The sequence below is a fragment of the Opisthocomus hoazin genome, chromosome 8 (assembly GCF_030867145.1).
Source record: "Opisthocomus hoazin isolate bOpiHoa1 chromosome 8, bOpiHoa1.hap1, whole genome shotgun sequence".
NCBI classification, from domain to species: domain Eukaryota; kingdom Metazoa; phylum Chordata; class Aves; order Opisthocomiformes; family Opisthocomidae; genus Opisthocomus; species Opisthocomus hoazin.
Window position 1 is genome coordinate 23,820,481 of NC_134421.1, and position 60,097 is coordinate 23,880,577.

Here is a 60,097-nt window from a genome sequence, read left to right on the forward strand (position 1 = left end):
AAGTTGCTTTTTTTTACAAGTTGTTTATCTTCTGAGTAATATAGCAGGGGGCAAAGAGTGGGGTTAAAGGAATACTTGTATCAGAAAGGATCCCACATTCCCATAAAAGCACACAAATGTCTCAAAACAATTAATAGGGTACTGTACCAATATTCAGTGTCCTAAGCCCTCTCCCATTCAGTTGCTCAGTCCTCCACGTACTCCTCTTTGCAGTTCAGGAGGGCTTGGATGCCTAACACATACCCCTTCTACCTCTGAGTACCGACAGGCAGCATAAATGTTTTCATAATTCCTGAAGGTGGTAACATCTCTTCCCCTCTGAGTTTCTTAGGATGGGCTTTATTACAGAAAGAGTAGGAAAATTCTTCCTCTGTGGGCAGCAGTTCATCTGCAGGAAGACTGGGAGCCCCCAGTCCACCAAGCAGGCACCCTGTGCTCCACCTGTTCCCACCTTGAACTTCATGTTTTTGTTTGACTCTCCCTAATGACTAAGACAAAGAAGAAGGAGAGGTGGCTGTCCGTCCCCTCCTGAGCCATGAAACAGATGACTAAGCTACTAAATTATAACACCTTTCAACCCCATAACATATAGCAGAACAAACGTAGTATAATTTTACCAGGAAAGGATATGAATGGCTTTTGTGAAGTAAACTGACAAGTTTACCCTGACCTGTTCCTCATCAAAATCTTGCTTTGAAATGTTTTTAAACACCAGATGCAGCTGGTGACCAGGGTTCAAATAACTGACATTACTAAGATGCAGCCAAGATTTCCACAAGCCTCATGGCGACACTTCTGGACAAAGATAAGACTTTGTTGTAAGCATGAAAGCTTGGAACACCACTAATCATATGTAGAAAAATGTCACAACAAAAAACATTAGCAGTCTTGAATCCAGTGGAGAGGCAGACTAGGGGTGAATAAATGATCCTTAACTTTTAGAGTGAACTATATGAAGAAGTTGTAATGTAAGATGTCTGATTCCACTTTTGTGCTACACTGACCAGAAGTAGCAGACAATTATTCTACCATGTTTTCTTCCACTGAAGGAGAACAATTATAAGAGCTGTTTTAATGGCTCTTCTTGAAATTAAATGAAGAGCATAGCTAAATTTTCAAGAGTTTATTGTGTTTCTAAAAATTCAGACTTTTTTTAAACATGATTTCACATTTTCCAGGCTTTAATTCGGATTTGCACCTGGTCTTAGCCTAAGGGCAGAAGTAAAAGGATACAAGTCAAAACACAGAGGCACAACCCTCCAGTATTCAGATAGGAAAGCTAACAGCACAGGGAAGCTACGCGTGTTCACAATGTGTTTGGATTACTAAACAAATAGTAGTTATTGTATTTGCTCTCCTTTCAGTTTGCTAGACTTTTAAAATTGTGAAGGAATAGAGAAACTGCATTTTAGCCTCCACTGGTATTTGCCAGAAATTACTAAAATAAAATATAAATCTGAACAATAAGACAGATACATTTTTCCTTTCATGCTTTAAAAAATCTCCACTGTCTCTTAAAAATCTGAAAAAAGAACCTCAAACCCACCCCCAAAAATAGTTAAAGCTAATTTCCCCTCTGCTTTGCTGTCCTGGTGAGAAAGCAGTAAAAAAAAAGAGCAAAGTTTATATAAAGCAGTTCTAACCACAAATGTTAGAATCGTTCTACTAATGAAAACATGATTTTCATATACATCAAAAACATGCTGTAGTTTGAAGAAATATGTAAAAACTCTATTATTAGACAGGATAATAGTGTATTACACTATATACTGCTTGGTTTGACAATGATTATAGCATAAGCAAAGGCAGGTTGATATCTGTTTAAATAGTTTTACCTAAAGCTACCCCTTTTTTCTGATATTAATCTCCACTTTGACTAACTCCAAGATTAATTTTATATCATTTCCTTGAATTACAAATGCTATAAACAAGAGGAACAGTGAAACATTTTCCTCAGTAATGAGACAGAAAAAAAAGCATAGTTAAAACCAAGAAAACTTTCCTAAATATGTGTTTTAGAGACATAAATAAAATAAGTAAGATGAATTATAGCTAAGCATCTGTCTTATAGCATACAAGTAGTCTGGGATTCTTAACAGATGAAAAAGAAATAAAGCAAAAGAAAAAGGAGGAAAAGAAAGCAAAAGAGCTGATAAAGTTTCTGGCTACAATACAGGAGACATATCATTACCATATGATCTAATGTGGGTGTCAGCCTGGATTGTGTTCATTGAGAGAAACCTTATTTTTTAACTGTGCTATGGAATAGAAGCAGGAGGGTTTTCCACCAAGTGACAGTCACTGAGCTGAACTTACCCCCTCCTCCTTTCCACACCTGCAAAGACTTTTGCCTGGGTTGAATATTTAGTTTAATTACATCTCAGCTTTGAGAGCTCCTGTTGCAAATCCCTGGATTAAAAGGTATGGTTTTCAGTAATTCTCCTGAACTATGCTGCACTAATAAAACTTCAGGCAAGTCTACGGCAAGAACTAGCTGAATTTTAAGAGAAGCAAGGAAAAAATCCTACTAAATGTTTAGCAATGTTAAGTTTTGTGTCCAGCACTTTTGTTTCTTGGGAGCATGAGAATGCATTCTCAAGGACTGTGCAGATTTCCTAGTGTTTATGTGAGTGTTCTGTCTCTTGTTTTGATTTGTATAAGCACTGCTATAGTCCTTTCTTTTTCCTTACTGTAAACTTTTGCAGCAGTATATTCTCTGTTTGCAGTCCAGTGTTTAGAATCGGTGATGTAGTGAGTGTAAAAAATGCATGAGTTCTTACATTTCTGTTTGAAACTGCACTCTGTGTTTTCTTTTTTCTTCCTATTTCTTCATGTATATTCCAAACATTAATGAATATAATTTCACTTTCAGAGAAAAAGTACATGGTAGTTAGTTAAACGGGCTCAGTGTATGCCTTTGTAATGTTAGAAAGTGCTATGTTAGAGTGTACAAACAAGGGACTCGCATTCGAAGAAGGTTCCTATGAATGAAATAGTAGAAAAGAAAAATCCTGGAGCTAAAACTCCTGTTTAACAGAGTTTTAATCTCTTTAGAACTTCAAACTCCTGTGTTTGTACATGTAGACTTTATTACACAAAATGGGTAAAACAGATAATGTAGGGAATATTTTTTGAAACTTCGTATATTTTTTAATTTGTTTGTGGTGGGATTTTGAGACATTTCTGACGCTAGGAGAACTAATATTTAAAACTTAATATTAAAGTACACTGACAAGAAGACCACCAATACAGTGGTGACGTGAACTGATGAAGCATATTTCCAGTGGTATTTTAAACTGAAATGTGGCCAAGTCTATGGTATAGTTTCCTCTGTTTGTGGAAAAGTCTTCCTCATTGTAAACACATAATTAAAGCAAATGTAAACAGTTATGTCCTCCAGACATAAATATTGTGTCACAGACCTTTAAGAATTCAGATTTTTTTCCCCTCACTACTTTTTTGTAAGTGAAATGCAAACATTTCTTACTAGTACAGTTTTGTATATATTTTTTTCTCTAACTGTTTATGTTCATTTACACATGCAAACAATAGGAGCAGATATGTGTGCCTGCAGTACGAATATGGATAAAGATATGCAGACACATATCTGTTCCTGTTTCCTGATTAATACGTAGCTTGTGTCTGCTATTTTCTCTGCTGTATCCTCAGATTAGATCCTTACTATCCTTTATTGTCCTACAGTTTTCCTTTATATACAGGTCTTACTGATTTTATTATCATTTTCACAAAACAGGGACCAAAGGTAAAGGCCTACTACAAGGTTTAACTGAGATAAGTGAAGTCATCAATATTAAGGTGAAGAAGAAGCAAAGTGTGAAGAAACTTCCTAAGTGCCTTCACATTGTTTTGGGGTTTTTCTGAGGGGTAGTAATTTAACTCCAGGATAAGACCCTGACTGTGCATTCTTGGGATGTGTGTGAAACGGTGTTTCAGCAGTAACCCTGGGGGGGGAATACAAGCAGTTTTAAATATTTAAAAATATTTTAAATATGCAAATATGTAAAAAAGAGCTGGAGAAGCGCTTTATAAAGTACTGACTTTCAGTGCCATGCCAGGGTTGTTGTGCAGCATTCCCAATGTTTATTGATGTTAATGTGCATTCTGAAAAATATTTTCTGCAGGGGTAATGTTTTATTGATGATTTTCACAAGGCAGTTTATTACGATGAATGGTGACAATTTAGAAAATTTGTCTTCCCATTTCAGACTATTAATTAATTACGTTGTTATTTTACAATAATTTGTACATAATAATGATTATTTCAAAAATCTTGTTCTAGATTAAACTGTGGTAAGAACTCACGACCGTGCATTAACACCACTTTTCTGTGACATCCTTACTGTCTTGTGTACTCTGCGTGCACCGTGGGGGTGTTGCTGCGGAAGGGACACAGCCCCAGTGTTGGTGGGGGGCCAGGGCAGGAGGGAGCGCAGGAGGATGGCCCACACGGGGACACAGCCTGCCCCTGCCACATGGCACCAGTTTGCACAGTACTGAGTGGGACTAGCAGGACATGCTAAAATGCTCTGACCTTCTGCTTGACATTGGGGTCTGCAAAACCCCTCAGTGCAGGCAGTAGGTAGGATGTCTGCTCCAGGGACAGAAAATACTTTCAGGTCCAATTAAGAAACCAGCTACGTCTCTTAAAGAGGCAATAGAAATGTTGTTTTACTCTATGTCACTTCGAAGTCTTTGGGACATCTGAAGATGTTATATACCTGTCTTCCAGTTAAGTAGACAACAGAAATGTAAACTATGATTTTAAAACACTAGCATATTTTATAAGATAACCTTATCATCCTTTCAAGAATGAGCCCTAAAGGTTTCTGCAGGATTGCATTATTGGCTTCTGTAAGTAGAAATTCATAAAGGAAATTGAACCCAGGCATAATATATATTGTATCTGATTCCAAGCCTGTGTTTTTTATTTATTTATCTTTTTTTATACTAACCACTCCTGTTAGAGTACATGGATATGATATTTTAGAAAGAGAGGCCTCAGTATACCACTCTCACCTAGCAGCAGCTGCCAATGTTAGTCATCTACCTGGTAGGTTCCGTATGTCAATGCAGAGAGGGAGACAGTCCTCCTCCTCTGCCTCTCCCCCAGTTTTCTCATCTTTCGATTAGTCAATATGGAGCTGAGAAATGCTATACCACGCCCCTAACTGCTAGATAACTTTTGCTAGAAAAAAATTAATCCCAGCTAGTGCCCAGATAAGGCATTTCGGAAGTTACTGACCTGAAGAAGCAAGTGGATGTTTTTACTGTCATTGCAAAGAGCAACATCCATATTCAGGACTATGCCATCCATTTTAAGAAAAGGCTCCTAAATAAATTAGAAGTTTGCTTTTCTTCACTTGGGAACTTGAAGGCAGGTTTCTTCGTATCTTTTTTTGCAGGTTCTTTTTAGACCCATGAAGGTTTGTAAAAGATAAGCTTCCTTATATAAAATAAATATTAAAAGAAAATAATTTTCAGAAAATTAGCTGATCTGTACAGCCTTGATACAAATCCTGCAAACAGCTGTATTGTAATTTCTCCTTAGCATTCAGCAACACAGGTACAATGTACAATGCATTGAAATGCATTTAGGCCTTGGTCCTGAGCACACATATTTAAGCAGTTTTCCTTGTTGATACTTATGGCAGTACACAGTTGCGTAGTTTCTCCTGAGCATGAAGGTCTGAAGAATGAGGCCCTGAAGTCCCATTACAAAGTGTGCTGACAATACTACGAGCATCAATTCGAATGCTTATGCAGTGCAAAAAAGGATTTTCAGGGTGTGTTGTTTATATCATAAAATCCCCTAAACAAAAATTTGGAAAGACAGTCAAGAATATTCAATATAACACAACATTGTATTCCATTTTATTGTGCTGTTTAAACTGGGAAAGAAGTATAGCTCATTTAAACAACTAAAGATCTTCCCCCCTCTCTCCACCCTGTTACTAGATCCTACTCTTTCTCAGTCAATTTTACTAGGCTATAATTTAAAACACACAGCAAGCTGGCACTTTAAAAAAAAATTCTCAGGACATGAAATACTGCATTACAGTGAGTTTGGGAACCTCAGGTTTGTCCTCAGGGGACAAACTCATTGCTATGAAACAAATGCTAATGAAATCAAATAGACTGTTACGTTGGCAGAAAACAGACACGTGGAAAATGTGGCTTATTGTGTTGACTGTTTTGCATAACAAAGTTGACAGCACTGCCTGTTCCTAATAAATATTACTCTAAATATGCAAACAGATGTGTTTACAGTTGCCTTTAAACTGCTCTGTGAAAAAAAAAAGGCTATTGACAAGCAGTTACCAGACTCCTATCACATAACTGTCCTATTTTCATAATTCAGATTTCTTTTATTGAAAGGAACAGTTATGCAATTGGTGGATATGTTGGACCTCCTTCAGCAGGAACTGTGCAGCTATGGGAAACTGCTACTTTTGCTGTAAATCTCCTGCTTTGATCCCTAGGTTCTGCCCAGAGTGGATGAACTAAGCCATGAGGCTGGCTCTTCTCTTCGTCCTACTGCTGCCAGCATGCTTGGCCACGCCATTCCACCAGCAAGGCCTCTTTGACTTTATGCTGGAGGATGAAGGGTCAGCCGATATGCCCCCGACGGATGATTCCATCACATCTGGGTTTGGACCAGTGTGCCCCTTCCGCTGCCAGTGCCATCTTCGTGTGGTGCAGTGCTCTGACCTAGGTAAGCCCAAGACCGTCTTCATAGGATGTATACTTACATTCTAGCCATGTGTTTGCAGCTGAGACAGTGAGGCTATCTCCATAACTGTTTTTTTGCAAAGAAATATGCTACAGCTACTGTTAACTAGAATGTACTATATGAAGTAGACCATAAAGCACTGACGAGATGGACATTTGTTGTGAGATGGAAGAATGTTTGATTTCTTAGAGCATATTTGGTGTATGTACATTTCATTTGTTCTGTGAAAGACCACAGATTTCTATTGTAGAGAAAATAGCTTTTCAAGGCTATTCCTTCAAATGCATATTAAATAAATTCAGTGAGGTCAGATGTGGGGATGGAAACATTTGAAAAGGTTCAAAATTTCATGGTCCAAGCTCTGACACCCTTAATCATACTGTCTAGAACCTCAACATAGAAATCATCTCATTTCCATTGGAATACATGAGCATGGAATAACCAACATTGAATCATACATGCTGGAACTAGCTCTTTGGAGCAAAGAGCTTGGAAACACTCCAAAACAATGAACACATTTTGGAGCTCCTTGTTAAATATCTTTCTTAGACACTGTTCAAGCTGAAACCATGAGAACCTTTCTCACAAACACGCCTTCCTCCCTCATGTACAAAAGCTTTTCTGCACAGTCAGACCAGTGGGATGTGAAGCCATGCCTGCCATCAGTGTATTTGACTTTCCCATGCAGAAATCTCAAGTAATGAAGTCGACTTCAGTGAGAATGCTCTTGGTTTAAGCCAGTATTATTCCGTCTAAGTCAGTGTGCAGTGCAAAAAATCAATTAAAGTTGATTTAGCCTACAAGGAAATTAGGCAATTTATTTCGTGGACAGACAAATAACTTCTCTTGTGATTTTATAGAGTTTATTTTTTTTTTTAAGTTCTTCTCTCAGCTGTTTAAATGTATAGCTGGGTGTTTCTATTTTCCTATGTTATAGCATTTGCTTTGATAATTACTGTAAATCATAGCATAAATCCACCAATTAGGACCTGGGTCTCATTGTGGTGGGTGTCATATAATTACAGAAAGGAGGGTGAAACATTGCTTACATCCCTAGAAACTTCTGTGAATTTATTAAAGCAAGCCACATAATTACACAACAGAGAAGTTTGGCAAAGACCCAGTGAACAATGCAAGCCAAGTTGCACAAATGAGCATGGACTAACCTAGCCATGCATTCATAAAGCTTTCACAGCACTGTCGTTGTTGAAAGATAATTTATTTACCATTTAGGTGCCAGATACTAGCAAATATGGGGTAGGGGAGCAGGGAAGAGATTGCCCTGCATGCCATGAAGGTCTTGGATTTTATTGTTGTTACATTGGCTAATGCTGATGGAACTTGTCCCCAGTCTGCTTTAATTCTGCAGAATGTAAAGAGCTTTCACTTGGTAAAAAATTAGAGATACTCACACAGGGACCCTGTATTGCTGTGCTTGTTCCCATGTTGCACTACAGTCCACTGCCTACAGATGCTTCCGGGTTGAGTCCCAGACTGACAACAAGACTCAGAAATACAGCAATTAAGGCCCCAGGTCTGTGTTTCCCAGATAATTTTGAGAGGGGTGATAAGAAAGAGATATATTTCGAGCTTGGTTTAAACCCACATATGCCAGATATTGCAAAGAAACTATTGCGCTTTTGAAGCAGCCGGGCTGATAATATCCAGCCTCTGGGCATGAAGAGAGATCTCCCTGGGCTTAAATGATGCAGCCCTGAAAAATAAATAATATTTCCCTGGCAGAGGTCAAGGAAGTAATAATAATTCAGAGTTCCCCAGCCTTGGCATGAAGTTTCACCCATTCTTGCCACAGGTGGCTACCCCTGATGGGCTGTGGCCCAAGTAAGAGGCTCACCAGGGCGCAGGTCCGATGGCCGCCCCTGTGAACAGGGACAGGACAGCTGTGTGTGCTGCCTGCTTGCAGGCAGATTTATCCTCCACTCTCCTCTCATCCCACCTTGAATCTGTTTCTGTGTGATTTGGACTCAGACAAAGTCAGATTTACCTGCTGACTTGAGGAAAGCCTGGATCTGGCCCTAGGAGCACAAGATTTTTTTCCAAACTGTGGAGCTCCTGCCAGGATGACTTAGTGTGCTCCTGGGCTGTGGGATGAAGGGTGCTTGGGGCTCAGCGATTAGGAAAGCAATGTGTACATGGGAGCCATGAAACCAGCAATGACAGTTCCACCTCCCTGCAAACCACTGCTCCTGGCCTGCCTCTCCCTTCAGCTCTGGCCGTTTCCGACCCTACCGAATTAGCTACCTCCCTCCACCAAAATTATCAAATTTAATCATCTAGTCTCATGGGCACTATTTGATGAAAAACTGTAGGCAATAACAAAAGTCCTCCCAGGGACATATTAAGAGCTTGCTAAGTTGAGTCCCACAAAGGAAAGTTGAAATCGGGATCAGGATCGTTTCTTCCACTCACTTTCTGTGGAGGGCTCTTTGCAGCCATGAGCTCTGGGTGCAGAGGGCATGTCAGAGAAAGGCAGCTGGAGGACCCTAATGTGGGCTACTTATGGAGAGGTCTGCTTTTCCTCAGCATGCTTCATGTTGTGCCCAAAGAGGCATTTGCTGTTTGTAAACTCTTGCTTTGTAAGGGAAAAGTCAGCTATTTGCCACAGAGTTATGTGAATAAACCACAGGAGAAATATCACATCCAGGCTCCAGAGATCAGGTTTTCTCCTTGTCTCATGAGCACTGGATGGGAATAATAAAAAAAAATAAAATCCGAATTCAATAAAAACAGTGAAAAAAATTCCCAGTGATCCAATTACACTCGTCAGCTGAATTTTTGCATTCCTATACTTTTAAGCTTCAGTTGCATCTTCCTAAGCACATACCTCCGAATTAATTTATTTTACCTCCAAGCCAAGAGCTGAGTTAGCAGGAAGGAGAAAGTCATCTTCTTACACCCCGCAGAAGAATTCTCTCTGAGCTGCAGTTACTGACAGATCGAGAGCAGCACCCTACATGCTTACCTTATATGAGATTATTGCCTCTGTGCAACAGGCTCAAGGATCTCATTAAGGAAGGCCTCTACAATGTCTTTACAAAAGCGCTGCCTTTTCTGAATCTGCTTCTTGTTTCTAAAAGGGAGCCACAGGTGCATTTTTCAATTATGCTTCGTTATAAGGCTTGCTATGCCAGACCCAGACTTTCCACAGCAATCACAAACAACTTCCTTATTAGCACATGCTACAGGTGGCAAGTAGCTGATATAGCTGGTCAGAGGCAGCTCTTCATGTTTTAAAAGAATAAATACAGGGAAGATGTGCACTCAGTTGACCAGGCAAACATGCTTCGTAAAAGCCCCAGAAAGGATTAACCGTTACATTTAAAGTCCAATCCTCCCAAAGGGAGTCTCAGAAGAAGATTCCTCGCAGAGCACCCTGGCAGACAGGAGGACGCGTGTGTGGACTCAGCCCTGCAGTGGATGCAGAATGCTCCATAAGTACATTCAGAGGTGGTGTCTGAGCTTTATTTCACCTGCAGATAAGTCTGGCAGCCCCTTCCAAAGTGAGAAGTGTCTGTGTTCTGCAGGATGCAATGAGATCGCCTTCCTTGGAGACTTCACAGGATGTAGGGAGGTCCCTCCAGCCCTCTTGCCCTGAACATCCATGGAGGTTTTGTGGTCTCTGAAAGGTGTGCGAGAGATGAATGTCAGTAATCAAAGCTCAAGCAGTATTACAGCTTAAATTGGAATTTTACTCACAGCTCAGAAATGCAGGGTTTCTCCAGCTGTAAAGAAGAGTATATTAAAGCTCAGCATGGGTGTTGGAGTGTGTGTTTAAAAGCACTTTGACATCAGTGGGTGAAAATCTCACAGATACCTAAAGCATTATTCCAGGGATCCAGTAACGTGAGGCAGTTTATTTGAACAGATACAGTGTGTAAACTGATGGCTCTTCAACACCTGAACCATGATGATGTGGCAATAGCTAATTTGTTGACAAAAGATGATTTATCTCATTAATTATCTGAAGACACATTTTCTGATCATGACTCCATTTGGGAACCTCATCTATCAGTAGAAAGGAAATTATCATCTCCTTCGGGATATACCTTGATTTGAACTTCTATTGCCAACATAAAATCTTTTTAAAGAAAAATAATATGTAACTCATTGGTGATCAGTCTCAGTCATTTTACAAGTTCAAGAAAATAAATAGGATTACTCACTATTGTGTGCTTAAATTTAGAATCCCTGCCATTATTTCAATGTTTACCAATGTTTCAAATACATGATATTTAAAACTAATTTTTTAGCTCAAAGTCTTACAGATTTCTAAAGGTATAATAAGAGAAAGCATGGATCCTTAAACGGCCAGCCATTAACAAACAGAATTTTTAAATAAAAAAGTTTTTGTTGGTTTGCATTGTAGTTGCTGAGCCTTTAGGACAAGTTATTCTATGTTTTATGTATTTTTTCCTTCTAACAACAAGGACTAGACGCTTGTTCCTTTTATGTTTAATAGAAGCTGAGACTCTCATGAAATCCTCTGGCTTCATGCAACTGGATCATTTAACAAAAATATTGTCATTAAAAATGGAAACATGAAATCTGAGAAAGTATATTGTCACTTATACTGAGAGTAGCCTCTGCATCACATTACCATGGCCTTAAGACTGAAGACTAAATGCCTTTTTGGACAACATTATTTAGCCAAACATAGCTTATGCTGTCTTCAAACACAAGTCATTGGGCTTTCCACATGGTAACTGGGTGAACTCTGGTGCTCTAACATGTTGCAGATCAGACTGGAGGATCTATATGAAGTATTACAGGTATTATCTATGATATAAGAGTGATCTCAGGTGATATGAACTATCTAAGTCATTTGGCCTCCTTTCACAGCCATGGGGAGATTTAGGCAGCCACCCCACGGGACAGTTCATCCTGTCTAAGGTGGAAGTCAGTGACAGAAAGAATACATCACTCTTGGATAATTAAACTGCCAAGACTGGGCCTTAATGACCACTGAGGCTATGCAACTAACTTTCAAGTTAATGAAGTTATGTCTGATAAAATTTAAGCATGGAAGAAATAAACTCCGGCTACAGCATTATTTTGTAACAAATTTGCAATGGACTATTAAATTTTTTCTATATATTCTGTTTAGATGCAATTTTTTGGGATGTCTTGGAAGTTAAAGAAGGCATGAATTAAAGCCCTGTACTCCGTACTCATCCTGAAAAATTCATAAGTCAAGAACCCAATAATTAGAAAACACTCTTGGGGAGTTCTCAAGAGAAAAGTATGTTGGCTTGGGCATAGTCTGCTTTATGTTAACAAAAAGTCATTAGTTTTTGCCAGCGTAAGTAAAAGACAGGCCTTGTTGCATCGCAACAGGAATTGCTGATGTTCCAGTTCCAGTTGATAAACATGATTCTAAGTGAATATTAATCCACTCTAAATACATCCCTTCTTTAGTAGCTGCTTAATCCAAGGTAACAGGTACCAATTCTGTGTGTTTACTTTTTTTTTTTTTTTAGATTTGTTTTCTTGCTTCAGACTAGGAAATGCCATTTAAGAAAGCCTAGTGGCAGGAATGGAAATCCTGACTGCCAAGTCAAGTGATACAAGAAGTGACTGTTTTCTGGTTTGCACTGTGACAGGGGTTCATTTCTAAAATTTCCCAATGCACAAATAAATAGCTAATAGATAGCTAGTAAGATGTGAGTCAAGTAAGTCATATATAACTCATAGCAGGTGTTCACAGTGCTTAAAGCATACTAAATAATCACTGCTGACACCTGTTAGTGTTATGGACAAGCATAGTATGCATATTATCTTCTTACAGGATGCATTATGTGGTAAGATATATAATTATTTGAAAACTATCCATGTTTTCACAACATAAAGCCTGTGCTATTCAACTGCAAAAGGTTCCCAGCCAAGCCTTAGGAAAAGCTAAAGAGTCCAAGGGCTCCTTCCCAAGGTTCACTGAGAACCCACTTCCAACAGAGAGGAGACCTAGGAATTTGGGTCTATGTGAAGCCACCAATGACAACCTCAATGAACCACCAATACTAGCCTCCAGCTACTCAGGAAAACTGCTCACAGAGTCCATTTACCATGGTATTCAGAAAATATTCTAGCTTTAGGCAGATATTGAGAACACCTCTCTCTAACCCAGATTTGAGAGCGTCCCCTTCTTATCATCTTTGACTCACTGATCTGTATTTTGCTTTACCCGTGTCCTGGAAATGTCATGTGTTTAAAAGGAAGTGGGCCAAAAGAAGATAATCAGGTTACAGAAAAAATGAGTATTTTTCTGAATATACTTTTCCTAATGTTCAAATCTAAGAATATATCCTTCAAAATACTTTGTAATTGTTTTTAAGCTTATTTCTCCTTCTTTACATGCCTGCCCTGACAAACAATATTGACAAATGCTGCAAATCTAGGTCTCTTCACTTGTATTGTGTCTAAGGGCTTGTTCACACAGAGCATTGTTGTCCTTTACACTGTGAAAGCAAAGTAGATAAGTGGAGCAGAACTTGCTCATTAGCTTATCTGCAAGAAAAGAGATGGAAATGGAAACAAGGAACACAGTCACAGAGAGACCTTAAGAGAGATGGAAACAAGGAACACAGTCACAGAGGGACCTTAAGACCAAGGACCATGCCTGCATGTGTCTTTTTGGAGGGGTGGGGGGGTTGAGTAGTAGTTTTCAACTTATGGGACCAATTATGGGACTTGAACAGCTCTGTACAAATGACCTTGTTGTTAGCAGGGTTACATTTGCTATCTAGATGACTCTACTGCAAACTTCTTAGTCAATAGGGAATGAAAAAGGTGAAAAGCAGTATTTAGAGAATTTGTGTACTCTTTGCATGCATGCTCTTAAGTGAGAGGGCACCCAGGAGAGCATCCCACACCAGTTTTGTGTTTGTTTCCTGGGATTGATTTGGAGTGCTTTGAGTTGCTGCAAAAAACTGTTAAGGAGGGGAAGCTTGCAGTTTTAATTTCAATAAGAAAAGGAGTGCAATAAATACTTAGATTTTAAAAAGCAGTGAAAGCAAGAAACCTTTTCTGCAAACCTAATTTCATGGCAACTTTGGAGATTTAATGGCAAAACAACAAATGGACAGATTATTTATACAAATGCTACAGCATTTAAGACATCTGTAAATGTAAATGGGGCTACAGTCTGGTTCTGTAATATATCATCAGCACAATAGAAATGTGTAATAGGTCATCCCAGAAACAGTTTCTGCCTGCAACTCCTGCACTGCCTAAGATGTGAAAACCTGGGACAACCTTAGTTTCTATGCTGGAGTGCATGTTTTCCCTGCTGCTGCTTCAGTATGGGCCTCAGAAACTAAATAGGCTCTCAATGAATTAATATTTTAGGGTCACATGGAAGAAGAGCTTTTGTAGTGGTACAATAACCAAACTATTTGCTAATTTTCTCCACCTAAGAGGTGCAGGACCAAAGGCATAAGTGGATTAGCCAAACAGGACTAAAAAGCTATGTTATTGTTCATCTCTGATCCTATTTCTTTCTGTAAGTTCAATTAGGTCTTCAGCTTTGATTTCCGTGCCTTCAAATTGTAAAGACTATGTTGATCCTTTACCACAGGGAAGTAAGAGTGGGAAAGGAAAGGCAAACAGTGCTAGTAAAGTTTGTAGAGTAACAGAATCCCAAAAAAGAAAAAGAAAAAAAGGGATAGTATGAACATAAAAGGGAAAATCTTGCTTTCTCAAGGAAAGCTGTAACAGAAATGATTAAAAAAGGACATATATAGTAAGTTTCAGATTCATGAAAGAAAAAAGGAAGGAACTGAAGAACTGAATGAAAATCTTACTGTTTTCAGAGTTAGGGGGCAAAACTTATTTTCCCTTCTTTATTCTTTCTCAGTACAGCATAGAGTTTACATCCTCTAGGCTGGAGATGACTGTAACAGTGATAGGTGACCTGAGGAAAGTCTATCACTAAATGACTAACAAAATAAATAAGTAACAAAGCTAAGATATCTAAGAGTTACAAGGATAGATACAGCACCATCTAGTAGAAAGAGGAAACTAACAGGTCTGCAGACTCCCCAGTTCAGTCAGGAAATTTTCTTTCAACATTTATTTAAATGTTATTCACTATGTCCAGTCACAACAGCTCCTTCCATTGTTTCCTTGCACGAAAGTAGGTTGAAAACAACCCTACAACATTAATGAAAAATGGCCATGTTATATTTATAAGTACCCAAAATAACCAGGAACATATCTCTTCCCTCAGGTTATAATAAAACTAGGGCTGTGCACTGACCATGTGGTCAGGACAGGGAGGGGTAACTTTACTTGAAATCAGAAAAGATTCCCCACCCCCACAAAATGACTCTTTTGGGCTACTACATTATGTTATTGCTAATTCTGGTAAATCCCAAAGTAAAGATTGAGGGAGCAATCCTTAAATTGTCACCTGTTGCCTGCTGTTTAAACTGTGACCAGACAAGCATTGAATTACATTATTCCAAATGATCATTCAAAAACATAATTTTTTAGATAATGCTTGCTTTTCTGCGTAACTGATATGCTCTCTTCCAAGTACTCTAAAATACTCAAAAGAAATAAATGTTTCACCTTAATGCATGAGTACTCATAGATAGTACATCTGCATTGCATCCACTTTGACTAAAGCCATTATGCACATGGTGCTGACAGATTGCATGAATCACACAGGACAGTTGCTGTTCTCTGATGGGATGTTTTATGTCTGTAACCATGACAGTGGGAAATGTAAAACTGGCAATTCTAGGAGTCTTAGATTTTGTTTTACTTAATGTCTTAATCCCTGAAGTCTCACGGTTATTACAGAATATTTTTATGCCTTTCTAAAATACTTCAGTGCTTCTTGAGAAGGCATATACTTTCCAGACATTTGAAATTAAAAGTCAGTTAGAAAGAACACAGAAATAGAACTTGCTTGATTTCTGATTTCAAAAATATATCATTACTCTTAGGTATTAGCTTTTGGAGCCAGGAGGCTGAATCTATCTGTACCAAAAAGGTGACTAGCACTGAAAAATAATGTATAACATCTGTACCTTGCAATATCCGTTATACTTTGAAATAAGTGTTCACTACACAGAGTGGGTGGAAATGGAAAACAGCAGTTAAAGCAATGCATTCATTTTTATACCTTTTCTAGGCCTTTTATAATTATTAGTACTATCTTAATGGAGAATTATGCATTTGATCATAACGTGTGAATTTGTTTCCGTTTTTTCTGTGTTTCTCTCTGTTCTGGGAAGCAATGTTGCAAACATTTGGAAAAAAAGCCGGTGTAGTAACATCTCAGAAGGTCTGCCTTTGTGAGAGGCCACCTCAGCAGAGGATGGAGTTAGCTTTCTTGTTCTTTCTGATGGGAAGGGTCAGAGCTATACAAAAATAATAATTTATGATAAAAAGAAGTCCAAAATGGATCTTAATGGAAGATGAGTCTTTTAGACTGAAGAGCAAAAAAAACCTCTGAAAAATGGTTGTGAATCACCTTTAAGAAGATGTATTTTAAGAGTCTCATGCACTCCAGTGGACTTTGCTTTTTTATTTCTCTCAGTAAAGAATTATTACTGCTGATCTCGTAGCAATCGAGGGGAAGGTGGAGAAAAAACTTTTACTTGGAAAGTGGAAGAGAGAAGGAAGCTGTGGATACTTCTCTGTAGAAAAAGACAATTGTTTCGTATTTTATGGATGGCAGCATGTAAACAACAAAATTACTCTTATTGACAAATTCCACACAATAGAACACAAATTTCCAGCAAATACTGAAGCCTGGGAAAGCGTCAGTGAACTTTTCTAAGTCAAAGCATTCAAAGCTGTGTGAAGCTCCTCGCCATCCTTCCAGAAAGCAGTCCTTGAGTCCTGTCATTTTCCATGACTAACCATCCTGACCCCGCAAGCTTGCTGTTCGCCTCATTTACCCCAGAGTCCACTCAGGGCGTCACTAAGGGCATTCACCCCCGAGAGAGTTGCTGCCTGTCAGTGGGGTGTGGGAGAGCTGGGCTTGGAGCAGGGGAGAGCACACATTGGTGTGCACAGGCAGCACGGGCAGCTGCTGGAGAGGATGCCTCCGCCGGGAGAGTAACCACTGATGATCATGGTTGGGATTACATGTAGCTCAGCCCAAATTCCTCAGCTGGCAGCAGCTGTTTGTAGAAACTGAAGGAGTCTCGAAAAAAGCCCCATTTTATGGCCCCTGTGATAATCATTGTGAGTGTTGCAATGTAACAACACATGTATCTGAGCTACAGCATTCAGATGTGTCTCTGCCTTTTGGCTCCTTTTCTCCAGCTGGGGGAGGGAAGGTTTATTACGAGGAAAAAGCCTCATCCCAGCTTGTTGTAAAACAGATAGGTGGAGGGGAAAAAACCCAAAATACCCCAAGCAAAAAAAACCCAAAAAATCCAACCACGAACTCTGTTGCGTTGTTAAAGTTGTTTATAGTTGGCACTGTTCACATATTTGTTATTTTGACTACGTGGTCACAGTATTGCAAGGGTGCAATTCTCAGGGAAGTGTCCTCATCTCTGGGCTACAGACTCCTACAGACATTTCCTTAGTCTCCCTTGCTGGCCCCATAAATCTTGCATTCCTTTTCTGCATAGTCGCATGGCTTCAGCAGAAACATGGCTCCGTGCCAAGTTACAGACGAGCTTGTGGCTCTCGCTGCTGAGAAACTGGAGCAGCACTCTGAAACCCCTTCATGGTGAGAAGGGTTCAAAAGCCACCCTTCTCCTTTTGTGGGTTAAACAATTCCACTCCTGCTTGATCACAGCTCCTGTAGCTGAGCAGGTTATTCCCTCAGCTGCAAAAGTAATAAAGCCTGTCTTGTATACCAAAACCCCTAACCTCTTCTGGTCCTCACACTATTCCCTAAGCCTTGCTACATCTCCTACACCTGCTTGGCTGGCTAGATGCAGCGCGTGCTAGCTGGGCTGGTGCACAGGAGATGGCTAACCACTGACTGCTGCTACAGGAACTGGGTAAGGGCTGAACTGTACCAGCCTCATTTCTGGTCTCACAAAATCTCCAGGCCCATCAGCCTTCTGTCCTCTCCGGCAGGTGAGGCAATCACAGCTAAACAGACACTGTAATTTGCTCAAGAAATCATGAGAGAAAACTACACCCTGCACAGACAGGATCCCACAGAAAGAAGCCTGATTTCTGCAGTTACCTTCCTCTCCACCCTTCCACTAAGGAGGGATTCCTGGTCCTGTTCACCTGCCCATCTTCTCAGTGACTATAGATGAGCATTTTGGTGCTTCGAAAAGTAAGCATGGGCCCTTGTTGTGTGCATGGAAGAAATCCATTGATTTCTCAATCTCCACTGGATTTTGATGAATATTTTTTGATTGTGTTTGTTATTCCAAAAATCCGTGGTTTAGTGACTAGTGTAAGAAAATTTAGGAAAACTTCTGCCAGGGATAAAATGTTCAGCTGATCCTGACTAACAAAAGGAAATATTTTAAGCTTACTTACACACTTTTTTTTTTTCATGTTGTAGTTCTATGGCATATTCTGCTCTTCATGTGTTTTCACATGCTAACATTTTGACACACCTACATATACACTGGTAGGAATATTGAGTGCTACGGGTTGATAGTGTAGAACAGAAGAAAATTCCTACTTACAGAAATCTGCAAAGAATAATACAGATTTGGCCTGTGCTGCAGGAACTGATGGCTGTTCAGCTTCTATAAGGAAATCATGATTTCTCCCAAAGAAATATTTTAGTGCAAATCAAAATGGTCTTTGTGACCAAGCATACATGAACTGGTTTATTAAATCCCGTATGTTTCCAGAATTTTTAGACTCTTAATTTCAGTATAAACAAGGATTTTGGTAGGGTGGAGCTATACCATTTCTACTTATTTGTGAATAAGTAAAATTTTTTTAAATGTGTGTACCAACTTAAGTCATAACTGACTTTGTTTTATTCAACCAAAATAAATAAAGACATATGTATTTTCAATTTAAGATACAATGGGAAAGGCAGAAGAATCTAAATCTTCAATTAGTTCTAAGTTAATCTTAGGAACCAGAGGCCTGAATTATTTCCAGGGAACTGAATACCAAACTGTGTACCATTGAATATTCACGTAAAATTCAGACTGCTATGAGAGATTTTCATATGGCTTTTTAAGAAGCAACCTTTAATGGAATACTTTTGTAAACTGCTCTTAAAATGTTTGAGAGGTGACTCAGTTCACATTTTCCAGCACCAGTTCCCCTTTTAGCTGGTATTACATAAATTTCACTGGAAGGCATTTGTAGATGGACACATAGTCATACTGTACAACATGGCTTCAGAAGAATATGGGCATCACTTGAGCTTCTCAGAAACGAGTAGTAAGGACAGCCCACAGTTCCCCTCTAAACTTCTCAGTCTCCCACACAGAGGGATAAAAAAATCCTCCTGGGAAATAGTAATTCTATCCCAGGAGACAAGAGCCATTTCAACTTCAAGTGGGATTACAATTTTCTCAATTCAGCTAAAATTCTGTCATGCTGTCATGTTAGTTCAGGCTCCCCCGCTCATCTGAACTAATTGTCTATTGACTTATCCTGATCAGAGATGTCTGAAGGTTTGCTCTCCAGGCAGGGAATCTCCAGCACAGGGACTAGTTTGGACTACACCAATGCTACTCCTACATGTACCTATCTGGAGATACATCTAGCTGTGCAGAGACCTGGACCTGCAAGCTGAAGCACAGCTGTTGATGCTGATGTAGATGTAACAAATGGTGAAACACGTGGATCCAGTCCACACCTCAAACACAGTTTAGTCTTGAATTATCTAGCTGCTGATTTTAGACGGCAGTGTCCAGATCCACCCATTTATAAACTATTCCTCTGCTGGAGAGCTACAGTTGATGTAGCTTTCAGCTGGAGGATATACTAAACTGCTTAATGATAATGCAATTCCTCTCCATCTCCTGGGGTGCATTCTATACTCCTCTATGCTTTGCTCGTCAACTCAGACAAGTCAAGAAAAAAGTAAAATATATTATCTATAGCTGTTTTCTGAAACATTTTTAAAAACAACTTCAGGAAATGCATAACAGAATATACATGAGATGATAGGTAGTAAAACAACTTTCACAATTTAAGGGATGACAATTATAGTCTTTGCATGCAAAGCTAATTATTGTATTGTACATCCTTGTAGTTTCTCGTATAAGTTAGGAAGCTCTTATAAATCACTTTTCAAAAATGGATATCTGATTATTAAATTTGTCTTATCAATATAATATGAAACATTTAAAGTCTAACTTCATCGCTCTGAGAAATTATCAGTTCTACCTTATTCAAGGATAACACTTGAGCTTTTGGAAGCTGACATGTGAAGCTTGAAATGTATGATTGGAAATTTAGTTTGAAGGTTACTCTCTGGCAAATTATCCCTTCAGTGCCTAACCAAGTGTTCTTACAAAGTATGTTTCAAGGTCATCACATAAAGGAGAGATGTATAGCTCTCATGTGCCCTACTTTCTGCCATAAGCACTTATTTACAGATACCAGTCTGCTAATATAAGTGTACTGACAACCAGAACATAGTAATACTACATTGAATATAAATAATTAAATCTTTTTTGTATTTATATGTGAAAAATTCTATAAAAGTTGCTAGACTGTAAGAACTTCTTTTAACAAAATTATGATCTTGAAAAAGTAGTGCCTTTTGGGTAAGAATTTTTAGTTGCTGACATCATTCCTGTCCTCTGAGGACAGAAACTGTCCAAAGACAACCAACATACAAATTATACGATATCACATTTGTGTATATTTGGAACTCTAGTCATACACTTCTGAAAGTAATGAGGGTTTTGCAACAGCCCTCAGTAAAAATGAAGTCCATGCCTGAACAAGGAATGGTTATTTCAGTAACATGAAGAATCTTAATCTGTATCTTCTATTCATGCACTCAATATCAGTAAGGTAAACAGGGTGAGATGTGAGCTTTGCCACTTTCCATTTTACGTACGGTAGAAACTTTTACTAATTCATCCCAAGCTGGATGACTGTGCTTTTTAAAACTTTTGGATGCTGGTGTGATTAAAACTCAGCCAGGTTAATCAACATTGTACTAAATTTTAATAAATACCAAATCCAAATATTTTAATAATTTTTTAGAAAATGTTAGAGAACTTCTGTGTGGGAAAAGAAATTTGAAAGATTGGCTAGGATGTTTTTTAAATTCGGAAACCAAACGTAATGGTATGACAACAGAATAAGTTCTATACAGGCTGATATTATAAATTCAAAAGTAAGATTAAAAGCAGCAAACACTTTTCAAAAGTTTAAGTCTCCTGCACCCATAGACAGATAACTAAAAAAGCAATCTTGTTTCCAGAATTTGCTAAGCACCGAACAGCAGTTACAGACACCAGTGGGATCTGTGAGATGCTCAACATTTTGGAAGATTCAGACCAGGCACCTAAAGATGAATTGCAGGTCTCACCTGCATGCAGATATTTTTAAGAATATGGCCAAATCTATAATAAATTCTTAGTGCATCACTAATTGTAGTAAAAAGCTCCAGTACACATCGATGTGGCCCCTTTAGAGTTTATGGTAAAGTTTTACAGTAGTAACTATATAGTAGTGCTCTTTATGTATGTTGAAAGGATTTAATATAGTACCAAATACATACTTCTTTTCATGGTTTGCCATAATCCTTCTGAATAAGAGCCAACCATTTTTTTACTCTACATATATATACACATATATATATATATATACACGTTCTAAAAAAGATTGAAAGAGAGGGGGTTTTGCTTAATGTTGGAACTTGACAGAGAATCCTACATTCCAGGTGTGAAAACACTTACTTTTGTGATGAGCATTAAACATCACAGAATCACAAAATTGTTGAGTTTGGAGGTCACCTCTTGAGATTGTCTAGTCCACTGCCCTGCTAAAGCAAGGTCAACTGGATCAGGTCGCTTAGGGCTGTATCAAGTCAACATTTAACATCTCGAAGGATGAAGACTCCACAACCTTTGTGGGAAAAGCATATCTTATCTCTGGGCAAGTATATCTCACTGTGTTTGCAATGCCATTCTTGAAGTTAAAATATATAGGTTTAAAAAGATAATATATATAGGTATGTATTTTTCATCTGAGAACAATATCATGCGGTCCACCATCATACTGGGAACACACTAACCATACCTGCAGAGAGGTCTTTCCCAGAAGAGTTCAAATAAAGCTTCAGAAATATTTGTTAAAATCTTTACTTGTAAAAAGACTGTTCTATACAGAGAAGTCTACTTCTGTTAGATGCCCATATAGAGACTTTATTAGTGTCTATAAGTTTTTCCTACCAACCATTCATTTAGCATTTCACGTTCTGATACCAAATATAAATAATAATAATAATAATAATAATAATAATAATAATAATAATAATAATAGTTAGGAAAGAACATTTTAATTTTGTGGTAAATCGGAATTACTAGAAAAGATTTGCTCTGTTCCAAGTCACGGTATGAAAGGAAAGCTGGGTAAAGCAAGTGTTATTTAACACTAAATAATTTCATTTCCATGACTTCACTAGACTTACATATCAGCTATTCAGAAAATAGTCCCAAAGAGAGTCTTTAATTTAAACTGTCTGATGTTCTTTTGGCAGTTGCAGTGAAACCAAGAGATTTGTTCTCCAGAAGACTTGGACTTAGTTTCAAATGAAAGAAAAGGGGGGAGGTGGATTGGTTTTTTTTTAAGGTGGACTTTAATGCAAGTTATTCAGTTACTGTCGAACAAATAGTATTTTTTCTGGAAATGATTATAACCAACTATTGTACTTCTTTCAAAAAAGCCTTCTACCTTTTAAATTGCAGGAAATATTCTCTGTCCACAAAAGCTAACACGCAGTGAAATTGAGAAATACCATGTGTCTTTCTGAAAGCAATTTTTTTCATAAAATTCAGTGGAATTAAACATGTTAGAAATAATTTTCCCAAACTCAATCCTTTGCCTCAAGCTATAACTCAGATATATTCTCAGAAAAGGGCATAATGGAAATACAAATAAATAAATTTTGATTTGACATAGCAAAACAAAACTCTCTTTGACTGACTGGAGACAGAAACACTTTCAGATAAGTCTTCATAAGTTTCTTCAGGAAATGAGTTCTAGAAATGGTGTTTACTGAAAGGTAAATAGTGCTAAGAAAAGTGCTGACCCCTATTTAAATTTTCTTTCAAAGTCAATTGCTTTTTCTTTTCACTGTCTCTAGGTCTGGAAAAAGTGCCAAAAGACCTTCCTCCCGACACAACTCTGCTGGACTTGCAGAACAACAAAATCACTGAAATTAAAGAAGGAGATTTCAAGAACTTGAAGAATCTTCATGTAAGTGTATAAGTGAACTAGCATTTGCCAAAAAAAATGGGGAGAAAATGTGGTTTTGGCCTGGTACTCAGCTTTTTAAGGAAAACTGATGAAATACTCTGTGATCTTCCTCCACCAGCTCAGCCTATTTATTTCCTTTCCCATTCCTCTCCTACAAACTCTCTTTTCATACCACAGACGTTTCTCATCTCTTTTCAGTTCTTCATACCTGTCTCCTGTCCATTCAGTCTCCTGATCTCCATCACAACTTCTCTCACCTACATATTTATGTTTTCAGTCCCTTTGACACAGTGACTTGAATATTTCTGTTTAAAAAGCAGATCCATCTCAACCCTGCCACCTCACTCATCACGGTATTCCTTCCCCTCCCACCTCTGAGCTCACATAGATTTGAATATACTATGTTTGTCAGTGGTTTTTCTGTACTAATTTTAGTTCAAAAATCTTTTCACATCAATGTTCTGTCCCCTACATTACAATGAAATTGTGGTTTTGCATTAACTTTCTCCTAGCAAAGCTCCATCCTCATCCCCGTTTACCTGCCAGTCTCATCCAACACTGCTGTCTGTTTTCCTCTTTGCTGTAATATTTTCCTTCTCTGGTTTCTGTGACTGCCCTTTTTTCTGGTTCACTTCTTCTTTTCCAAGTTTCCATCAGACAACTACCTTCCTCTGTTTCCAAATTGTTTTTTCTCTGTCTGAGGTCCTCCTCCCTTATTTCTATACTTTTTATGAACATTTTAAAATTCATACCTCGTAGTCTTGCCTCAATTTTGTTGAAATATCTTCTTCTTTCCACATCAGAAAAAGGCTATTACTTCTCTGCTTCCGAAAATAATACCCCAACATAGACATATTTCTGCAAATATTATTTTTATATCCTTTCACCAACACAATTTATTCTGTGTATAATTCCATTTGATCCTTTTTGATTATAACCAATATAAACTACTTGGCTTTGCTTTCATGGCTCTTCACAGCCTCTTTCTAGTCTTTTCATTCACAACCAAGAAACTGACTCTCACCTTTTATCCATTCATGATGCCAGTGCCATCACACAACCACTATTTCAAACAAGAATCTGCATTCAGCCATTCAGACTTGGAAAAAAAATGGCTATAAACATTTATTTCCTTAATTACTTCTAAATTCCCTCTTAAATTTTTGTTTTAATATAACATCAAGAAGAAATATTTTAAAAAATTTCTAGGAATAGGCAAAATGCCAGTCTGTCCATAGTGGAAGGAGCTGCACGAGTAAATCATGATGAGGTTCATGTCATCTAATTCTAACACAGGTGTCTATACTTGAGCTATTCATGTAGATAACCTTTACAGTCAAGAAAGAGAAGTAGGTGCTTCTGCACCACATTTCATCTGGCTTGGTTTTAGAATGAGATGACTTGTGCCCCAGAATTTTTTTGCAATTCCTCTGTCTGGCTACTGAACAGATTCGACCCCCTAATTCCTGTCCACTTGTTTCGGCGTTCTTCCACCTTGGAGTGGAGTCCTATGTTTTCAGTGAATATTATCTGCAAGGTGCTAAGAGAAAAGCCTTTTCAGTGGAATTAATCTTTTTGCAATCCTTCTTCATATCATCTAATTCTAACACAGGTGTCTATACTTGAGCTATTCATGTAGAAAACCTTTACAGTCAAGAAAGAGAAGTAGGTGCTTCTGCACCACATTTCATCTGGGTTGGTTTTAGAATGAGATGACTTGTGCCCCAGAAATTTCTTCCTAATTACTGTAAACATCAGCAACCATAGGTGTAATAGTTTTAGAAGAGATTTTCATGAACAAATTGGGTAGAACCTAAAGTTCAACTTTTACTAAAAAACAGATGAAGGAGAAAAGAATGGATGTACCTATAACTTGCCTGTGGCTTCTGTTTCTGCACAAACATAACTGCTTATGTCCTAAGTACACAATACACAGAAATGGAAATGAAAGAGAAATTAGTACCTACAAAAATTTTTTTTGTATCAGAAAATTTTCCTGAGTAGGGAAAAGGGCAGTTAAAACTTGCAGCTGTGGAAATACGTCAAGCAATTGGAAAAGGATGCAACTAAGGGAATATTTATCTGTAAAAAATAGATGACTGCCAGAAAACACCAGAGTCAACAGTTCTGGTGTGCTTGGTATTTTCATAATTTTTAATTTATCTGGGAAAAAGTGGCTAAAGTATTCCTGTTGTACTATAAAAACTCAGTAAGAATTCACACTATTTAAAAATGAAAGATGAGATATATTTTTTACCAAAGAATTTGGGAGAATAGGGGAAAAAACTGAAGACAGACTTTTTTTAGAGCTGAGGACTGAGTTTTGTGGTTTCAGAAAACTGTCTGATACTATGTAAAAGCTTTGCTTATGATTTAGACCTGTGGCAAAATAATCAGTGAGGTGCAGTTGGAAAAGCCAGGGAAAAAATGTATGAAACTGCCAGAATTTTCCAGGCAGACTGACACTTCTGGATAGAGTACAGTACTTTGATCCCATGGACACAATAAAGAATCCAAAATACTACATGAGTAAGCCCTCTTGCAGAGTGAAGGAGGAGTCTACAAAAACAGCACATGGAGTTGCATGCTGTGTGGCAAAGCCAAAGAAAACCAGCATAATGCCTGGCACTTGGAAAAAGAGGTGAAAGAAAATACTGTGTATTAGATCACTAGAACAGCACAAACAACAGAATAGTGACTACATGCTTTTCCACCAGGAATTTTTCAATGGCACAGTGTTAGTACAGCAAAAGATGAATGTGCTGTTGGCCTGAAATCTAATGGAACGTTGCTTAATTTAAGCTGGCAGAAATATGCAAAGCCATGGTTGTGCATACAACAGTGCTAAACCCAGTTCTATTTATACTGAAAGAAAAGACCTGCACAAAAGAGAGAAAAGATTTAAATTTGGAGTTAAGGTTATGACCATATCCACACTAAGGGATGATTATCAACACTAACTGTATAGACAAATAAACTGAAACACTCTTTGTAGTAATATCAAGTGGGAAAAATAAAGTATTGCATTCGAAAAGTTTCATGCACTCTTTTTTTTTTTGAATCAAAAGAAGTCTCCCTATGGAAGGACAAGACCCCAGATTAACTGAGGAAAAGTCGAAGAACATCTTCCAGGGGTACAGAAAAGCTCCAAACAGATCAAAATAATATTAATGAAGGAAAACAATCTTCTGCTGACTCATTACAGCTTCAGTTCCCTTTTCCCAGGATAATTAAGGGAGAAGTTATGTAAACATAATGCCCTGCAAATCACAGAATGAAGAATCAGTGACCACTGCCATACTGTAAAAAATCAAAGGCAGATATCTCTGGTTTCTACCTCTGAACTCAATTCCCACTATCCTCAATGGCTGACACTCTTAGCAGGACTGAGAGATACCATTTTTTAAATTTTCTGTTTCCACTTGGTGCAAATGTAGGGTTCTAACAAATATTCTGAGAAAAAAAGAAGTTAATCTTTCTGAAATGGAGCACCCTTTCAGAGAGTTGTCATTTCCTCAGACTCTCCTTTGAATTATGCTTAAGATACAATGAGATTTTCCACTGAAACAAGTGCAACACACAACAGGCATGTAAAACATTTTTAATGTGCAGTGGGTAAAGATCTTTTCATGTGAGGAAAACAACAGAAGAAAATACTTTGAGGGCCTTAAAATTCTGGAAAAAGTCAGCATACAAAGCTAATGAAAAAGGAAATCTTATGGAATAAAATAAATGAGTAAATTGTGATAAAATGAATGACCAAAACGCTTGCCTCAGTAGACAAGGACAGGGTGGAAAGATTCTCTAGAAGTCTAGAGCATTAGGATTATTTTTTCTTGGAGCAGGAAAATGTAGAGCCAGCTGCTCCATGGTCATCTATGCAAGTCATGTTACACAGTGCTGTCGTTACACAATGCTTATCAGTGAGAACTCAAGCTCCATGCAAACTAGATCTGCAGCAGACTCCTTGGCTTTGCAAGATTATTCAACAAGGCGCTGTGGATGTGGTCAAACTGCTTTCCACAGTCATCTTTCATTTATACTGACTGGCTGTTGTTTCAATGCCTTTCCATCTCCTTCCCTCACAGTTCATTCATCTCTCTCCTCTTGTTTCTATGTCATCCCTTTTTCTTTGCCTTTCTCAGCTGTTTCCACTTGATCCTAACCCTACCAAAAACTCTAAATAACAACAAATAAAAAATACTTGCACCATCATGTTTTTTTATACCTTTATCCTTTTCCTGCCTTAACTGTAGATCAGGGATTCTTTAAGAGACATAACATCTGGAATTCTGTTCAGAGACCTCCTTGGATTGAAGGGCTCTTGTTTCCTTGAAGTTTACCAGTGTTTATGGTTTTTTAAAAGAATTTAATGATGAATGCTTATTTTGTAGAATTCTGTCTCCTGGTATAATACGAGAAGAAAGTCATATTCTATTTTATATTTTAGATGTTATTTTTTTTTTTTCTTTTTGCTAAGTGTACATCCACTTGTAGTAATGTGGCAGAAAAGCTGGACTATATGTCCAGGTTATGAGTATGACTTCATAACCAAAGCCATAAGTCAAACAAAAAGGACCGAATTTATCATTATTTTTATTTGGACGCCTGACTCCCGAGCTGAAAATTCTTAAGGTATTACTGTTCCTAGCAGAACCGTAATAAAAAACAGGTAATAATGTAATACATAACTCAGGAAATTAAAGAAATTCCGTTGGGTCAGCAGATTGACTTTTCAGTTTAAACCCTGAAGGACACATACATCATTAAATATTTGATGTTAGGTAAGAGTACCATCCCCAGCTGGCAAAACAGATGTATCATCACTTATTATGTCTGATAACAATTTGCGAATCATTTGACAGTTCTGATTTTAGCAAGGCTCTCACTTCAAATTATTCTAAACCAAAAAGAAGAGGAATAGGGGTGAAAACTCCTCCGAACAGTTCTCTGAGATTCTCACACAATGAAATCACACCAAAAAATACAACTCCCTGCTCCTCATCCCCAGACAGGGCAAAAATTGTAACTGTTGGTAACCCCAGGAAAAACAACTCTATACTAGTTCCCGTATGATTGCCACACACTCCCTCTACGGTTTGTCAGGACGTATTTTGACAAAAGCCTGCCAAGAAGTGTTCCAAAATTTTCCTGAATTGTGAATCCTCCTTTTTGTTTTGGGAATAAATATTTGAGGTAGAAACCAGGCCAGAGGGAGCTAAATGGCCAGACTCCCACTGACTTCAACTAAGCCAGCATCTATTCCTGTCATACAGTGATTTTTTTTGCTGTTTTTCTTTGCTATGCTAATATCAGAGGTGTTTCAGTAAAAAGTAAGCCATCTTTGGAGCAAAGCCTGGATTTTTTTTCTCCTCTGAGCACTGCTTAAACTGCTGGTCATGATAAGGTTGTCCACAGGTATTACCAGAGTGCCATATCATAATAGAGGCAATTTTTACAGTGCAATGTTTACATGCTATATATGACAAGGGAAAAAATTTTATCTTGGAGAAATGAGGAAGGAAGATAATTTTACTCATATCCATAGGAAATTGCTATGAACTCTCTAAGTCTAAGTGATGACTTTAATATTTGATGTAATTGTGCCTCTTTATTTGCTTTTTCTTTCTTGCCTCTCTTCTTACCTATGACTAAGTATCTTAACACCCATATCAAACCATGATGAAAGCTGTGCATTGGTGCACTCAGCCATTTGTATTGGGAATTGGTGATATGCTTTTATTGTTTTTTTGGGACATGCACACACACATTTGTTTTAAAAGAAATATCTTTTCCTCCACCAATAATGGGAGTGTGGAAGAAGATAGATTTTTAAGAAAAAATTTCAATTCCCGTGGCTCTGTTCTAGGCTGTCACATTTCTTCAATCAGACAAATCATTTCATACTAGCAGCATCTGAAGTGCTATCTGTGGCCAAGGGCTCCAGCACTTTCAGCACTTTCAGGTTGACCCTTATTTTTCCCTGCAAGTACTTCTTACCCTGTAGAAAATTTTTATATGTCCTTTGACAAGGTGAATATAATGCCCCATCATGCCATCTGGGCTTTATTCAGGTTAGTTAGTCCATGCGGCATGTTTTTGCCTGACATCCCTTCCTCAATAGCACTGCCTGCAGATGTTTTCCCTAGGTTTTTCTCCTCTAGTTCCTGTTTTCACTGACCTCTAAATTCCCCTGAGTTTTTAATTTCATTTTATTTTGTTTTTCTTTAACTTTTGTTACATGCAAACCATATGGGGCACATTCTGAGGAAAATAAACAGCATTGCTCCAAGGCTAATAACTTAGTTCTTGAAGTCTTGCATATAATACAGCTATTGTGAAGTGGGAAAGGAACCCAGGTGTATGGCTTGCCAGGTGCTGTGCTGGTGTGTTATCCTCATCATTTGCTGTCGCTCTGGGAGACAGTAAAACATCTCTTGCAAATTCTGATGTGTGGGTTTATTTTTTTCTTTTTTACAGCTGCACAACAGTGTGGAAAAAATATTGCAGGTTTAAAATAGTGGGAGTAGGGACTTGCAGAGCAGGGTGTATACAGGAAATGATTTCTGGTACAAAAAAGTTGAAAACTACAGGCTTGTGATACCTTCCCACCTTATACCACCATACAGATGTTCCCACTGTGAAAGCAGTATTTTTAAACATACCATCATTTCTAAGTGACTTTCTGAATATTTGAATAAAAACTCAGTTCTGTGTGTTTCCCCAAGATAACACGATCATACTCAGGAGAAAGCACTGGCAAAGCGGAACTGATTAATCCTAGATACCTAGATAATTTCTGGGTTTGGTCAGGGCTGTCAGTTCTGCTCTGAAGAGCTGTAACAATCCTCTTAACATCAGCTACTCAGAGAATATTTAAATTGCAGGGCCTAGCTGAATGTATAGCTATCTATTTCCAGCAAGAAATATTTCACTCCAGATGATCACCTGTGATAATCACAGCCCAAACACTTTTTATCTGAAAGGCAACTAAGCTAAAACAAATCAAACAAAAAAGAAAAAAAGATAAGGCAGATTTTTGGCTCTAGTAAATGACCAATTAGTACAAAGTAGGAATCAGGATAAAAGTTTCAAATGCTGATGAGTCTAAACTCATTGAATGTTGGGTTAGATATCTATGGAAAAGAAAACCATGGTGAAATGAAAAACTGAAAAGAAATGTAATTAGCAATAGCACATTCAGTCATTTAGTGATTATCACAAAAACAACGAAAAAGACTCATGTGCATAATTCAAGCTGTACCCCTCATAATAACTGGGTTCCTTCCCATGTCCTAATATTGTGTGGGTGACTGTGTTACACTATGGGCAACATCTACATCTGTGTCAGAAATCTGGCAATGGTGACTCTCAGGAAACCACATCCCATGTGTACCCCAGGTATTCTCATGGCAGTTCTTATAGCTCAGGCTCAGATAAAAGAGAGTTGGGGCCATGGCTTCCACTGACCAATATATTTGTTTTCAGAGAAGCTTATTGTTAGGGAAATACCCTGCTGAACTGTGAGTGACCTTTTCTACCTCCTCTTGCAACTGTGTTATTGCTAGCTAGAACACAAAATTAAAACCAGATATGCTCAGCTTTGTGCGTGCTCAGTGAAATCCTGTACAGAGCTCACTGCTTGCTTTGCTCAGGATGATCTGCAAGAGGAGTGGATTAGGGAAAAACCACACATCCAGCACCATTTTAAACTACCTGCTCACCTCTCTTTCAGTTTTCATGATAAAGAGGTGCTGTTACAGATGTCAATACGCTTCTTGGAACTGTTTTAATACTGACTTGATAGTGGAAAGAGCTGAATGCTCAATGTTCCTCCAAGATACAACCTAAAGTATAATTCTGAAAATATTAAAATTTTATTAAAACACACTGAATGTTATCTATAGTATATGCAACATAGTAATTTGTGGTTTAGCGGCTGGTGACTTCTGTTTCTGAAAATAGCATGATAGTGTTAGTGAACAAAGATGTTCTATAGTCATTCTCTAGTAATAAATATAAATATTGATATCTATACTTGTACTTTGTACTACATTGTGTAATGTACAGCCCATTCTGCCTCATTCACTGCACAAACATGCAACGCTGTAAGTCTGATAAATAGATAGTAAACAGATGGAGTAATAAGATCCTTTCTTACATGTATCATATCTGAAATGCTTTCCATTAGTTGCATTGTTATTCTGACAATAATGGGACTTTCTCTCCCTTTTATATCAAGTTAGCTTAATCAAAAAGAGAGTTAGCAATAATGTAAGATTTCAGAGGAGTACAGAGACCACCTGTCTCAGGTAACATAGCTTTTATTTCCTTCCTGACAGTATAGAAAGCTAATGTGCTTAGAGTTACACTGAGTCTAGATATCACAGAACTACATTAAGCACCTATATAGTAGGCAGAATAAATATGATCTATGATCCCTAACTGCAGAACTTAGAGTATGCCGCTTCACATTACTCCCCTTCCATACTAAGTTATGCATACCAAAAAAATAGCTTATATCTTTGCAAAAATGAAGTTTTTATCAGACAGAAACCTAATAATTATAGTCTGTAATACTAATAGCAAAGAGGTGATGATATACATATTTTTATTAAGCTAGGCTGTGCCTTCACTGTATTGAGTCATAGAAATTTTTATCCCTTGAAAAACTGTTTAGGATGGCTGTGTGATAATGGGTAAGGTGTTAAAGTATCCTCAGAATAAATAATACCAGAAAAGAAAAGCAGGTAAAACTGATAATAATGGTTTTAAGTGAGTGACTTGTTCTTCACAGCTTTCACGTGGAAGGGTTGTACATATTCTTGGACATACATTATAGATGTTAACAGAAGCTGCAGATACCTCAGCAATGAAATAACACATGCATTTGTAATGTAGGCCTTATTTATCTTCAAATGTTTTCAGAAGTTCTTAATCTATTTGTTTTAGTACTGCATTGCATTTTCTTTGGCTCACTAGTTTGGCCATCAAAAGACACAAGAAAAGAATAATTATTTTTTAATGTTTCATTCGTAAAATAATTTCTCTAGTGGTCACCTGAGATCTCCTTCATTATTACTCCACAGGCATTGATCCTAGTTAACAACAAAATCAACAAAATAAGCCCACTAGCTTTTGCTCCTCTGAAGAAACTGGAAAGACTTTACCTGTCCAAGAACAACCTGAAGGAACTCCCAGAAAACATGCCAAAGTCTCTTCAGGAGATACGGGCTCATGAGAACGAGATCTCCAAGTTGAGGAAAGCCGTCTTTAATGGACTGAATCAAGTCATTGTCTTAGGTACGAGCATGAGAAATTATAACAAAATAAACTCTGTGTTTTTTCAAGATGTTGTTTTTAGTTCAGTCAGTGATTTTATGTAGAAATCCAAGAAATGCTCCAATAAATTGTACGTCCAAATTAGCTTTGACCTGAAGGACGTAGGTACTTACACTGCAGCACAGCTCATGACCATGTTTTGTTGGCAGAACTAGGCACCAATCCAATCAAGAGTACAGGCATTGAAAATGGAGCTTTTCAGGGGATGAAGAGGCTCTCCTACATCCGTATTGCAGACACCAACATTACTAGCATCCCCAAAGGTAAGAAATTCAATGGGTATTTCAGAAATTTGCACAGGTATAATATTGTGACTTTTAGTCAGCTGGGAAAAAAAATGATTATGGAAGACTTTTGAGTCACTCCTTAAAGTATCTATTGCTTGACTACTTTTGGTCTGTTGACTTTTACTGGTTTCAAAAATTTTGTTTTTCTATTATTAGAAGGTCAACAAGGGGTGCATTGTCAAAACCACACCATTTTGTGTTATTTTGCTTTTCTTGTTTTATAGCTGAAATATAAAGAGGAAGAATGTTTTCATCCTCCAACCCTGGTTTGTGAGCCTGATCAGCATTATACAGATGTAAACTCATATAGAACTAACTGAAGTGCTACAAACATTAAATCAGCCATCCATCCACAAGTGCGTGGGTTTGAAGCCAAAAATACTGTTCCTATACAAAACAGAAATATTTGATATTTTTAAAAGTATGTCATTGCAAATTGCAAACAAGAACAACTTCAATAAAACCTATTAAAAAACAAAACAAAAAAATATACAAAACCAGAATTGTTCCAATCCAGAGGAAATTATATTCAATTTATTCATGCTTCAGCCAGCAGATTGTTTTGAAATAGCTAATAAGTTTTTGAAAGTTAATACTAGTTGTTATTTCTTCCTTCCCAGATTTCCCGTTTTGGATGTTCCTTTGAGGAACCTCAGATAGTTAAAGTATTTGGTTCCAATTTTTTATCCTGATAAACAGAATTTGTGAACTATTATGTGCCCTACATAAAATAACATTACAATAATTTTACCTCGTCTTTATAACTTCATTTTCTGCTGCTGTTATTTGTTAGATATCTAGGTGCCAAATGTTTGTAGGTTTAGGTATGTGGATAGTCTGGCTAAAATGAAGGCTCTTTCACTTACACTATTATGTGTGTTTCATTTACATAATAATGAAGGTTAGAATTTGTATCTGGGGTGAATTTCATTTTGCTGTTTTTCAAAAATTAACTGTTGTATGATGAGCTTAGGAGCTTGGTCTTATTTCATGCCAAACAGACTGTTACTAGCTGTTTTCGGCTTCCCTGATTGTGAAAGTTTCTTGTTTCGTTCAATGAAGTGTTCTTGGCCGTATCTAGTAAAAATCTGTTTGTTGCTGTAAAAAAGCCTCAGTATAACACAAATCCTTTAAAAAAGATAATCCTGTTCTATCAAAAGTAATTTGATGGTGTTCTCTCTTTCAGGCCTTCCCCCATCCCTTACTGAACTTCACCTTGATGGCAACAAAATCAGCAAAATTGATGCTGAAGCTCTGTCTGGACTCACCAACTTGGCGAAGTAAGAATTCATTTCTTCTTTTCACGTAAGATATTCGCTGAAATTGTAACCACCTCACACACAATTAGAAAACATCATTCTGGGCTTCATGAGTTTTATCATCACTAAAGCAGCACTTAGCAGGAAGACCTTCTAAGGACTTGTGTACTGACTTAAGAGAAGAAAACATTTTTTTGGTTTTTTTCCTAACAAAACTTTCCAGCTGTATTTGCTTATGAGTGAGGTATGTAACACAGGACAAGTGTTTCTTTGATTAAAAAAAAAAATCCAGAAGAAAGAAAGACAAAGAGAGCAATTAGATTTTTTAATTGTGTCATGCTTCTTTCATTGTATTTCCATCTTTGGTTTATGCAGTTTTCTTGGGACACTGCATTGCTTATGCAATTTCCTCTAGAAACTGAGGAAAAAAGCACGTGGGAAACAAAACTTCTTGCAACAGAGCTTCCTCTGTTTCTCAAGAAAGGCAAGTCTGCAACGAGTCCAAGAAAGTGACAAAAAATAATTATACAATATAAACGAAAAAGTGTTGTTTCTTCAGGGTGATTTTACCTTGCTAACTTGTGAATATGTTGCTGCATAAGTTTCTGTAACTTTAGGAAAATATGAGACTTCCCAAAGATCAGTTATACACATACAGAATTATTTGTGAACTAGTTCACATCAGATAAAATGCTAACATAATAAAATGGGCCTTTAATACAAGGTATATTAAAACTATAGTACTTTAAGACTTTTCTATGAAAATAGGAGTGTAATTTATTTAAAACACCATTAATCTGATTACTAGATCTAATTCCTGGATCTTTGTCTTGACCATTCTGCTTGTCATAATGAAGGCAGAAAACAGAAGTCAAAGAAAGATTACTGAGCAATAAGAGTTATATTTACCACTGTTTATAGTAGCTTGGACAGCAGTTTAGTGCAATGAAATATATAGTAACTTAATGTGTATTTTGAATATGGCAATTCTGGCTGAAAAGTCTTGGAACAGCTTCCTAGAGCTTGTCAAATAAGGCCCTTCAATTCATGTTTGATGGTCCTGTTTGATCACAGATTCATCCCCAGTCAAAAAAAAGTTTGCTTCTGGAATTTAATGAAAAAACACCCACCATAATTATGCATTGGGGGACTACGAAGCAGTCATTGTTAATGATAGAGGCTTAGTATAAATATAACATCCTCCGGTGAAAAGATAAAGAAAACTTCCAAAAGCAAAATAAACAAGATTGTAGCTACTGAGGTAGAGGGTAATTTACTTTACGGGGGCGGGAGGTCTGTGTGTGTCGGAGTGTCAGCTGTCCTGCAAATGACTCAGTTTTTTTGTTTTTTCACATTCATACTTGGAAAACACTACAGGCAACATCACATGGACAATATTGTTAGAAATCCTTCCTGAGACATAAAGTTTTATGCAGCAAGTGCTGATGGACTACTAAAAATATCTAACCTTGGGCTGCTTCCATTGTGGCTGTACTGTACAGCGAAACAAGACACTCTGTTGATCGTGGTGTGGAAATGTGGAACTACTCAGAGCAGGCACCAAGTTTTAAACTGCTCTCTGGCCAGTGCTTAGGCAAGCAACCTAAGCACAGTCAGAACTCCTCTTTTGCGAAGGTGAAAAATACGGCAGAATACAGATTTGGTGAAAAAGGAGGGCATTAGACATAACAGAGCAGACAGATAGAGAAAGGAGGAAGCTCCAGGAGAGCTCCAGGAAAGCAGATGGGATAAATCTAAGGGGCAGCACGCCCCTTACATCTCAGAAACAAGCTACTGAAAAATAGCTTTTATTTACACATCTAAGACTTCAGAAACATCAGTAAGGGGTCAGGCCACTATCCTCCTGGAGCACGTCAACACATGCTAAACAGTCTAATAGTTGCCCCAAAGCAGAGTTAGGCTTTGAAAAGCAGGTCGTTTTTCTGACTGTGTTAAGGTGCTTTGAACTGTAAAAGATCTTAGCGTAGATCTACTGCTCATTCTCTTTCGAATTCTTGAGTTCTAGCAGATCACTAAGATTTGTGCTTTTTAATTGTTTGTTTTCCTTGTATAATTAAGTCTTCCAAAAGTCTTTGTATAGTGCTGCAGTGGGAAAAAAAAAATCTCATTAATATAAAGCCAACAAAGACTTTGCTGGGTTCATGCAGGAATGAGCTTCACAGGAGGATATACACGTTACACAGCTGATGTTACTAAAGTCTAGATCCTATTATAGTTTGCGGAAAAGGTCTAGCTCCATGCAGAAGTTGCATCAAGGCCTGAGTAACGATGATGTTAAGCAGCATGACGTTTGCTAAAATGCATATAACAAAAAAGTGAGAATGGACATACAGGGATGTTGGAGGCAAGAGAAGGTGAAGAAACATTTGAGATTTTCTTAATATTTTAGATATGTTTTTGAAGATGTTCTTCAATGATTTAGAACATTGTGACTAGATCAGCTAAAACACTAGAAATATGTTACCTGTTTACTAATGTAGAGGGAAATAGTACCTCAATATAGTAAGCAAGAGTGATTTTTCAAATTCTTCCCTTTCCATTCCCATGGGAAAAAAGAAGAGACGCAGACCATATTCTTTCCTAACACTCTTAATCGCCCTGTATTTTACACACTAATGTTCTCGTATTTCATTTGCAAACACAGGCCCCAGTGACTGAGAGTTTGTTTGCAACACCTTTATGAGATTTAATCATATATAATTTCACTGCTTGTGCAAGTTAGATCCACTTTTCTACAGACTCCTCCAGTTTTACTCTTTCCCTAAAAGAGTTTTCCTTCATGAGCTAATACTGAGTTGGAGCTTGTCTGTCCTTATGGTGTATAAAGGAATTATTTTTGCCTCAACAGACCAATATGAAAGTCAGACCTGCTTTTTTCATGCTGGTCTCCCTAGGTGTGACACACCTTCTTATAGACCTACTTACATAGTGAGCATATATTTAGACATGTGTCAACCAAGAATTTATTTTTTTTTCCCCAGTCCTTTTATAGGCATTCAGTATAAGCGCCCATTACTGAAGTCCTTAGTAGAAATTCTGTAGATCTGCAGATCTAATTGCTCTGTAGGGTCAAATCCTCCAAGCTTTCTAAATCTTGAGGTACTATACTCAAAAGGAACTTTGTTCTAGTAAGTTTAAATGAAAATTCTTCCTGACCAAGTTCTAGCAGAGATATGGGATACTGTGAACTGATTTGTGAGTGAAATAAATCCCTGTTGATATCAGTGGAAGATAGTCATTAGGCTCTCCTTCGTCATTTAATAGTTTGACAAACATTGCAGTATTTAAATGAGTATGATTATGGCTAATTATATTACATATAATACTAGTTAGCAAGATCTTTCTTTGACTTTCTAATTTTAAAAGGAAAATTATAAAATGTACTTCCATTCTTGGACAGAATTATTTCTGGAAAAATCTCTGCCAAAAGATTAAACAAGAATTTTTAGTTCTGTGATTTTACTAGGCCCAGACTCTGACTTATACTGATACAAGCCATAAAGAATTACATGTAGTAGATCACTGTGAATCAGACTTTCTCTCAAAGTACCCACCCATAGCAAAGTATTTTATCACAAGGATTCTGATTACTGATATTAAATTTTTTAATTGATTCAGTTGTTAATATGTCTCAGAGCATATTTCCACCAAAATTAAAAAAGATTTTTTAAAGAAAAAAGATAAAGCAAACTAGATGAAGTAGGGTTAGTCTTTCTAGAAATAATTTTCTCAAAGGACAACACTCCTGATGACAACAACTCCTGCAGAATTACTTAAGTAATGTAACTTATGCGAGTCTCTTGAAAAAATTCAGGTAGTTTTGTAATTGCAAATTGAAATAGAATTAACACAGAAATACACAGATTGGACCACATTTTCTAAACTGCAAATAACTTGTGCTAGTAAACCCAGAATGTGGATGTATAAAGCAAGAAGGATGATTTTGTGGTGAAAGCTATGGACTGGAACCCAGGAGAAATGTGTACGTCCCACCTCTCTGTCCTGCTGAACAGATCATTACGTATGACTCAGCTGCTGTTTCCAGTGTGCAACAGGGCTCTAACTACATAAGTATCTTAGCAGGATGTGGTGAAGATTTGAACTTCATAGTTCTGGTCATCCTGGGTTATGTAATTTGACAAAAAAAGTTACAGAGAATGCTCCTGAATTAATGCAAGAAACTTTTATTCGGCTTTTAAAGAAAGACTAGTCCCTAAAGAAGTACACAGTATGTATTTACAGTGGGATTAGTCACATAGCTCATGTAAGCATGCAGTGCCATGGGCACAAGTTGAATGTTATCATGATAATTATGACAGCTGACATCAGATGTCAAACTTTTTCAAATATGTTTATCATTTAAAGTAGTTCTCCATGGCAACTCAGAATTCTCAAAGAGAATTTCTGAGTTCTGCAACAGTACTGCATAGAAGTCATCAACCCAAGAAAAATGGTTATGCGAGTAAGTTTAATGCATATTTTTGTTTGGGGTTTTTTTTCAGATTGGGTCTCAGCTTCAACAGTATTTCTTCAGTTGAAAATGGCTCACTTAACAATGTACCTCACCTGAGAGAGCTCCATTTGAACAACAATGAACTTATCAGAGTGCCTGGTGGGCTGGGTGAACACAAATATATCCAGGTAAAGTTTATCATACTACCTCAGAGAGAAATAGCTGAAAGATTCTGAGTGGTATTTGTGTTCAGTCTTGAACAGAGATATATACAGTATTTGTGAAAAAGGTAGTGATGCAACTTTCATAAACTGTCAAATAGGCATGGAAAAGTTACAAACAACAGGAAGACTCTGATTTTTGTGGGGGTGTGGTTGTGGAGTTGTGTAGATCTGGAGGTGTGCATTCATGTCTTTCTGTGTCTGAGGGGATGCAACAAATATACAAATTGTGTACTTTGATTTCCTCTTTACTCAAAATATGCTTCCAAAGAACATTGCTGAATTTTTTTCAGTTCTTCTCAGGGATTTTTTGCAGCCTTTCCCAAGAACCTTCCCATTGGCATGTCACAAAACTCTGCCCTCAGGAGGGCGAAGAGGTGCAATAAGCTTTTCACATCAGCAGTATTACTGAGGTCTGCGTGGCTGGATAGATAGAAATATGGCCTCTTAGAACTAATTAAAATCTGTTTTCACTTGGACCACGATTTTACGGGAAAGCAAGCTCCCAAAGAATGAAGACTCCCAAATCTAAATCACAACTTGCACGTAGCTTGGGAAAATTCATCAGAAACTGTGACTCTGGAGCAAAGTAATACTCATCAGCTATTTAAAATCTTTACTAGTCATTACTTTGGCTCCTAGTCCTGTACAGTTGCACTCACAAGAGTGAAAGCACTAGAGCTGGAGAGAAACCAGTTAGCACCAAATACATTCTTTATATACAGCACATGCTTCTGCACCACAGCCCTCTATTAATAATTCCACATCTTTGACTCCTTTTTTGGTTACACTATGATCAGATGATATTAATGTTATTATATTGCCTTGCACAGCTTCTGCTTTTTCTGTAGAAATTATTTCTAAATGGGTATACTCTAGGACTTTCAAAATGTAAGCAGAATCAAGAATTTGTTTGGAAAAATGGTTGTATTGTCACTCTGTATAACATTGCATAATACATACCAAGTACTTGACATCAAATCATTTATCTCATTTGCCACAGTAGATCTATTTCTCACTTCTGTACTTCTGTGCTTTTCAGGTGGTCTATCTCCATAACAACAAAATTGCTTCAATTGGTATCAACGACTTTTGCCCTCTTGGCTACAACACCAAAAAGGCTAGTTACTCTGGTGTGAGTCTCTTCAGCAACCCTGTTCAGTACTGGGAAATCCAGCCCTCTGCTTTCCGATGTATCCATGAACGCTCTGCAGTACAGATTGGAAATTACAAATAGATGTCTAAAGATGGGGTCCGGTTGCGTTTCAGTTGAAGTACCCATTGTAATAGGCCTGTTCAAAAAATTGTTGCTAACAATTAATGCCAAATACCAGAAACTTCACTTCAAAGTGGAGACGATCCATTGATGTAAAATAAATTAATCATTACAGATGTACAAGATCAAGCATAACATCAAAAAGAATTGCCAGCTGTGCTTTAAACTGACTTATTTCAGCCTTCTTTTCCAGCATGCTTTCTGTGGCGTTTTTCAGTTTGCTGAATGCTACAGATTTTCAGATTCCACTGTATATGAGATTCGGAGTAAATATTTGTCAAGTTATGATATAAAAAAGAAAGATAGTGATTGAGGTTATTTTTATAGCCACACAAAAAAAAAATAGTAAAGGGAAAAAAGACTCTCAAATCATCTTGAGACTTGAGAAAGTGAGAGTTGCCTCTTTTAAAATTATTTCAAGCCCTGGAGGTTTAAAAATATCCACTATAACACTAAGCTAATTCTGAATGTATCTGTTTAGCAGAGGCAAATAAATTTGTTGCTACTGTCATTATTTTGGTAAAAATAAAATACATCCATATTGTGCACATACTTTTTTAAAGTTTGCCATTCTTCTAGAGCAATGCTATTCAGGATTAGACTAACATACTCCTATTGAACAAAATAATGAGTAGTCTGCAGTACAAAACTTGTAACCTCTGTCTGGAGCTCAATGGCTAAATTTCTCTAGGGCAAATCTCTCTCACCTTAGTCACAAGAGCAGTTTTAATGACTTCAGTGAGACTGCCTTGCAGAGTATGGTATTAGGGTTTAGTCATTGGTATCAGTCCATGTATATATCTAACCCAAAAATAATAGCAGTTCATTGTTCACTTGTTCTGCATTGTACATTTGTCAGCATCCTTTACTTATTTTGGTTTTTTTTAAACAATGTTTTTAATTGTCAAGTAGAAATATGCAGGCTCTCCATCTGATGAATTTGTGGAATTTAGATTATAAACAAAATCATAAGTATAGCAAAATATGAAGTGAAATAACTGCAAGGCCTAGCTGGACATTGCTGGGATATCATTCATAGAAGTATCTACTTAGAGTAATTTGAAGCCCTCTGCAAACTGGGATTCTTCAACACGTACCAGTGTGTAGCAAGTACATCAAAGGTAGGCTGCACATTTCTACTGTCAATCTACAAAGCTAAACATATACTCAATAAAAATGTCACCTTAAAAGAATCTTCTGCAGCCTCTTAATACTCCAAGGTCATTCTCTCTAATTTGTAAAACTTATATGTCATTTATATTAAAGAATAATGTAATACAGGCAAACTCCAAAGTGTTTGTCTTTATTTTCTGTTTTGATAGCATAATATAAAATATCAGAACTTTAATTATGATTGAGTCTTGAAAATTGAACATCTTTGGCATGGTGATAGCTAAAGTAAGAGCATGTTGCGTTAAATTATTTTACCTCAAGAAACTATTTCATGCCTAACACTTATAGGCATTTTTTTCTAGAAAACTGATATATTCTCTTTATAGCAGTCATTTACTCAGGCAGTAAATAATTGGAAACGATTATGAATCACTGAAACTGTTACACAGAAAAAGCATGTTTGCACTCTTGTTAGCTATCTTCTTCATGTAGTAGCCAATAATTTCCCCAATTTGCATCCATTTTTTATTCTGAGTTTCATATTTTTGAGACTTATTTTTAAATAAAGCTAACTGTACATGATATCCTTCTGTCACTGGAAGAAAATGCAGAAAATCAGCAGTTAGACTTTTTTGCTTTTGATTCTTGGCTGGATAGCCTTTATTATTCAGAGAAAGACTTCATGCAGAAAGTTAAGGAGTGTCATTTTAATAAAGAGCAAAAGCATTGTCTTAGCTTGAACAGCTCCACAAGGTTTGTATGTACACCATTCAAATTAGCAGATACAGATACAACTTAGAGGCAGAAATTTATTATGACATAAAACTTCATGTAAATGTACATACAAACTTCCCATTTCTCCCTCCACGACTTTAAAATCTCTCCATACTAACGCTTTTCTTTCAAATCAGAAGCAACTTTAAGTCCAGAAGAAAATATCTGAGCCTGGTCCTGCTCTGCAAAACCCATGGTATGTCCCATACCAAGCTTGCTGCCCTTTGTGCCAGAGCACAAGCTATTCCTTGTAAAATATGTTCCCCGCTGAAAACCAAGGGCTACAAAGATAGCAGGACTTTCCCGATTCCCAGTCCTGCACAATAAAACAGAATAAGCAAATTCTGTAACATGAGACCTCAGCAAGATCATTACAAATTCGAAAGCTAAACACACTGTTGGTTTTCCATAAATTGTGCAGCCATACCTACAATGTCTGACTGACGGGACCTTATCCACACACAGCATCTGCAAAGACTTCAAAGCAGCGGGAAGCCTGATACTTTTAAAACTGTTTTTCATATAAATGCAGAGAAGATGGTTCTTACACTTAAAAACAAAACAAAACAAAACAAAACAAAACAAAACAAAACAAAACAAAACAAAACAAGGAAGGAAGGAAGGAAGGAAGGAAGGAAGGAAGGAAGGAAGGAAGGAAGGAAAGAAAGAAAAGAAAGAAAAGAAAGAAAAGAAAGAAAAGAAAGGAAAGAAAGAAAGGAAAGAAAGAAAGGAAAGAAAGAAAGGAAAGAAAGAAAGGAAGAAAGAAAGAAAGGAAGAAAAGAAGAGAGAAGAAAGAGAGAAAGAAAGAGAGAAAGAAAGAGAGAAAGAAAGAGAGAAAGAGAGAAAGAAAGAAAGAAAGAGGAAAGAAAGAAGGAAAGAGAAAGAAGAAAGAAAGAAAGAAAGAAAGAAGAAAGAAAGAAAGAAAGAAAGAAAGAAAGGAAGAAAGGAAGAAAGAAAGAGAAAGAGAGAAAGAGAGAAAGAGAGAAAGAGAGAGAGAAAGAAAGAAAGAGAGAAAGAAAGAAGAGAGAAAGAAAGAAAGAGAAAGAGAGAAAGAGAGAGAAAGAAAGAGAGAAAGAAAGAAAGAGGAAAGAAAGAGAGAAAGAAAGAAAGAGAGAAAGAGAGAAAGAAAGAAAGGAGAGAAAGAAAGAAAGAGAGAAAGAGAGAAAGAAAGAGAAAGAGAGAAAGAGAGAGAAAGAAAGAGAGAAAGAAAGAAAGAGAAAGAAAGAGAGAAAGAAAGAAAGAGAGAAAGAGAGAAAGAAAGAGAGAGAGAAAGAGAGAAAGAAAGAAAGAGAGAAAGAGAGAAAGAAAGAAAGAGAGAAAGAGAAGAAAGAAGAGAAAGAAGAGAGAAAGAAAGAGAGAAGAGAGAAAGAAAGAAAGAAAGAAGGAAAGAAAGAAGGAAAGAAAGAAAGAAGGAAGAAAGAAATAAAGAGAGAGAAAGAGAGAAAGAAAGAGAGAAAGAGAGAAAGAGAGAAGAGAGAAGAAGAGAGAAGAAAGAGAAGAAAGAGAGAAAGAGAGAAAGAGAGAGAAGAGAGAAGAGAGAAAGAAGAGAAGAAGAGAAAGAGAAGAGAGAAAGAAGAGAAGAGAAGAGAAGAGAGAAAGAAAGAGAAGAAAGAAAGAGAAAGAGAGAAAGAAAGAGAGAAAGAAAGAGAAAGAAGGAAAGAAAGAAGAAGGAAAGAAAGAATAAAGAGAAAGAAAGAGAGAAGAGAGAGAAAGAGAGAGAGAAAGAGAGAAAGAGAGAAAGAGGAGAAAGAGAAGAGAGAAAGAGAGAAGAGAGAAGAGAGAAGAGAAAGAGAGAAGAGAAAGAAAGAAAGAAAGAAAGAAAGAAAGAAAGAAAGAAAGAAAGAAAGAAAGAAGAAAGAAAGAGAGAAAGAGAGAAAGAAAGAGGAGAAAGAGAGAGAAGAAGAAAGAAGAGAGAAGAAGAGAGAGAGAGAAAGAGAAGAGAGATAGAAGAGAGAAAGAGAGAGAGAGAAGAGAGAAAGAGAGAAAGAGAGAAAGAAAGAAAGAAAGAGAGAAAGAAAGAGAGAAAGAGGAGAAAGAGAGAAAGAGAGAAAGAAAGAAAGAGCAAACCCAAACAAACTATAAATGATTGTGTGGAAAAAAACAAAAGAGCAAAAGTAGAAAGCCTTTAGGCCCAACAGGGCATCTCCAATTCCTCCGTAAAGTATGAAGAGGGTAAACAGTCACATCTGTAGGACTTAAACACATAAAGGAATAAACCCCTTGTTTTCTGATGCTGCCTAAGGCATGTTATCCCTTCCTGCATCCCTGGTCCACAGAGGGGTGACTGTGGTCAAGAGTGTGACCATCACTCAGGTGTGAGAATACACCCTCCTAGGGAGTCTGGAACAAAACATATCCTAATAATCGGAAAATTCAGACTGGTGGAAACAAGAGATATAAGAATATGAGGGTGTAGTGACAGATCCTCAGCTGCAAGATGGAAGATTTTAGCTGACATACAGAGACTTCTTATTTCTTCCGCTGAATATAAAGTTATAAAATCCAAACTAAAATAATAGCACTTGCTTGCCTTTGCTTTTAAAGACAATCTTCTAATAATTTTTTTTAAATTCTATCTTTTTGTGATGAAGAAGACAGAATAATGAAATTAGAGACAAGAATGTATTTACTGCCATCTTAAATTAGTAATACCTACGATTCATCACACTATTTAGGAACATCTCTGAGTAAATCTTTGGACCTCAGTTTCTCTTATTTGAAGAGCTTTTCAGAATTATGGCCAATGTTTGCTGCTACTTTTTAATATCTCAATGTATCATTTTTCCCCTAGTCACAAATCTTCTCAAAGTGTTAATTAAAATCCTGTAAGAGGTCTTTAACTAAAGAAAAGTCACTTCTGTTTTCTACTGAACTGACTACATAAGTTGAAAAAGAAAATGATGTCCTGAAGAAGCGATGCTTCTTCAAGTTTTTATTGCAGTTTGATGGCAATACTGTAAACTTATTCTTTTGCTTTTGTAGTATTCTTCCAACTTTTTTTTTCTTTTTTTAATTAGTGATGTACGTCAGGTTTAGGCTTTCTCAAACTACATATACATTTTTTGTTAGCAAAACTGTATGTTGCTAAAAAGTGTTATTTTTCAAAACTTGACTACAAATCAATTAGCTGCTTCACATATGCTTGCCTTTTAAGGCCGGAAGAGAGCTGACTGGTTTCTCCTAAAGCACTCCAGGTTATGGACAGTAACTGCATACCTGATTACTGGTGTATGAATGACATCAAGTCTAATTTCTTTTCTAGTAAAGGATCAACTCTTAAAACGCTGTCATCAAGGTGTTGCTCTCATTTCCAGGCCTATAGATTTTTTTCAGTTCCCTTCAGAAACTGCATCTCAAATACTCTAACGCAATATCTGGCAACAGCTCATTGGCCCATAAGCTCTGGTTTTGACCTACTAGTGAACCACTCTGTTATAATCTCTTTCTGCCTCTGTTTGTTACTTTTTTTAAACAGATATTATTATCTACCTCTGTCATACACACAAATCAACAGAAAGCTGAGAAATTGCTTTAGTTCCATACAAACATTGATTTCATGCATCTATAATATCATATGCAAAATAACTACAAAAGGTTACAAGCGCCTTTCTGATCCCACCGCTACTCTGAAGTGCCATCTAGTGTCACTGAGGGACAGTAACAAAGTTACTGTTCACTAGTTGTTAAAATAGCTGTGAAATCAATAGCCTTTTGTATGTCCACAGTCAAATATTCTTCCTTTGCACACAGGTGTTTTTTTGCTCATCCTCTCTGAATGTACACATTGCTCTGAAGTTAGTTTTGCTACAGGGACTGCCCTAGATCTCTTTTTTTTTTTTTTTCAAAACAGGTGGCTTTATTTTCCATGGTCATTACTAAGCTATTGCTCGGTGGTTGGGTTTTTTCCGTTCCAAATTCTAAACAAGAAATTAAGGAGCATGTAAGTGACAACTTTGCATAGCACTAAAGGGGAAATGTGGGCTGTGAGACGTTCAATATTAAGTAAATCAATAGTTGATATATTTTAGCATAGAGCATTACCCTAACAGTGCTCCAGCAGCTCCATCTGCAATAGAACAAAGTATCAGTGCATTTCCTGAAAAGGCACAAAAACTGTTTTATTGTTTGAATTAAACCCAACACAAACACTCAAGCAGCTATACTTGTCAACAGATACATTTTGAGTGACATAAACCAGTCTTGGTCTTCGGCCCTGCTTCCTGCTCTGGACATTCAGTGCTGTTAGTGTACCATATGTGCCTGGGAATCAGTCTGGATGCAGGCACTGCACAGGGCTGCTTACCCTGCCTGTTAAACCCCACACTTTCTGAGATACAAAGATGTGATTTCTTCAGAAGTGCTTTTTCAGGCTGTTCTCTTACTCAGTGTGTACGTTATGCTGCTTGAAAGCTGTGGAGATTACCTTTATGTGGGTGTCTTAAGTCAGCAGACCAGAAGAATGTTAATGCTCTGTTACTGCCTGCTTAAACTGGGACTTAAATCTGTGGGAGAAAGAATGGACAAAACTGTGAAAAAAGATATTGTTTTAATCATATCTACATATGCACACATCTTTTTAGATTACAACATAATACTAAAAAAAAAAAAAGAAATAAAAGGAACTAACAACAAAACCAGAGAAAGTGCAATGTGATGAGAAGCAGTGATGGTCACATTTCCGAATCCACACACATAGCTGCAGCTAGCAACACAGTGAGGAAGTTTTTGGAAAATAAACTTTGTAGGCCTTGTATCTGCAAACATCTACCCACATGAATAGTTGCAATGTTTTCAGTCAGAGGAACTCAACGCTGCAGATAGGCATTCAGTTTTGAAGGGAGATGAAACAAATGATGCCATCCACTGTCTAAATGCAAAAGGCAGTTTTTAAACAAACAAATAAAAAACTGTTTAAACCACCTCCATCCAGAAAAGTTTCAGTCATAGAATTGTCCTGGCTACTGTCTTTGGCTCACATCCAGACAGAGAGAAGAAAAATACTTGCAAATTGTGATTGCTGGTGATAAATGGCATGATATTTTGCTTATATATACAATATTAAAAGGTAATTTTTGTTGGTCCTAGCATTTGGCAGAATGAACAGTAGAGTATGTACTGCTTTATTCTGTATAAATGGTTAGAATTTACAAAACTTTCTATTTTTGTATCTAACAAGAAATCAAGCAAAATGCTGGCATTTTCTTCCAGCTCTTTATGTTATTCACTCAACAGCATTGAACTATATAATTTATGATAAATCATACTTACACCTTTTACTCATTTTCAACTAATATATTAAACTGCATATTATATTTGAATAAAAAAGCCTTAAGGATTTTACTACTATTTTTGCAAACTTCAGGTTTGAACAAGTTACATTATTGCTTCCAGATGAAGATTTCAATTGAGATGAATTAGGCTAGTGCTTGTCATTTTTGAAAGTGTTCAAAGCCCAATAAAAAGGCATGGAAAACAGGGACCATGTGTCTGCTACTAAATGCATGTTAGAAAGCCCTTTCAACAGGAAAACTCAGAACCAATTAAGCTAATCATGTAGTATTCTGCTGATGAATCCTTTAATCTTTAAATGTCAAGATATTGAATCTTTGCAGGAATCAAAAGATTAGAAAGAAGAAAAAAAATTCCAGAGTGCAGAAAAAAGAAAGGAATTTCCAAATGCATAAAATAATCTTGACATGAAAGACAGAATCATTCTAAATATTGCTTGACTATGTTAGAAACTCTAGACAACTGAAATGCTTCAAAAGGCTCGTTCACTTCCGAGAATAACCCTTCAGAGGTTTGTCCATACACGTCATTGTAATGTGGAAGGAGAAAGCGGATATGTTGCAAAGAAGTCTTGAAACAAAGCACTGTCTTTGAAGTGGGGGCTGAGTGACTGAGAGATCCTAACCCTCAGGCAATTTATTATTTCATCATGACATCATCAAAATTAAACAAAAGATTAACCTTTTTGGGTATTTTTTTCTCTTTTATTCCTTACTGCTTGTTTCCAGCACCAAGTTCTTTAAAGACATGCCAATCATTTGTGATTTATGGTAGGAACCACTGTGTGTCTAGGTTACAGGGAGATAGAGAAGATTGTGTGAACGTCTGTTCAACTCATGCAGATAATTGGATTGTTGTGGAAAAAGTTAGGTAGGTAGGCTCTTTACTGCTGTGAAAGGACCAAATTACTGTGAAAAGGTAATATTTCCTTTGAACTTCCTTGTCAGAAATTTGACCCGCAGGATTGTTGTGTTTTGTACATCTTAGGCAGGGGAATGTGCTCACACTATGGAAATATACAACTGCAAAATGATTTCAGATTATTCTGCATAGTTGAAAAAGACAACAGGAATAGAAATTGGAGAATAACATGTCCCCTTTACCAAAGATCTGCCCTACAGAGGAGGAAGCTGAGGATGCCTCCCACCCCCCTCCACCCTCCCTCACAGTTCAAGTGAGACAGAGGTGATAAAGAGCTTGCTTGCCACTTGGCTACCTCACAGACATCTTTTGGGCTGGCAAGAGAGCATCTGTGGTAGTATATGAACATATGTGAACCTCATGAAGGTCAATGCAGTCCCAGTATCAGTACAGACTGGATGATGAATAGATTGACATCAGCCCTGCAGAGAAGGACTTTGGGATGTTGGTGGATAAAAAAATTGGATATAAGCCAGCACTTTGTGCTTGCAACCCAGAAAGCCAGTCACATCCTGGGCTGCATAAAAAGCAGCATGGCCAGCAGGTCAAGGGAGGTAATTCTCCTGCTCTACTCTGCTCTCATTAAGACCCACCTGGCATACTGCGTCCAGCTCTGGGGTCTCCAGTACAAGAAAGACATAGATCTATTAGAGTAGGTCCAGAGGAGGGCCACAAAGATGATCAGAGGGCTGGGACACCTCTTTTACGAAGAAAGGTTGAGAGAGTTGGGGTTGTTCAGCCTGGAGAAGAGAGGGCTCTGGGGAGACCCTGTTACATTCTTTGAATGTATCAAGGGGGCTTATAAGAAAGATGGAGAGACACTTTTTACCAAGGCCTGTAGTGACAGGGAAAGGCACAATGGTTTTAAACTGAAAGAGTGTAGATTTAGATTGGATATAAGGAAGAATTTTTTTACTATGTGGATGGTGAGACACAGGAACAGGTTGCCCAGAGAAGTTGTGGATGCCCCATCTTTGGAAGCATTCAAGACAGGTTGGATGGGGCTTTGAACAACCTGATTTCATGAAATATGTGCCTTCTTATGGCAGAGGGATTGGACTAGACAATCTTTGAAGGTCAGTTCCAACACAAACAACTCCGTGATTCCACGTACATTACCAGGGCCCTAAGTACATCAGAGCCTTTTGTTGCCAAGACCACACTCTTCCAGAGCCTCTGCCTACCTAGACAGCTACCACTCATTGTCCCAGGAGCTACAGTTAAGCTCAAATCCTTGTCCTTTCCCTGGGCTTATTGTTGGGGTTCAGCAAGAGAGGGCATCTGTGCAACGGAAAGCAAGCTGGCCAGCAGTTACAGAGACCTCATGAGCAAGGTGCACGATCCCACAGCACCTAATGAGGAAGAGCAGAGCTGATCTGGTGACTGTAACCTAGGCTGGCCAACCATCCAATGACAGATGCCCACTGATGAGGCAGGTCCAAGGTCAAGCTCACATGTCAAGTCAATAAGATAATGACAGGTATAAAATCAGGCACGGCATACCCACAACACAGATAAGGCTGGGAGATAAGCTTAAATACAACTGCTGGGCCAGTGGGTGAAGATAGCATGGCTGGAGCATGTGGATGAGGCTGGTTAGGGTAATCAGAGCTTGGTGGTGTGCTCAGGGCCTGGAATGTAGTGTGTTGTCATATATAGAGTTTGCAGAAGTCCCCAGTCACTCCAACAGCCTTGTCTGCAGGTTTCAATGTGGAAAATAGATGAGTTCTTCCCTGAGGACACTCTCAGCTCCAAGATTAACAGGAAGTTCAGACACAGAAAAGATGACATCTACTAGGCTGAGAGGCACATTGGCATAGAGTAAAATGTTCAGTGTCACCTGAGTGAATTAGGAGCCCAAATGCTGTTTTCCAAGACGTTGGAAGGCACATTACTGAAAGTGTTTTGATGTGAATATGCGACAAGTCGTTAGTGGTGGCTTTCAGAAGAAGTATATCATGCTCATTGGTATAGAAAGCACCTTCTTCCCTTCATTGTACTTTGAATCGAAATGTCATGGGCTATCATCATCTGCACATCTATTCCCCACTTGCTTGAAAGAATGACCCTCGTGTAGGTTCCCTAGAAATGTGACCAGTCTGAGATCACACAAATCTCTGATGGGTCTGGACATAGGGAACATGAGGATGCAGGCTCACATGTGCCCTCAGAACTAGCCTTGCTCATCAATCAACATTTGCACGCCTCAAAAAAACGCTCTTACTAAGTTCCAAAAATGGGGAAGAGTAAACCTCAGTAGGATAGGGGAAAAGCAGGAAAGCCCCATCAAAACTCTTTTACAGAAGGTGTGGGTCTTTCTAATGTAATTGCCTTGTTTATATTGTTTTCTGACACCAGGTACTCAGGGTTATTAAATTATTGTTGTGCTAAAAGTTCCCTAATAAATGCAAATATTAAACTGTTAAAATGCAGTGTAAACCCCTTCCATTCATGAGCAAAGTTACTACAAATGTGTGATGCTCAGCTCTGGAAACAAGAAGGTCTCATTCTGCTTTCATGAGATTGGAACAGGAGCAATGGATTTTGCTACACCGCAACTGCCTAGCCATATTACTGAAGTTATCTATGGGATAGGAACATGACCTAAATTATAGTGTTGCTCACCGGTACTGCTGTAGCGAAGTTTGTGTCAGCAGTTCTATGCGAAACCAGCTTTTCCACTTAAAAATTATTACTCTGCTAAAGCCTGGAGTCAGATCTTATTTATGAAACACATTTATTTCTCTTTTGAAAACTAAAAATAGTCCATGTATCTTCTTCAAAACTTTAGTGTAAAGTAAGAGTGATATAAGCATACACACACAAACGCAAACACACAAAAATTTTGAGAAAATAGTGGAAACAATGAAATTATAATTTGATAAAGTTCAAACTGTGGATCAGCTGATGTCAGCAGACCTTAGGACCTGGATGTCTATTTTCTTATTGATGGCCCAGACTATATTCCAGAGTCTAGAGCTGCATCTGTAATATTAAGTGAAATCATGCCATTTTTCAGCTCTGGGCCAACTAGCATGACTTAGCCCTATCTCTACTGTGACGCTATCATACCCTATGAAACAACGTGGCTTCATTTAAACTCTCTGTTGATAGTGGTGAGTACCAAACCACGGCTATGAATTGTTCAGTTCAGGCTAGAATAATGGAAAAGTCCATTCTAATAAGTTAATACTAAAAAAAATGACTTGCCAGTGCCAGGGGCACTATGTGATTTACTAGTGTAGGTAGAGCCTAAAGGGGAGTTAAGTCAACTTTTTGCTTATATACAACAATTTTAAGTGTGGTGACATCAATATCTTGCATTGATGTACCCAAATATTGGTAGTGCTCTTCCCTGCTTGCTGTCTGAATGCTTTCCAATTTTTTCTTCTCAGTCAGTTGTAATGCTTTCTTCAGCCCTTCATGGCAAAGTTTATCTCTGTCTTTTTATGTCTTTGAAAAGCTGATAAGATGGAGTTCTGACCTGACTGAGAGTCTGGAGGGGTTGCAATACTTGACTGCAATGTTTTACTTTCCATAGCTACAATTCAAAAGAAATTACAACCCAGCATTTGAAGAGAGAAGGAAAGAAATTCCATCCAGGTTAGTTTTATATTGCTGTTCCAAAAAGATGAAGCATCTTTGAAAATACTCTTCTGTTCTGTAGCATAACATAACTATACAAGCAAAAGTAATTTTAAATATTAAGAAAACATGAAAAAGACTACTGGGAAGCTAAAGGGATAGACGTTGATTACAGTTTTTGGTCCAAATCAGTTTGCCATTTAGCAAAGAGACATATGTGTGTATAAATATACAGATACATAATTATCTAAGTACAACTGCTAAGGGTTTAGTGAATTCCAAAAAGTACAAAGAAATAAAGAAAAAAGAGTCACACTAAGTAGACAGAGGTCTAAAATCTATGGGAACTGAACAATAATACTTGGAAAGTAGTGTATTCTCCTTAATCAACACAGGATGAGGGAAATGTTGGTACAAATTATCCCTTCTTGGGTTGGATGGAGAGCAAATTAGTCCTTAAGCACTCTTGTGTCAATTCAAAATAAACCCAAGAAAGCTTGTGCTGCAAAATCTCTTAAATTTTTTCTGTCCTTTCCAATGTCTATAACTTATACAATTATATATGAAATCTATTGAAAAGCTTTGCTTGACTAAAACAAAAGAAAACTATTCAGCGAGGACTCAGATGATGATCTATTGGAAGCAGAGGACCGACTCCTAAATTTTTATTTAACCTTTAAAAAAAACCCCTATTTTGGCTTTTTTGCTATTATGTTTTTTTAGAGGTGGTAAGCAAGTGGAAAATACCTGTGAGGGAATAGATCAAGACTGTCTCCAGGCTTGTACATCTCATTTTGCTTGGCTCCATTTCTGTGACATTTCTTTGCAGACATTGTGCTGAATACTCAGCTAAGAGAAGTCTACAGAGAAAATTGTTGGAGAAAATACTGTTCAGACAGTTTACACAAAGTGAGGATATTACCTCACTTAGGAGACTGGCTATCTCCTGGACTTGAGCTCCAAGGGCAGAATTTCAGTGTCAAAACACAAGTGTCTAATGTCATTCTAGATTGCTTAGATGGGCCTGGCCTCCTGCCACTAATTCAGGACAAGATAGGTCTCCTCAAGATCCTGAGTCATAGCAGCCAGCCCCACTTGGATCTGCTGTACAGTTCAGGGCATGTCAGACAGTAGTAGATGCCTTTGCATCACCAGCTGACTGAAGCCCCTTGACAACAGACAATGGTCTAATTGGAGATGCCTTGTTATTAGGCACCATGGAGTACCATGCTTTGTCATCAGCTGCCACCTGAAAAGTGGACAGGTCTTAAGTCCTTTCTCATAACCTGCACAGATGAGCTGGATACCTTAGAGCATCTCACATGATACTAGATGCACTGTTATGATGTCTATGTTAGAGATGAATCACTCCCTAGGCTCCATAACTGTATTTACTGGATCCCCACTGGCCATCAGAAATGCTTGGACTCCTAGCACACATATAGACACCTATGTTTGTTGTCTCTCAGGACCAAAGTGTGATACAGTATCTGAGACCATTTGCAAAAAAGGTGGTCTACATCTCACAGAGAAGTGGAGGTAATCTTAATGAGATGTAAGATGGAGTAATTTATGAAATAAATAACTTTTCTAATGGCAAATTTTATTAAGTGAGATATTGCTAGCAGTGCCATGCAGCCCATAATAAAGCATTAGTAGAGTTTCTCAACACAGCACAATTCCTAAGACAAAAGGTATTGCATACAAGATGAGGTAAATCCACTCTGGATCTTCTTATGATTAATGAAGACAAGTTAATCACTGGATTGGAATCTGGTGGTTGCCAAAGCTGACCATTTAATATGGTCAAAAGCATATTTCCAGTCACTATTTCAGAGGAGCTCGATGTCCCCAAACAGGAAAGGATGAGAAAATTTGTCTGGAAGGAAAAAATTAGATGAAAAGTAAGAATACCTATACTTAAAAAGAATTTAAGAGATCATCAGCAAATGCCTTTTTGCCCTGATTTTACAACCAAAAAAGCCAATTTTAGCCATAAGCTTGCTTGTTTCAATAGAAAAGTGAAATGCAACTGGAAGGGAAAGAAAAAAAGTATGAGACATGAAGAATGAGGAAATACAAAGTATATATAATAATGTCTCTGTACTTCTTAGTAATAAGGCAAATATAAAACTGAGCTACACTGAAGATAGCAGATTCACAGATAGCATGACTAAAGGTAGCTGGAAGCAGCTGAAGTTTATGATGAGGAAAATAAATTGTAGTAATGTTATAGAACCACAACTATGCAGACACAAGACAGTGGGTAGAAATCAAATATAAAAAAAAATCAGTAAACATAGTTTCTCTGCATTTGGAGAGGAGCAGACTGATGTAGTTTCGTTACACTGATGTACTTTTATCAAATGAGGACTATCATGTTCTTTCTAAAGGAAATAACCTAAAAAATATTTGTTAGTGATAGATACTTTTAAACTGAGTTGTCATAATAATTTGTACTTCAATGTCTTAAGAAGCCATGTAAGAGATCTTTTGTTCATTTACAGTCCATTTTCATGAGCCTGGGAATACCAGAACACCAGCGTGTTGTTACTGTTCATGGACTATAAATACGTAGATACTATACCTCAAGGCCATTAATCTGCCATCAGTCCCAGCAAAAATAATGTAAAAATCTGATACCGAATTCAGTTGGTAATGAACTAAGTGACAACTAATGTTAGAGTAGATACTAGTAGGTAACTAATGATACAACAGATGTTACCTAGTAAGCCTTTACTTGCTCATGAAGTCGTAAACTTGGTGGATAACTGGGTTTTCTGTAGTAGCAGTAGATTCTTCCAAGGTGTTTAATTTTAAAAATTACAATAAACAGTACTTTAAAAAACCTCACATTATGTCACTCCCAAACTGTTCCATCTTCATGGCAAGGACAATTTATCACCAAGCATTTATGTTCCAGTAGAGGATCACATCAACTGGCAGAAGGTCAAATGCTATGTGCTGGTTGTCTGGATACCATGTTCAAAGCTATGGGGTAAGTGGCTGCATGCCAGACCGCTGCTTTCTACATGGAATCACAGAATCATATAATATCTTGAATTGGAAAAGACCCACAAGGATCATCCAGTCCAACTCCCGGCTCCTCACAGGACTACCTAAAACTAAACCGTGTAACACTATACTGCTGTATTACTTTAGGCAAAAGGTTGCAGTTACAGGAACTTACTGGAAGACAAGTGTCTCATTAAGAAGCAGCATGATGCAGAAAACCAGCTTTGCAGGAGGCGGCAGCACCCACTCCCACTGAGGTCTCACAGAACAGACTGTCCCAGCAGCTGCTGCCCACTGCAGCTGCAAGCACAAGCAGAAACAGTCAACTCCCCAGGACCTCACCGTACACCCTGCAAGCTGAAAGCTACTGTTCCTGTACAAGCTGTCAACCCTGTTGAGTGCATAAGCCTAAAGTTTCCTGGTATTTGTGCTTCAATGAGAAACAGAAGAAGATTGATGTACTGAGTGGGGATGACCAGGGTCTGTGCTAACTGAGCGGACCCTCCTTCCTACCAGCCTGGGAACCAGCCCTCTGCTTCTGAGTGCTGCCTGCAAGTACACATTAGCTGGCACAAGGATGAAAACTGTGATAAATAAGCCTTAGTCAACTGGCAGTCTAAATTACGTCATCTGCTACCCCAAAGTGTGACCCTCTGCCCACTATGGAAAAGTGTTGAATGCCCATCATAACCTGCCAGACCCTGAAACCAGCCTGGGCAAAAATTGACAGATTTTTGTACCAAACCAGAAAACTCCCAAACTTTTCATGTCTTATATCGTGGTTATATGTTCTGTGGAGCATGAACAGGTAAAGGTGTTTTGCTGAACTCAGTACAGCAGTACCAGGATGAAGCTTAATGGTTTGTGTCATACAGCATGTCGGGATAGAAGATGCAATATCCCTTCTGACCTTAAGCAGCAGCGATCTGAAAGAAGACCTAATGCTGAGATCAGGGGAAGATGTTTAGCACCCAATGATTTTCAAAGGAGGTCTATGTTTATACAGCATTAGTATATAGAAACAACAGGCAGTGAGCTAGCCAAGTTTGCCAAGTCAACCTCTTTCTTTTCCTGTAAATTATCTGTACTGTTTAAAATATGGAGCTGCTACTACAATTTTTATCTGTAACCACAACTTTCCCACAAATTCAAGAACTCCTTGAGATCCTCTTACATTCTTTACATTAGGAATCATTTGAATGGGTTCATGTTCCAGGGCTACCTGACTTTCTTTTCTATATAGATCAGCACATTTTAAATACTATCACATGAAGTACAGTATGTATATACAGGAATCTGTTTTAAAAAGAGCAGCTTGCCTTCATCTGTGCAGTTCTTATAATAAAAGAGCTTTGATCAAGCTTTGAATCGGCTCAAAGGGATTTTGCCACTGACAATTTGAATCAAGTTCGGTCTAGTACAAAAACATTCTGAAAAGCAATGGAGAGGAGGCTAAAAGTACTAGAATATAGACAGTGTCAAGTTTGAAGCAAAACAGTGAGCAATTTTTCAGAATGAAAAAAACCAACATTTCATGCTCAGCTAAAATATCTGTTGCGGTCTGCTAATAGGTTGTATCACTATTACCATTTCTGTGATTTTCCAAAGCTGTTATTTCCTTTTTAGGAGAAAGAAAAAAAAGGATTTGGATCACCACAAACTTTGTAATGCTTATAGTATGTGCTGTAACACTTTCCATTTAACATGTAAGTGCAGTGTAGTTGCTGAACAAATAAAATTTCAATTTGGAGTAAGTTTTCAGATGAAAAAATAATAAGCACCTACATCTTTCAGAATCTGGAACTGAATTGTTTTTAGTGGAACTCATTTGATGTGAGTCAGCCTTAAGCAATATTTTCAAAATGCTGCAGGACTTCACAAAAACATTCAACTAAGTATTACTGGAGGTTTGAGTTAATAACATATTTTTATTTATTCACTATGTGTAGGCTAACAGGCTATATATTCATTATTTAGAGACATGGAAAACTTCACACATAAACACTACACTACCTCTTTATAATTAAGTGGCTTGCTGTATGGTGCCCATGGAATGGCTTCTCTCTTAACGGTGATGTCTTCACCTCCTGCTGCAGGTAGCCAATTAAAATGTAGTAGCTTTCTTTTCATCTTCAGAGTAGTATTTAACTTCAATTATGAGTCATCAGTGCATAAACTCACCACTGATTTTATATGGCAATGTGAAAATTTCCACCAGCATTTTCTCTGGGGCTATAAGTTCCTACGACCCAGATATCCTACTCTTAATTTTGAGCACCCAAATCTTTTGGTTCTTAGGGTACACCTCTGTGTACCAGATGTGTACACAGGTTTAAGACTAAATGAAAGCAGTTGGTTTAGGTAATATCTATTAGGGCTTAGCAATTTGAGTCTTTTGGGAAAAAGAGAATTAAAAGCAGGCAGATTGGGAAGAGTTTCCATTTAAGCAGAAGTGCATAGAAGTTAAAAAGCAGATAGTTTTACAGCAGAGAAAAGGCAGAAAGGATATCACTGGTGAGTGAAAAGAGAAAATACTGACACTTTAACTCCACAATATTTGAAGGCTAGATCTCACCCACTGCAAAGTTATATACTTGTAGTAAGCTTTCTGATTCATTCACTACAACCTGCCAGACTTCTTGGCTATCTCCAGCTGTGGAAATATGAATTATCAAGAAAGGAGTTTTGAATCAAATAAAGAGGAATATTTCTTGTTGTGTATCACAAGCCGAGGAAAACCAGATGAGGATAGGTTTTGATCACACTTCTCATCAAACAAAAAATGACTAAATAAAGAATAATAAGAAAATTAATTTTGGAGAAAACAAACTCAGACGGCTTAATTAGGAGCACAGCTGCTATAAAGGTAAAATATCAATATGTTCTGACATTATCAGGTATAAAACATATTCATAACTGCTTTTCAACTTAGATGTCATAGGTGAATTTACACATTATTTTGTGCATTCCTTGGAAATTAGATAGGCTATGTTCACACGCTGTTTAATGACTTCTGAGTGCTACCAAAAAACCCCCTAAAAAAACAGAAAATAGATCCAGGAAGAAATTACTCACCCAGTTTCACACCCTTTGCTTCAGAAGAAGCTGTTACTCCATTTGCTGGGCTTTAGTCCCTACCTGCTCTCCCAAACAGAGGTTTATGAGTGCTGCGTGAGTCAGAACAGTAAGATTAGGGAAGCATATAAAAGGATGCTGAAGGGACAGTATTACAGAACAAAGTGGAGAGATGGCAAAAATCTTGTTAAAGAAAAGGGAAAAATCTATTGATTTATGTCTTATCCTTGGAAGGCATGTGATTCTTCACCTTGACTGTGTAACTTATACTGCTAATTTAAAACAGTCAACAAGACAGAAACTATATGAATGAAAAAGTCTCAGCTGAAGTTTATGTGACCCAAGTTTTACCATATGTTAATTGCAAAATGTCATCACACATATTTATAGGATTTCTCTAGAAGTTATAAAGATGTGCACGCTTTGCATTTCTGTTAGTAGAATGAGAAAAGTTATGTGTACTGGACCGACAGAAATCAATGTAATAACTTGTGTGTAAAAATAACTGTGCCAAAAACATATTAAGCCTGCACTATCCTGTATTTGGAGCCAATGTCCAATTCTATTTGTACTGCAAATGTAAAACTACATCTATTACCGAAATATTCAAAATACATATGAATTTATTTTAATTTTGAGCTTGTCCTTCAAAAAAAATCTTTTATCAGAGAAAACACAGCTAGTGCCTTTCCTGTGAATTTTAAAATTCTCTTTACAAACATTATGCTCCATTGCTCACCTTGCTGTACCTTCTTCCACAGAGCAAACCTCAGTATTGCCTTAAAGGGCATGTCTTTCTGTATTAAAAATGTTTTCTTTATTCCAGTTTGTCTTTTGCTGAATGCTGCTTCTTGTTGCCCCATTTGCAGTTGAGGCAACAGTTTAGGTTTTCATCGATCAGCTGAAACTAGTGAAGTAAATTTCAGATAAGTATCATGCTGTGCATGAGAAACTCCATCTGGTCTCCGTTTGTACACATGCAGAACAACAGCTTTGTCCACTTCTACTTTTCTAGTTCTGATACCATGCACACTTCTTCACCTACTTAGCTTAATTCACTATTGTAATCACACTGCTTCACATTCACTTATTTGAGTCTTTCTGATAGTGAAGTAGTTAGGGTCTGTCATCAACATGTTTCTTAGCGTGTAAAAGGTTCTCCCACACCAGGGGGACAGGCGTGATGTCAGAACATCAGAAGTGTAACATTCACTCCCTGTGGGCTGCACTGGCACTCGGCACTCTGTCTTGAGCAAGTTTGTTTGTTAAATATATTACTGCAGAAGCACAGAAATCTGTAATTGTTTGTCGTCTTTCCTGTTCTTGATGAAGGACACTGAATTATGCCAGGCCTTTACGTGCTCCCAGTAACCTCCACTGGCATGGACGCTTACATGCATCAGCAGCAGATTTGAGCGGGAGCCCACATCTAGGCTCCGCTTCTTCAGGAAGCTGCTAGGGTTTGCCAGCCCAGCCACATCCCATACCATGACTTTTGATAAAGATATCTAGTTGATAACAGACAAGAAACTTGATCTGTATCCACAACAATTAGCCAGACACTTTAAAATAGTTTGTGCATGCTTTCTATATGCACATTTCACATTTGTGCCATCCAACTTTATAAGGAAGAACTTGCGTCCCATAAAAAGGGAAGACATCCACCATTTAGAGATAAGTGAAGCTTCTTATGGAAGTATTAAGACCCACTTTAAACAGTTACTGTCTTAGTGTGTGATTTTTTGGCATTGCCTGGTGAAAATAACATCTCATCCAAGCCTTAAGATGCATTCTTGAACTACATCCATGGAATAAAAACAGACAACGTAAAGCTGAGTAGTTCCAGATTCTGAAAAGAAAGAGAGAGCTCTAAGTGCAAAAAGGAACAATGTATAAAGTAAGTTTACAGTAACTGCTGATAAAATGTTCCTGGGATGTGTTTTTATTAAACAAACGTGCGTTCAATCACCAAAGTAAATCTCCAGACCAAGTAAATTCCAATGCTTTGCAGAAGAAACTTTGAACTGGGCATTTAATGTTGTGGAAAAGGTTATAATTCAAAGATAATCCTGCATCTTTGGTTCTGACTCTCAAGCTAAAACTTTTGTTAAGTATATTTTACTGCAGGCATAAGATAGTTAAAGGAAAAGGCAGAGAAATGAATGAGTCACTTGGCTGAAGAAGCACAGCAGCATTGAGGTCTGAGTGCTATTTGTTAGCTCATGTCTAGCAGTATAAAATAAGTTGGAAAACAAAAGTCTGTTTGTAATTTGTTTTACAACCTGAAATGTTTTTCCTCTAAAATACAAAAAAAATTCCTTGTATAAGGCTATGGCTAGTGGTCTAAACTTTTTCA

General features: G+C 37.6%; 1 protein-coding gene across 1 annotated transcript; it reads left to right on the forward strand.

Moving 5' to 3' along the window:
* The first annotated feature begins 2,227 nt into the window (after window positions 1–2,227).
* On the forward strand, window positions 2,228–41,255 carry DCN (decorin). Its single transcript, XM_009940099.2, has 8 exons — window positions 2,228–2,421; window positions 6,501–6,733; window positions 22,998–23,110; window positions 32,200–32,413; window positions 32,602–32,715; window positions 33,926–34,019; window positions 38,522–38,660; window positions 39,736–41,255. The coding sequence occupies exons 2-8, from the start codon at window positions 6,529–6,531 to the stop codon at window positions 39,928–39,930; spliced, it is 1,074 nt and encodes a 357-aa protein (XP_009938401.1). The 5' UTR covers window positions 2,228–2,421; window positions 6,501–6,528; the 3' UTR covers window positions 39,931–41,255.
* The last annotated feature ends 18,842 nt before the right edge of the window (window positions 41,256–60,097 follow it).

Bases quoted from the DNA above. Each gene is read 5' to 3' on its own strand.
- DCN (XM_009940099.2), top strand. From the start codon at position 6,529: ATGAGGCTGGCTCTTCTCTTCGTCCTACTGCTGCCAGCATGCTTGGCC. The intron at 32,716-33,925 runs GTAAGAAATTCA...TCTCTCTTTCAG, and splicing joins CATTACTAGCATCCCCAAAG to GCCTTCCCCCATCCCTTACT. The intron at 34,020-38,521 runs GTAAGAATTCAT...GTTTTTTTTCAG, and splicing joins GGACTCACCAACTTGGCGAA to ATTGGGTCTCAGCTTCAACA.